Genomic DNA, 72089 nt, shown 5'->3' with positions numbered 1-72089 from the left:
AGTAAAGAGACCTGCCGGTAACGATATTGAACTAGGTATGATGATACGGACGATCGAATCTTGGGCATGTAACATACCGATGACAAAGGGAACAACGTATGTTGTTGTGCGGTTTGACCGATAAAGATCTTCGTAGAATATGTAGGAGCCAATATGAGCATCCAGGTTCCACTATTGGTTATTGACTGGAGATGTGTCTCGGTCATGTCTACATAGTTCTCGAACCCGTAGGGTACGCATGCTTAACGTTCGATGATGATTCGTATTATGAGTTTATGTGATTTGATGTACTGAAGGTTGTTCGGAGTCCCGGATGAGATCACGGACATGACGAGGAGTCTCGAAATGGTCAAGATATAAAGATTCATATATTGGAAGGCTACATTCAGACACCGGAATGGTTCGGGTCGTTTTGGAGTACCGGGGGTTACCGACCCCCCAGGGAAGTTATTGGGCCTCATGGGCCTAGTGGTGGAAGGGAGGAGGCAGACCAAGGTGTTGCAAGCACCCCCTATCCCAAACCGAATTGGACTAGGGCTAAGGGGGCCGGCCCCCCTTTCCTTCTCTCCTCCCTCTCCTTCCCCCCTTCTCCTTGTGGAAGTAGGAAAGGGGGGGGGCGAATCCTACTTGGAGTAGGACTCCCCCCTTGGGTGCGCCTCCTCCTGGACGACCTCCTTCTCCCTCCCTCCTTTATATACGTGGGGAGGGGGGCACCCAAAGGCACAACACACAAGTTGATCTTTAGCCGTGTGTGGTGCCCCCCTCCATGGTTTTCCACCTCAGTCATATTGTTGTAGTGCTTAGGCGAAGCCCTGTGTCGGTAACTTCATCATCACCGTCAACACGCCGTCGTGCTGACGCAACTCACCCTTGGCCTCAGTTGGATCAAGAGTACGAGGGACGTCACCAAGCTGAACATGTGCAGATCGTGAAGGTGTCGTGCGTTCGGTACTTGATCGGTTGGATCGCGAAGACGTTCGACTACATCAACCGCGTTACTTAACGCTTACACTTTCGGTCTACGAGGGTACGTAGACACACTCTCCCCTCTCGTTGCTACGCATCTCCTAGATAGATCTTGCATGATCGTAGGATTTTTTTTTTGAAATATTGCGTTCCCTAACAGTGGCATCTGAGCCAGGTCTATGCGTAGATGTTATATGCACGAGTAGAACACAAAGAGTTGTGGGCAATAATAGTCATACTGCTTACCAGCATGTCATACTTTGATTTGGCAGTATTGTTGGATGAAGCAGCCCAGACTGACATTACATGACTGCATTCATGAGACTGGTTCTACCGATGTGCTTCGCACACAGGTGGCTAGTGGGTGTCTGTTTATCCAGCTTTAGTTGAATCGAGTGTGACTACGCCCGGTCCTTGTTGAAGGTTAAAACAGCACACTTGAAGAAAAATTGTTTTGGTTTTGATGCGTAGGTAAGAACGGTTCTTGCTAGAAGCCCGTAGCAGCCACGTAAAACTTGCAACAACAAAGTAGAGGATGTCTAACTTGTTTTTGCAGGGCTTGCTGTGATGTGATATGGTCAAGACGTGATGATATATAAATTGTTGTATGAGTTGGTCATGTTTTGTAAAAGTTGTGGGCAACTGGCAGGAGCCATATGGTTGTCGCTTTATTGTATGAAATGCAATCGCCATGTTATTGCTCTACTTTATCACTAAGCGGTGGCGATAGTCGTAGAAGCAATAGTTGGCGAGATGACAACGATGCTACGAGGGTGATCAAGGTGTCAAGCCGGTGACGATGGTGATCATGATGGTGCTTTGGAGATGGAGATCAAAGGCACAAGATGATGATGGCCATATCATATCACTTATATTGATTGCATGTGATGTTTATCCTTTATGCATCTTATTTTGCTTAGTACGGCGGTAGCATAAGATGATCTCTCACTAAATTTCAAGGTATAAATGTTCTCCCTGAGTATGCACCGTTGCGACAGTTCTTCATGCTGAGACACCACATGATGATCGGGTGTGATAAGCTCTATGTTCACATACAACGGGTGCAAGCTAGTTTTGCACATGCAGAATACTCGGGTTAAACTTGACGAGCCTAGCATATGCAGATATGGCCTCGGAACACTGACACCGAAAGGTCGAACGTGAATCATATAGTAGATATGATCCAACATAGTGATGTTCACCATTGAAAGCTACTCCATCTCACGTGATGATCGAACATGGTTTAGTTGATATGGATCATGTGATCATTTAGATGACTAGAGGGATGTCTATCTAAGTGGGAGTTCTTAAGTAATATGATTAACTGAACTTAAATTTATCATGGACTTAGTCCTGATAGTATTTGCATATCTATGTTGTAGATCAGTTGCTCACGTATAGCTTCCTCATTTTATTTATCATATGTTCCTAGAGAAAACTATGTTGAAAGATGATAGTAGCAATGATGCGGACTAGGTCTGTGATCTGAGGATTATCCTCATTGCTGCACAGAAGAATTATGTCCTTGATGCACCGCTAGGTGATGGACCGATTGCAGGAGCAGATGTAGACGTTATGAACGTTCGGCAAGCTCGATATGATAACTACTTGATAGTTTAGTGTGCCATGCTTTACGGCTTAACCGGGACTTCAAAAATGTTTTGAACATCACAAAGCATATAAGATGTTCCAAGAGCTGAAATTGGTATCTCAGACTCATGCCCGAGTTGAGAGGTATGAGACCTCTGACAAGTACTTTGCCTACAAGATGGAGGAGAATAGCTCAACTAGTGAGCATGTGCTCATATTGTCTAAGTACTACAATCGCTTGAATCATGTGGGAGTTAATCTTCTAGATAAAATAGTGATTGATAGAGTTCTCTAGTCACTATCACCAAGCTACTGGAACTTCGTGATGAACTATAATATGCAAGGGATGACGAAAACGATTCCCAAGCTCTTCGTGATGCTGAAATCGACGAAGGTAGAAATCAAGAAAAGCATCAAATGTTGATGGTTGACAAGACCACTAGTTTCAAGTAAAAGGGCAAGGGAAAGAAAGGGAACTTGAAGAAGAATGGTAAGCAAGTTGCCACTCCCATGAAGAAGCCCAAAGCTAGACCCAAGCCTGAAACTGAGTGCTTCTACTACACTGGAAGCGGAACTGCCCCAAATACTTGGCAGATAAGAAGGATGGCAAAGTGAACAAAAGTATATATGATATACATATTATTGATGCGTACTTTACTAGTGTTCATTGTAGCCCCTGGGTATTTGATATTGGTTCAGTTGCTATGATTAGTAAATCGAAACAGGAGTTACAAAATGAACAAAGACTAGTTGAGGGCAAGGTGACGATGTGTGTTGGAAGTGATTCCAAGGTTGATAAGATCACCATCGCACACTCCCTTCACCTTCGGGATTAGTGTTGAACCTAAAATAAATGTTATTTGGTGTTTGCGTTGAGCATAATATGATTGGATCATGTTTATTGCACTACAGTTATTCATTTAAGTCAAAGACTAATTGTTATTCTGTTTACATGAATAAAACCTTCTGTGGTCATACACCCAAGGTGAATGGTTTATTAAATCTCGATCGTAGTGATACACATATTCATAATATTGATGCCAAAAGATGCAAACTTGATAATGATAGTGCAACATATTTGTGGCACTGCCGTTTAGGTCATATTGGTGTAAAGCGCATGAAGAAACTCCATGTTGATGGGCTTTTGGAATCACTTGATTATGAATCACTTGATGCTTGTGAACCATGCCTCATGGGCAAGATGACCAAGACTCCGTTCTCCGGAAACAATGGAGCAAGCAACTGACTTATTGGAAATAATACATACTGATGTATGCGATCCGATGAGTCTGAAGGCTAGCGACGGGTATCGTTATTTTCTGACCTTGACAGATGATTTGAGCAGATATGGGTATATCTACTTAATGAAACGCAAGTCTGAAACATTTGGGAAGGTTCAAAGAATATCGGAGTGAAGTGGAGAATCATCGTAAACAAGAAACTAAAGTTTCTACGATCTGATCGTGGAGGCGAATATTTGAGTTGCGAGTTTGGCCTTCATATAAAACAATGTGAAATAGTTTCACAACTCACGCCACCTGGAACACCACTGCGTAATGGTGTGTCCGAACGTCGTAACCGTACTTTATTGGATATGGTGTGATCAATGATGTCTCTTACCGATTTACCACTATCGTTTTGCGGTTATGCATTAGAGACAGTTGCATTCACGTTAAATAGGGCACCATCTAAATCCGTTGAGACGACACCATATGAACTGTGGTTTAGCAAGAAACCTAAGTTGTCGTTTCTTAAAGTTTGGGGTTGAGATGCTTATGTGAAAAAGCTTCAACCTGATAAGCTCGAACCCAAATCGGAGAAATGTGTCTTCATAGGATACCCAAAGGAGACTGTTGGGTACACCTTCTATCACAGATCCAAAGGCAAGATATTCGTTGCTAAAAATGGATCCTTTCTAGAAAAGGAGTTTCTCTCGAAAGAAGTGAGTGGAAGGAATGTAGAACTTGATAAGGTAATTGTACCTTCTCCTGAATTGGAAAGTAGTTCATCACAGAAATCAGTTCCAATGATTCCTACACCAATTAGTGAGGAAGCTAATGATGATGATCATGAAACTTCAGATCAAGTTACTACCAAACCTCGTAGGTCAACCAGAGTATGGTCCGCACCAGAGTGGTACGGTAAACCTGTTTTGGATGTCATGTTACTAGACCATGATGAACCTACAAACTAGGAGGAAGCGATGATGAGCATAGATTCCGTGAAATGGCTTGAGGCCATGAAATCTGAGATGGGATCCATGTATGAGAACAAAGTAAGGACTTTGATTGACTTGCCCGATGATCGGCGAGCCATTGATAATAAATGGATCTTCAAGAGGAAGACGGACGCTGATAGTAGTGTTACTATCTACAAATCTCGACTTGTCGAAAAGGGTTTTTGACATGTTCAAGATGTTGACTATGATGAGATTTTCTTACTCGTATCGATGCTTATAGTATGTCTGAATCATGTTAGCAATTGCCACATTTCATGAAATCTGGCAAATGGATGTCAAAAACTACATTCCTTAATGGATTTCTTAAAGAAGAGTTGTATATAATGCAACAAGAAGGTTTTGTCAATCCTAAAGGTGCTAACAAGTGTGCAAGCTCCAGCGATCCATCTATGGACTAGTGCAAGCATCTCGGAGTTGGAATATACGCTTTGATAGTGTGATCAAAGCATATGGTTTCATATAGACTTTTGGAGAAGCCTGTATTTACAAGAAAGTGAGTGGGAGCTCTGTAGCATTTCTGATATTATATGTGGATGACATATTGTTGATCGAAAATGACACTGAATTTCTGAATAGCATAAAAGGATACTTGAATAAGAATTTTTCAATGAAAGACCTCGGTGAAGCTGCTTACATATTGGGCATCAAGATCTATAAAGATAGATCAAGACGCTTGATAAGACTTTCGATGAATACATACCTTGATAAGATTTTAAAGGAGTTCAAAATGGATCAGTCAAAGAAGGATCTCTTGCCTGAGTTGCAAGGTGTAAAGTTGAGTAAGACTCAAAACACGACCACGACAGAAAATAGAAAGAGAATGAAAGTCATTCCCTATGCCTCAGCCATAGGTTCTATAAAGTATGTTATGCTGTGTACCAAACCTTTTGTGTACCTTGCCATGAGTTTGGCAAGGGGGTACAATATTGATCCAGGAGTGGATCACTTGACAACAGTCAAAATTATCCTTAGAAGACTAAGGAGATATTTCTCGATTATGGAGGTGATAAATAGTTCGTCGTAAAGAGTTACACCGATGCAAGCTTTTACACCAATCCGGATGACTCTGAGTCTCAATATAGATACACATTGAAAGTGGGAGCAATTAAGCTAGAGTAGCTCCGTGCAGAGTATTGTAGACATAGAAATTTGCAAAATACATACAAATCTGAATGTTGCAAACCCATAGACTAAAACTGATCTCAAGCAAAACATGATCACACCTTAATGTTCTTGGGTGTTAATCACATAGCGATGTGAACTAGATTATTGACTCTAGTAAACCCTTTGAGTGTTGGTCACATGGCGATGTGAACTATGGGTGTTAATCGGTGATGTGAATTATTGGTGTTAAATCATATGGCTATGCGAACTAGATTATTAACTCTAGTGCAAGTGGGAGACTGAAGGAAATATGCCCTAGAGGCAATAATAAAGTTGTTATTTATATTTCCTTATATCATGGTAAATGTTTATTATTCATGCTAGAATTGTATTAACCGGAACTTAGTACATGTGTGAATACATAGACAAACAGAGTGTCCCTAGTATGCCTCTACTTGACTAGCTCGTTAATCAAAGATGGTTAAGTTTCCTAGCCATAGACATGTGTTGTCATTTGATGAACGGGATCACATCATTAGAGAATGATGTGATGGACAAGACCCATCCGTTAGCTTAGCACTATGATCATTTAGTTTATTGCTATTGCTTTCTTCATGACTTATACATGTTCCTATGACTATGAGATTATGCAACTCCTGAATACCGGAGGAACACTTAGTGTGCTATCAAACGTCACAACGTAACTGGGTGATTATAAAGATGCTCTATAGGTGTCTCCAATGGTGTTTGTTGAGTTGGCATAGATCAAGATTAGGATTTGTCACTCCGATTGTCGGAGAGGTATCTCTGGGCCCTCTCAGTAATGCACATCACGATAAGCCTTGCAAGCAATGTGACTAATGAGTTAGTGGAGGGATGTTGCATTACGGAACGAGTAAAGAGACTTGATGGTAACGAGATTGAACTAGGTATGATGATACCGACGATCGAATCTCGGGCAAGTAACATACTGATGACAAAGGGAACAACGTATGTTGTTGTGCGGTTTGACCAATAAAGATCTTCATAGAATATGTAGGAGCCAATATGAGCATCCAGTTTCCGCTATTGGTTATTGACCGGAGATGTGTCTCGGTCATGTCTACATAGTTCTCGAACCCGTAGGGTCCGCACGCTTAACGTTCGATGACGATTCATATTATGAGTTTATGTGATTTGATGTACCGAAGGTTGTTTGGGGTCCCGGATGAGATCACAGACATGACGAGGAGTCTCTAAATGGTCGAGATATAAAGATTCATATATTGGAAGGCTACATTCGAACACCGGAATGGTTCGGGTCGTTTCAGATAAGTTTCGGAGTACCGGGGTTTACCGGAACCCCCTGGGAAGTTATTGGGCCTCATGGGCCTAGTGGTGGAAGAGAGGAGGCAGGCGAAGGTGTTGCGCGCACCCCCCTAGCCCAAACCGAATTGGACTAGGGCTAAGGGGGCCGGCCCCCCTTTCCTTCTCTCCTCGCTCTCCTTCCCCCCTTCTCCTTGTGGAAGTAGGAAAGGGGGGGCGAATCCTACTTGGAGTAGGACTCCCCCCCTTGGGCGCACCTCCTCCTAGCCGGCCTCCTTCTCCCTCCCTACTTTACATACGTGGGGAGGGGGGCACCCAAAGGCACAACACACAAGTTGATCTTTAGCTGTGTGCGGTGCCCCCCTCCACGGTTTTCCACCTCGGTCATATTGTCGTAGTGCTTAGGCGAAGCCCCGCGTCGGTAACTTCATCATCACCGTCAACACGCCGTCATGCTTACGCAACTCACCCTCAGCCTCAGCTAGATCAAGAGTACGAGGGACATCACCGAGCTGAATGTGTGCAGATCGCGGAGGTGCCGTGCGTTCGGTACTTGATCGATCGGTTGGATCGCGAAGACGTTCGACTACATCAACCGCGTTACTTAACGCTTCCACTTTCGGTCTACGAGGGTACGTAGGCACACTCTCCTCTCTCGTTGCTATGCATCTCCTAGATAGATCTTGCGTGATCGTAGGAATTTTTTTGAAATACTGCGTTCCCCAACACCTGCCGAAGGGGGAATCATCACCGGATGCCATCTTCATCATCCCAGCGGCCACCATGATGAGGAGGGAGTAGTCCACCCTTGGGGTTGAGGGTTTGTACTAGTAGTTATGTGTTTAATCTCTCTCTCCCTATCTCTCTCTCTCTCGTGTTCTTGATTTGGCATGATCACATGGTGTTTCTCCCTCTCTATCTTGTTGTGATGAATTGAGTTTTACCCTTTGAGATTTCATTGTTATCAGATTGAATATTTTTATGGATTTGAGAGCACTTGATGTATGTCTTGTTATGAATACCCGTGGTGACAGTGGGGTATCATATTGATTCACTTGATATATGTTTTGGCACTCAACTCATGGATTCCCGAGGTGACATTGGGGTAATCTATGCATAGGGGTTGATGCACGTTTTCATCCTACTTTCTCTGGTAGAAATCTTGGGGCACTCTTTGAGGTTCTTTGTGTTGGATTGAGTATTATGAATCTGAAATTGTTTGATGCATATCGTATAATCAACTCACGGATACTCATGGTGACATTGGAGTATCTAGGTGACTAGAGTTGGTTGATGTGTATCATATGGTGCTACGTTAGTACAAACTCTTAGCTAGATCGATCAGAAAGGATAAATTGGTGTTATTTTAGTATGAACTCTTAGATAGATCAATCAGAAATGATAACTTTGGGGTGGTTTTGTACCCTACAAACAATTTCTTCTTATGTTCTCCACTAGATAAGAACTTTGGAGTGATTCTTCATCACATGTTGAGGGATGGTTATATGATCCAATTATATTAGCATTGTTGAGAGATTGCACTAGTGAAAGTACGAACCCTAGGACTCATTTTCAAGCATTGCAATACCGTTTGTGCTCACTTTTGTTACTTGCTACCTTGCTGTTTTTTATTGTTCCTGTTAAAAAAATCAATATCTACTATCATTACTACACTTGTATCACCATCTCTTCGCCGAACTAGTGCACCTATATAATTTACCATTGTATTTGGTGTGTTGGGGACACAAGAGACTCTTTGTTATTTGGTTGCAGGGTTGTTTGAGAGAGGCCATCTTCATCCTACGCCTCCCATGGATTGATAAACCTTAGGTCATCCACTTGAGGGAAATTTGCTACTGTCCTACAAAACTCTACGCTTGGAGGCCCAACACGAGTCTACAAGAACAAGTTGTGTAGTAGACATCGGCACTCCAACCTGGGGAGGAAGAATGACCTTGCAGAAGTGCTTCGGTCCCTAGTCCTCATGGAAATGCCCATAATTCCATGGACTCTTGTTGGGGCGTGATACGTCTCCAACGTATCTATATTTTTTGATTGTTCCATGCTATTATATTATATGTTTTGGATGTTAATGGGCTTATTTATACACTTTTATATTATTATTGGGACTAACCTACTAACCCAAGGCCCAGTGCAAATTGCTGTTTTTTTTCCTATTTCAGTGTTTCGCAGAAAAGGAATATCAAACGGAATCCAAACGGAATGAAACCTTCGGGAGAGTTATATTTGGAACAAACGTGATCCGGGGGACTTGGAGTGGACGTCAAGAAATCAACGAGGAGGCCATGAGGCAGGGAGGCGCTCCTGCCCCCCTGGGCACGCCCCCACCCTCGTGGGCCCCTCATAGCTCCACCGACCTACTTCTTCCTCCTATATATACCCATATACCCCGAAAACATCCAGGAGCACCACAAAACCCTATTTCCACCGCCGCAACCTTCTGTACCCAAGAGATCCCATCTTGGGGCCTTTTCCGGAGCTCCGCCGGAGGGGGAATCAATCACGGAGGGCTTCTACATCAACACCATAGCCTCTCCTGATGATGTGTGAGTAGTTTACCTCAGACCTTCGGGTCCATAGTTATTAGTTAGATGGCTTCTTCTCTCTCTTTGGATCTCAATACAAAGTTCTCCTCGATCTTCTTGGAGATCTATTCGATGTAACTCTTTTTGCGGTGTGTTTGTCGAGATCCGGTGAATTGTGGGTTTATGATCAAGTTTATCTATGAACAATATTTGATTCTTCTCTGAAATCTTTTATGTATGATTGGTTATCTTTGCAAGTCTCTTCGAATTATCAGTTTGGTTTGGCCTACTAGATTGATCTTTCTTGCAATGGGAGAAGTGCTTAGCTTTGGGTTCAATCTTGCGGTGTCCTTTCCCAGTGACAACAGGGGCAGCAAGGCACGTATTGTATTGTTGCCATCGAGGATAAAAAGATGGGGTTTATATCATATTGCTTGAGTTTATCCCTCTACATCATGTCATCTTGCCTAATGCATTACTCTGTTCTTATGAACTTAAAACTCTAGATGCATGCTAGATAGCGGTCGATGTGTGGAGTAATAGTAGTAGATGCAGAATCGTTTCGGTCTACTTGTCTCGGACGTGATGCCTATATACATGATCATACCTAGATATTCTCATAATTATGCACTTTTCTATCAATTGCTCGATAGTAATTTGTTCACCCACCGTAATACTTATGCTATCTTGAGAGAAGCCACTAGTGAAACCTATGCCCCCCGGGTCTATTCTCTATTATATTAATCTCGCATCAACTAGCTATTTCTGGCATCATTTATTTTGCAATCTTTATATTCCAATCTATATCATAAAAATACCAAAAATATTTATCTTAGTATTATTATCTCTATCAGAACTCACTCTCGTAAGTGACCGTGAAGGGATTGACAACCCCTTTATCACGTTGGTTGCGAGGTTCTTATTTGTTTGTGCAGGTACGAGGGACTTGCGTGTAGTCTCCTACTGGATTGATACCTTGGTTCTCAAAAACCGAGGGAAATACTTCCGCTACTTTGTTGCATCACCCTTTCCTCTTCAAGGGAAAACCAACGCAGTGCTCAAGAGGTAGCAGGGCGCTACTGACCACTAGCACTGCCTTGTGCTTCTCGGAGTTAGCCGATGGAATATCATTGACCTTCAAGGAGTTGTTGAGGATGAGCTTGTCATTTTGTGTTGAACAAATGAACAAGAGGCAAATAGAGGTGCCATAGATCCAGATCAAAATTTAATACACATACGAACAAGATCAATGGTGGAGGTATGCAGAAAAATCTACTACATTTTATATTCAACATTTGTTCAACCTCGCAGCCGATGTATTATTTGACCACACTTATGACCGTTGTTGACCAAAGGTCAGCATTCATTCATGCCACCCACCTACCGCTTCAACTTCCAAATACCTCCACTTATCTACCATCGCAATCCACATCACCCATCTCTCTCCCTCTCCAATTCCACAACTCCCTCTCTCTCTCCCTAGATGGACGACACTCATCCTTGGGTGCTCACTCGGTGACCACAAAATTTTTGTGAAGATGGTGGAGGTGTTCTCTCGGTTCAAGATCGTGGACGAGATGGTTGAGGAGGCAAGAGTTGTGCTCTCAAAGGAGACAGAGATGGAGTAGAAGGCACTATAGCCTGACCCAGACAAAGGCCCTATGTGAGTGTACATATTGTTGTGGGCGATGGAGGAAGCCTGGTTGGCCGATCGAGGTCAGAGATCTCAATGGGCCAAATACAAGTTTGTCGTAGTGCCTACTTACCAGGACGACGATGGTGAGGAGGAGGTGGCGGAGGTCAAAATGGTGGCCAGGGTTCCTAAGCCTAGCTACTCCACGATCCGCTGGAGGTCGACTAGTACAGGCGTCAACTTACATGTCGCTCGAAGCGCCTCCAGGCTCGTCACACCTAGAATATAGTCCTTGTTCAATTGTATTGGATTTGAATGGATGTAAGTGAATTGTTGTCGATTTAACCCCCTGTTAGTGAAAATCCTTCAAAATCCCATGCACATTCCTCAAATCCCTAATCGTATACACTTTGTTAGGTCCCACATCGAAGCCTAGAACTTCAATTGATGCCTAAACCCCGTGAGCGAATAGTATAATCCATGCCTAAATTGAGTGTGAGAAGTGTAATCGATGCCTCAGTCTCTCACAAGGGGCCGAGGACTTTGAAGGAAATATTCCCTAGAGGCAATAATAAAGTTGTTATTTATATTTCCTTATATCATGATAAATGTTTATTATTCATGCTAGAATTGTATTAATCGGAAAGTTAGTACATGTGTTAATACATAGACAAACAAAGTGTCCCTAGTATGCATCTACTTGACTAGCTTGTTAATCAAAGATGGTTAAGTTTCCTAGCCATAGACATGTGTTGTCATTTGATGAACGGGATCACATCATTAGAGAATGATGTGATGGACAAGACCCATCCGTTGGCTTAGCACTATGATCGTTTAGTTTATTGCTATTGTTTTCTTCATGACTTTTACATGTTCCTATGACTATGAGATTATGCAACTCCCGAATACTGGAGGAACACTTAGTGTGCTATCAAACGTCACAATGTAACTGGGTGATTATAAAGATGCTCTATAGGTGTCTCCAATGGTGTTTGTTGAGTTGGCATAGATCAAGATTAGGATTTCTCACTCCGATTGTCGGAGAGGTATCTCTAGGCCCTCTCGGTAATGCACATCACGATAAGCCTTGCAAGCAATGTGACTAATGAGTTAGTGGAGGGATGTTGTGTTACGGAACGAGTAAAGAGACTTGCTGGTAACGAGATTGAACTAGGTATGATGATACCGACGATCGAATCTCGGGCAAGTAACATACCGATGACAAAGGGAACAACGTATGTTGTTGTGCGGTTTGACCGGTAAAGATCTTCGTATAATATGTAGGATCCAATATGAGCATCCAGGTTCCGCTATTGGTTATTGACCGGAGATGTCTCTCGGTCATGTCTACATAGTTCTCGAACCCGTAGGGTTCGCACGCTTAACGTTCAATGACGATTTGTATTATGAGTTATGTGATTTTATGACCGAAGTTTGCTCGGAGTCCCGGATGAGATCACGGACATCACGAGGAGTCTCGAAATGGTTGAGACGTAAAGATCGATATATTGGAAGGCTATATTCGGACATCGAAAAGGTTCTGTGTGGTTCGAGTATTTTTCGGAGTACGGGAGAGTTATGGGAATTCGCCGGGGGAAGTATTGGGCCTTCATGGACCTTAGTGGAAAGGAGAGAAGGGCCACAAGGGGAGGCTGCGCACCCCCCCCCCCCATGGGCTGGTCCGAATTGGACTAGGGAGGGGGCGGCGCCCCCCTCTTTCCTTCTCCCTCTCCTCTCCTTCCTTCTTCTCCTACTTGGACTAGGAAAGGGGGAAACCTACTCCTACTAGGAGTAGGAATCCCCCCTTTGGGCACGCCCCTTGTGGCCGGCCCTCCTCCTCCCCTCCTTTATATATGGGGGAGGGGGGCACCCCATAGACACACAAGTTCATCATTAGCCGTGTGTGGTGCCCCCCTCCATAGTTTTCCACCTCGGTCATACTGTCGTAGTGCTTAGGTGAAGCCCTGCGTCGGTAACTTCATCATCACCATCACCACGCCGTCGTGCTGACAAAACTCTCTCTTGACCTCAGCTGGATCTAGAGTTCGAGGGACGTCACCGAGCTGAACATGTGCAGATCGCGGAGGTGTTGTGCGTTCGGTACTTAATCGGTTGGATTGCGAAGAAGTTCGACTACATCAACCGCGTTACTAAACGCTTCTGCTTTCGGTCTACGAGGGTACATGGACACACTCTCCCCGCTCGTTGCTATGCTTCTCCTAGATAGATCTTGCGTGATCGTAGGAATTATTTTGAAATACTACGTTCCCCAACAGTGGCATCTGAGCCAGGACTATGCGTAGATGTTAGATGCACGAGTATAACACAAAGGAGTTCTGGGCCTGGGTATATACACATTGCTTGCCGTCACTAGTTGTTTCTTGATTCGGCGGTATTGTTGGATGAAGCGGCCCGGACCGACGTTACATGACCACGTTCATGAGACTGGTTCTACCGACATGCTTTGCACACAGGTGGCTGGCGGGTGTCAGTTTCTCCAACTTTAGTTGAATCGGATTCAATGAACAGGGTTCTTTCTGAAGATAAAAAACCAATCACTATACCACATTGTGGTTTTTGATGCGTATGTAAGAACGGTTCTTGCTAAGCCCGTAGCAGCCATGTAAAACTTGGAACAACAAAGTAGAGGACGTCTAACTTGTTTTTGCAGGGCATGTTGTGATGTGATATGGTCAAGACGTGATCAGATATAAATTGTTGTATGAGATGATCATGCTTTGTTAAAGTTATCGGCAACTGGCAAGAGCCTTATGGTTGTCTCTTTATTGCATAAGATGCAAGCGCTATATAATTGCTTTACTTTATCGCTATGCGATAGCAATAGTTGCAAAATCAATAGTTGGCGAGATGACCATGTGACGACACGTTGATGGAGATCAAGATGATGGAGATCATGGTGTCATGCCGGTGACGATGGAGATCATGACGGTACTTTGGAGATGGAGATCAAAGGCACAAGATGATGATGGCCATATCATGTCACATATTTTGATTTTATGTGATGCTTATCTTTTATGCATCTTATTTTGCTTAGTACGACGGTAGCATTACGAGATGGTCCCTTACTAAAATTTCAAGGCATAAGTGTTCTCCCTGAGTATGCACCGTTGCGATAGTTCTTCGTGCTGAGACACCACGTGATGATCGGGTGTGATAAGCTCTACGTTCACATGCAACGGGTGCAAGCCAGTTTTGCACAAGCAGAATACTCAGGTTAAACTTGACGAGCCTAGCATATGCAGATATGGCCTTGAAACACTGAGACCGAAAGGTCGAGCGTGAATCATATAGTAGATATGATCAACATAGTGATGTTCACCATTGAAAACTTCTCCATCTCACATGATGATCGGACATGGTTTAGTTGATATGGATCATGTGATCATTTAGATGACTAGAGGGATGTCTCTCTAAGTGGGAGTTCTTAAGTAATATGATTAATTGAACATTATCATGAACTTAGTCCTGATAGTATTTGCATATCTATGTTGTAGATCAATTGCTCGCGTATAGCTTCCCCATTTTATTTATGATATGTTCCTAGAGAAAACTATGTTGAAAGATGTTAGTAGCAATGATGCGGACTAGCTCTGTGATTTGAGGATTATCCTCATTGCTGCACAGAAGAATTATGTCCTTGATGCACCGCTAGGTGACGGACCTTTTGCAGGAGCAGATGCAGACGTTATGAACGTTTGACAAGCTCGGTATGATGACTACTGGATAGTTTAGTGTGCCATACTTTACGGCTTAGAACCGGGACTTCAAAAACGTTTCGAACGCCACAGAGCATACGAGATGTTCCAAGAGCTGAAATTGGTATTTTAGACTCATGCACGTGTTAAGAGGTATGAGACCTTTGACAAGTACTTTGCCTACAAGATTGAGGAGAATAGCTCAGCTAGTGAGCATGTGCTCAGAATGTCTGAGTACTACAATCACTTGAATCAAGTGGGAGTTAATCGTCCAGATAAGATAGTGATTGACACAGTTCTCTAGTCACTATCACCAAGTCACTAGAACTTCGTTATGAACTATAATATGCAAGGGATAACGGAACCGATTCCCAAGCTCTTCGCGATGCTGAAATTGGCGAAGGTAGAAATCAAGAAAAAGCATCAAGTGTTGATGGTTGACAAGAGCACTAGTTTCAAGTAAAAGGGCAAGGGAAAGAAAGGGAAATTCAAGAAAAATGGCAAGCAAATTGCCACTCTCATGAAGAAGCCCAAAGCTAGACTTAAGCCTGAAACTGAGTGCTTCTACTGCAAAGGGAATGGTCACTGAAAGCGGAACTAGCCCAAATACTTGGCAGATAAGAAGGATGGCAAAGTGAACAAAAGTATATTTGATATACATGTTATTGATGTGTACTTTACTAAGTTCATAGTAACCCCAGGGTATTTGATACCGGTTCAATTGCTAAGATTAGTAACTCGAAACAGGAATTGCAAAATGAACAGAGACTAGTTGAGGGCGAGGTGACGATGTGTGTTGGAAGTGATTCCAAGGTTGATAAGATCACCATCGCACACTCCCTTTACCTTCGGGATTAGTGTTGAACCTAAAATAAATGTTATTTGGTGTTTGCATTGAGCATAATATGATTGGATCATGTTTATTGCAATACGGTTATTCATTTAAGTCAAAGAATAATTATTATTATTTTTACATGAATAATACCTTCTGAGGTCATACACCCAAGGTGAATGGTTTACTGAATCTCGATCGTAGTGATACACATATTCATAATATTGAAGCCAAACTATGCAAAGTTGATAATGATAGTGCAACATATTTGTGGCACTCCCGTTTAGGTCATATTGGTGTAAAGCGCATGAAGAAACTCCATGTTGATGGGCTTTTGGAATCACTTGATTATGTATAACTTGATGCTTGCGAACCATGCCTCATGGGCAAGATGACTAAGACTCTGTTCTCTAGAACAATGGAGCAAGCAACTGACTTATTGGAAATAATGCATACTGATGTATGTGATCCGATGAGTGTTGAGGCTCATGGCAGGTATCATTATTTTCTGACCTTCACAGATGATTTGAGAAGATATGGGTATATCTACTTAATGAAACACAAGTCTGAAAGTTTGAAAAGTTCAAAGAATTTCAGAGTGAAGTGGTGAATCATCGTAAACAAGAAAATAAAGTTTCTACGATCTGATCGCGGAGACGAATATTTGAGTTACGAGTTTGGCCTTCAGTTGAAACAATGTCGAATAGTTTTGCAACTCACGCCACCTGGAACACCACTGCGTAATGGTGTGTCAGAACATCGTAACCGTACTTTATTATATATGGTCTGATCTATGATGTCTCTTACCAATTTACCACTATCGTTTTGGGGTTATGCATTAGAGACAGCCGCATTCCCTTTAAAATAGGGAACCATCTAAAAATCCGTTGAGACGACACCGTATGAACTGTGGTTTAGCAAGAAACCCAAGCTGTCATTTCTTAAAGTTTGGGGTGATGATGCTTATGTGAAAAAGTTTCAACATGATAAGCTCAAACTCAAATCGAAGAAGTGCGTCTTCATAGGATACCAAAAAGAAACTGTTGGGAACACCTTCTATCACAGATCCGAAGGCAAGATCTTTGTTGCTAAGAATGGATCCTTTCTAGAGAAGGAGTTTCTCTCAAAAGAAGTGAGTGGAAGGAAAGTAGAACTTGATGAGGTAGTTGTACCTTCTCCCGAATTGGAAAGTAGTTCATCACAAAAATTAGTTCTAGTGATTCCTACACCAATTAGTGAGGAAGCTAATGATGATCATCATGAAACTTCAGATCAAGTTACTACCGAACCTCATAGGTCAACCAGAGTATGGTCCGCACCAGAGTGGTACCGTAATTCTTTCTGGAAGTCATGTTACTAGACCATGATGAGCCTATGAACTATGAGGAAGCGATGATGAGCCTAGATTCCGCGAAATGGCTTGAGGCCATGAAATCTGAGATGGGATCCATGTATGAGAACAAAGTATGGACTTTGATTGACTTGCCCGATGATCGGCGAGCCATTGAGATTAAATGGATCTTCAAGAGCAAGACAGACGCTGATAGTAGTGTTACTATCTACAAAGCTCGAATTGTTGCTAAAGGTTTTCAACAAGTTCAAGGTGTTGACTACGATGCGAGTTTCTCACTCGTATCTATGCTTAAAGTCTGTCCGAATCATGTTAGCAATTGCCCCATTTTATGAAATTTGGCAAATGGATGTCAAAACTGCATTCCTTAATGGATTTCTTAAAGAAGAGTTGTATATGATGCAACCAGAAGGTTTTGTCAATCCTAAAGGTGCTAACAAAGTGTGCAAGCTCCAGCAATCCATCTATGGACTGGTGCAAGCATCTCGGAGTTGGAATATACGCTTTGATGAGTTGATCAAAGCATATAGTTTTATACAGACTTTTGGAAAAGTCTGTACTTACAAGAAAGTGAATGGGAGCTCCGTACCATTTCTAATATTATATGTGGATGGCATATTATTGATTGGAAATGATACTGAATTTCTGGATAGCATAAAAGGATACTTGAACAAGAATTTTTCAATGAAAGACCTCGGTGAAGCTGCTTACATATTGGGCATCAAGATCTATAGAGATAGATCAAGACGCTTGATAAATTTTTCAATGAGTACATACCTTGACAAGTTTTTGAAGTAGTTCAAAATGAAACAGTCAAAGAAGGAATTCTTGCCTGTGTTGCAAGGTGTGAAGTTGAGTTAAGACTCAAAACCCGACCACGGCAGAACATAGAAAGAGAATGAAAAGTCATTCCCTATGCCTCAATCATAGGTTCTATAAAGTATGCTATGCTGCGTACCAGACCTATTGTATACCTTAGCATGATTTTGGAAAGGGAGTACAATAGTGATCTAGGAGTAGATCACTGGACAGCGGTCAAAATTATCCTTAGAGGACTAAGGAAATATTTCTCGATTATGGAGGTGATAAAAGAGTTCGTCGTAAAGAGTAAGGTCCATGCAAGCTTTTGACATCGATCTAGATGACTCTAAGTCTCGATCTAGATACATATTGAAAGTGGGAGCAATTAGCTAGAGTAGCTCCGTATAGAGTATTCTAGACATAGAAATTTGCAAAATACATACGGATCTGAATGTTGCAGACCCATATACTAAACTTCTCTCACAAACAAAACATGATCACTCTTTGGGTATTAATCACATAGCGATGTGAACTAGATTATTGACTCTAGTAAACCCTTTGGGTATTAGTCACATGAAGATGTGAACTAATCACATAAAGATGTGAACTATTGATGTGAAATCACATGACGATGAACTAGATTATTCACTCTAGTGCAAGTGGGAGACTGAAGGAAATATGCCCTAGAGGCAATAATAAAGTTGTTATTTATATTTCCTTATATCATGATAAATGTTTATTATTCATGCTAGAATTGTATTAACCGGAAACTTAGTACATGTGTGAATACATAGACAAAGAAAGTGTCCCTAGTATGCCTATACTTGACTAGCTCGTTAATGAAAGATGGTTAAGTTTCCTAGCCATAGACATGTGTTATCATTTGATGAACGGCATCACATAATTAGAGAATGATGTGATGGACAAGACCCATCCGTTAGCTTAGCACTATGATCGTTTAGTTTATTGCTATAGCTTTCTTCATGACTTTTACATGTTCCTATGATGATGAGATTATGCAACTCCCGAATACCGGAGGAACACTTAGTGTGCTATAAAACGTCACAACGTAATTGGGTGATATAAAGATGCTCTGTAGCTGTCTCCGATGGTGTTTGTTGAGTTGGCATATATCAAGATTAGGATTTGTCACTCCGATTGTCGGATAGGTATCTCTAGGCCCTCTCGGTAATGCACATCACGATAAGCCTTGCAAGCAATGTGACTAATGAGTTAGTTGCGGGATGTTGCGTTACGGAACGAGTAAAGAGACTTGCCGGTAACGAGATTGAACTAGGTATGATGATACCGACGATCGAATCTCGGGCAAGTAACATACCGATGACAGAGGGAACAACGTATATTGTTGTGCGGTTTGACCGATAAAGATCTTTGTAGAATATGTAGGAGCCAATATGAGCATCCAGGTTCCTCTATTGGTTATTGACCGGAGATGAGTCTCGGTCATGTCTACATAGTTCTCGAAGCCATAGGGTCCGCACGCTTAACGTTCGATGACGATCGGTATTATGAGTTTTTGTGATTTGATGACCGAAGTTTGTTCGGAGTCCCGGATGTGATCATAGACATGACGAGGAGTCTCGAAATGGTCGAGACATAAAGATCAATATATTGGAAGGCTATGCTTGGACATCGGAATGGTTCCGGATGAGTTCGGGCATTTACCGGAGTACCGGGGGTTACCGGAACCCCCCGGGGAGTCAATGGGCCTTATTGGGCCATATGGGAGAGAGTAGGAGGCGGCCAAGGTGGGGGCACCCTCCCCCCAAGCCCAATCCGAATTGGGAGGGGGGACGACCCCCCTTTCCTTCTCTCCCTCTCCCTCTTCCTTCTTCTCCTACTCCAACTAGGGAAGAGGGGAAACCTACTCCTACTGGGAGTAGGACTCCCCCCCTTGGGCGCGCCATGAGAGGGCCTCCCCTCCCCTCCTCCATTCCTTTATATACGGGGGAGGGGGGCACCCAATAGACACACAAGTTGATTGTTTTAGCCATGTGCGGTGCCCCCCTCCACAGAATTCCGCCTCGGTCATATCGTTGTAGTGCTTAGGCGAAGCCCTGCGTCGGTAACTTCATCATCACCGTCATCACGCCGTCGTGCTAAAGAAACTCTCCCTCGGCCTCAACTGGATCAAGAGTACGAGGGACATCACTGAGCTGAACATGTGCAGATCGCAGAGGTGCCGTGCATTCGGTACTTGATCGGTTGGATCGCGAAGACGTTTGACTACATCAACCGCGTTTCACAACGCTTCCACTTTCGGTCTATGAGGGTACGTAGACATACTCTCCCCCTCTCATTGCTATGCATCCCCTAGATAGATCTTGTGTGATCATAGGAATTTTTTTTGAAATATTGCATTCCCAACAAGTGTGTCCATGTACCCTCGTAGACCGAAAGTGGAAGCATTTAGTAACGCGGTTGATGTAGTCGAACGTCTTCGCGATCCAACCGATCAAGTACCAAACGCACGGCACCTCCGAGATCTGCACACGTTCAGCTCGGTAACGTCCCTCGAACTCTAGATCCAGCTGAGGCCGAGGGAGAGTTTCGTCAGCACGACGGTGTGGTGACGGTGATGATGAAGTTACCGACGCAGGGCTTTGCCTAAGCACTACGACAATATGACCGAGGTGGAAAACTATGGAGGGGGCACCGCACACGGCTAAAGACCAACTTGTGTGTCTATGGGGTGCCCCTCTCCCCCGTATATAAAGGAGGGGAGGAGGGGGCCGGCCGGCCTCAAGGGGCGCGCCCCAAGGGGGGGAATCCTACTCCTATTAGGAGTAGGTTCCCCCCTTTCCTAGTCCAACAAGGAGTGGAAGGAAGGAGGAAGGGGAGAGAAGGAAGGAGGGAGGCGCCCGATGTCTACTACACAACCTTCTTCTTGTAGACGTTGTTGGGCCTCCAAGTGCAGAGGTTTGTAGGATGATACGTCTTCGTCGTATCTATAATTTTTGATTGTTCCATGCCAATATTATTCAACTTTCATATACTTTTTGGCAACTTTTTATATTATTTTTGGGACTAACATATCGATCCAGTGCCCAGTGCTAGTTCCTATCTGTTGCATGTTTTTGGTTTCGCAGAATATCCATATCAAACGGAGTCCAAACGGGATAAAAACGGACGGAGCTTATTTTTGGAAAATATGGAAAATTCGGAAGGAAAATCAACGCGAACCAGTGCCCGAGGTGGCCACGAGGCAGGGGGCGCCCCCCCTAGGGCGCGCCCCCTACCCTCATGAGCCCACCGTAAGGCGGTTGACGCTCTTCTTTTGCCGCAAGAAAGCTAATATTCGGAAAAAAAATCATGGCGAAGGTTTCAGGCCAATCGGAGTTACGGATCTCCATATATATACGAAACGGTGAAACAGAGCCAGAGCAGAACGCAGAACCAGAGAGAAACATAGAGATAGATCCAATCTCGGAGGGGCTCTTGCCCCTCCCATGCCATGGAGGCCAAGGACCAGAGGGGAAACCCTTCTCCCATCTAGGGAGGAGGTCAAGGAAGAAGAAGAAGAAGAAGGAGGGGGGTCTTTCCCCCTCGCTTCCGGTGGCGCCGGAACGCTGCCGTGGCCATCATCATCATCATCATCACCGCGATCTACACCAACACCTCTGCCATCTTCACCAACATCTCCATCACCTTCCCCCCTCTATCTACAACGGTCCACTCTCCCACAACCCGCTGTACCCTCTACTTGAACATGGTGCTTTATGCTTCATATTATTACCCAATGATGTGTTGCCATCCTATGATGTCTGAGTAGATTTTCATTGTCCTATCGGTGGTTGATGAATTGCTATGATTGATTTAATTTGCTTGTGGTTATGTTGATGTCCTTTGGTGCCCATCATATGATTGTGCGCGTGGATCACACCCTAGGGTTAGTTGTATGTTGATAGGACTATGTATTGGAGGGCAAGAGTGACAGAAGCTTCAACCTAGCATAGAAATTGATGCATACGGGATTGAAGGGGGACCAATATATCTTAATGCTATGGTTGGGTTTTACCTTAATGAACGTTAGTAGTTGCGGATGCTTGCTAATAGTTCCAATCATAAGTGCATAGAATTCCAAGTCAGGGATGACATGCTAGCAGTGGCCTCTCCCACATAATACTTGCTATCGGTCTAGTAAAGTAGTCAATTGCTTAGGGGCAATTTCGGAACTCCTACCACCACTTTTCCACACTCGCTATATTTACTTTATTGTTTATTTATCTAAACAGCCCCTACTTTTTATTTGCGTAATCTTTATTATGTTGCAAACCTATCCAAGAACACCTACAAAGTACTTCTAGTTTCTGTGACGCCCCCGATTTGACCGTACACTAATCATGCACGCAAATGTGTACGATCAAGATCAAGGACTCACGGGTAGATATCACAACACAACTCTACAAATAAAATAAGTCATACAAGCATCATATTACAAGCCAGGGGCCTCGAGGGCTCGAATACAAGAGCTCGATCATAGACGAGTCAGCGGAAGCAACAATATCTGAGTATAGACATAAGTTAAACAAGTTTTCCTTAAGAAGGCTAGCACAAACTGGGATACAGATCGAAAGAGGCGCAGGCCTCCTGCCTGGGATCCTCCTAAACTACTCCTGGTCGTCGTCAGCGGGCAGCACGTAGTAGTAGGCACCTCCGATGTAGTAGGAGTCGTCGTCGACGGTGGCGTCTGGATCCTGGGCTCCAACATCTGGTTGCGACAACCAGGTAGAAGGGATAGGGGGAAAAGAGGGAGAAAGCAACCGTGAGTACTCATCCAAAGTACTCGCAAGCAAGGAGCTACACTACATATGCATGGGTAAATGTGTAAAGGGCCATATCGGTGGACTGAACTGCAGAAAGCCAGAATAAGAGGGGGGTAGCTAATCCTATCGAAGACTATGCTTCTGGCCACCTCCATCTTGCAGCATGTAGAAGAGAGTAGACTGAAGTCCTCCAAGTAGCATCGCATAACATAACCCTAACCGATGATCCTCCCCTCGTCGCCCTGTGAGAGAGCGATCACCGGTTGTATCTGGCACTTGGAAGGGTGTGTTTTATTAAGTATCCGGTTCTAGTTGTCATAAGGTCAAGGTACAACTCCAAGTCGTCCTGTTACCGAAGATCACGGCTATTCGAATAGATTAACTTCCCTGCAGGGGTGCACCACATAACCCAACACGCTTGATCCCATTTGGCCGGACACACTTTTCTGGGTCATGCCCGGCCTCGGAAGATCAACACGTCGCAGCCCCACCTAGACCAACAGAGAGGTCAGCACGCCGGTCTAAACCTAAGCGCCCAGGGGTCTGGGCCCATCGCCCTTAGCACACCTGCACGTTGCGAACGCGGCCGGGAGCAGACCTAGCCTAGTAGGCGTTCCAGTCCAATCCGGCGCGCGCCACTCAGTCGCTGACGTCACGAAGGCTTCGGTTGATACCACGACGTCGAGTGCCCATAACTGTCCCCGCGTAGATGGTTAGTGTGTATAAGCCAGTGGCCAGACTCAGATCAAATACCAAGATCTCGTTAAACGTGTTAAGTATCCGCGAACGCCGACCAGGGCCAGGCCCACCTCTCTCCTAGGTGGTCTCAACCTGCCCTGTCGCTCCGCCTCAAAGTAACAGTCGGGGGGCCGTCGGGAACCCAGGGCCACCACTACCTGGATGGAGCCACCTGCCCCTTCAGCCCCCATCTCCAAACAGTTTCTCCGGTAATGTAACAATGTAAAGTATATAGTATATGCCCGTGATCACCTCCCGTAGTGATCACGGCCCAGTAGTATAGCATGGCAGACGGACAAGAGTGTAGGGCCACTGATGATAATCTAGCATCCTATACTAAGCAGTAGGATAGCAGGTAAAGGTAACAACAGTAGTAGCAAGGACAGGCTATGCAATAGTATAGGATTAACTGAAAGCAGTAACATGCTACACTACTCTAATGCAAGCAGTATAGAGGAGAGTAGGCGATATCTGGTGATCAAGGGGGGGGGGCTTGCCTGGTTTCTCAGACAAGGAGGGGTCGTCGGTGACGTAGTCGATCACAGCGGCATCGGCAGCCGCCACGGGGTCTACCGAAGAGAAGAGGGGGGAAGAAATAGTAAATACATAGCAAGCAAGTGCATAACAGGACAATAGGCAGAGCTAGACGTGTTCTAACACGGTGCTACACGATACCGGCGAAGGAAAGTCAACCGGGAATGTTTTCCCGATTCTGGACCTGTGTCAGACAGATGACCGGAGGGGAAATGTTCCATGTTCAGCATGCTAGGGGCATGTGACAAATGAACGGACCGTGTATTCGGATTCGTTGGATTTTTCTGAGCAACTTTCATATAGAGAACATTTTCATCCGAGCTACGGATTATTTTCTATGAATTATCAAAAATTTAAAGATTTTCTGGAATATTTTTATTTAAACTAATCCAAATTTGACCAAGTCAAAATGACTAGTCAAAAAGGGGGGATGTGGCCCACATGTCATTGGCACATAATTTAATTGATGACTAAACTAAAATGGAGGGGTTAAAATTAACATAGGGGGCCACATGACATAGGCTAGCAATTATCCTAAGTAGTACTAATTAGTCTAACTACTCTGACCACTAAGTATTTAATCAACCTAAACTAATCAGGGCCATCCCCACTTGGCAGTGAGCCAGCCCTGCCTCCCACGCACACACACAACACACTCACGCACACAGTTTTGTTTTCTGCTAACAAAAGATAGCATTTTGTGATTTTCAACGAATTTAATCTATGCACCAAATGGATTTGGTCCAATGGAAACATTTGAGCATTGTCAAGTGTACTACCTCCCCATAATAGTTTTGCTCCAGTTAAAAGTCGTTTAGTCGCTGTTTAGGGGCCGTCCAGAGGGTTAATCGTTGTAGAAAATGAAAAGCTAGCAATAGCTACAGTAACTGAATGTTACTGAAGCTGTGCGGCATTGCAGCAGGCACCGGCTGCGGTTGGCCGCATGCGGTGGTGAGCAGTGCGGCATAAGCAGCAGAAGTAGTGAGCGGCAGCAGTAGCGAGAGGACCGCGGGCGGCTGCCGGGAAGCGCCTGGGAGCGGCGCTCCCGGCTAGGCCGCGGCCATAGGCGAGGCAGGTCACGCGGGACGCGGACGCGACCGTGCGGCAGAAGAAAGAGGCCGGGCGAGGCTCGCGCGCATCAGGCGGGGCGAGCGGCAGTGGCGGCCCGCGACGGTGTGGCCAGAGGACGGGGGAGGCGGCCCGCGACGGTGCGGCCAGAGGACGGGGGAGGCGGCCGACGCGAGCGTGCGCAGCAGCAGAGTTGCAGGCGAAGGCGGCAGCAGCTGCGTGTGGGCGAGCAGGAGCGGGACGGCCACGGGGCCCTGGCGGACGCGGCTAGACGCGATGAGCGTACGGGACTGCGGGGAGCACGGCTGCGTGCTCGGGCAAGCTCGTCGGCGAGCATAGCCACGACTACGGACACGACGACGGCGGCGGGTACGGCCACGACAGGAACGGTAGCTACGAGCGTGGAGAGAAGCGGGGTAGTGAGGGGAGAGGGAGAGGAGCTCACCGAGAGGCTCAAGAAAGGCCGGCGATAGATTAGTAGCAGCAGGGTGGCCGGAATCAACGGAGTTCGCCGGCGACCCGAGGAGGAGGAAAGGCGTCGTGGGGCTCGATGCAGAGCTCCCCAGCTCGGACTCATGGTCGAGGATGACGTAGCGGAGGCGGGCGAAGCTCGTGGACTCGACGGCGAGGCGAGAGGAGGCCGGCGGCTATGCAAATGATGGCGGGGAAGCCATGGCATCGCTCGGGCCGGTCCAGATCGAGAAAAGGGAGCGAGGGGAGAGGAGAGTGGAGTGGTGAGCGAGTGGGGGAATGGGATCGAGGGGTCGGGGCGTGGCGTCCTTATCCCTTCCCGGCGTCGGCGCCGGTGAGGTGGTCCGGGGCGACCTGCCCTGTAGCGACTCGGTCGCACGAACAGGAGAGAGGGGAGGGACCGAGGATGGTGGGCTGGCCGGTTGGATGGCCAGTTGGGCTGAGGCCCAGCACGGGGGGGGGGGGGTTCCCTTACTTTTGTTATTTTTTTGTTTTACCTTTTGATCATTTCTCTTTTAGTCTTTAATGTATTTTAGTTTAATTAAAGGATAAAATAAACTTCTAAATTAGTATTATCATCTAACCCACGGCTACAAAAAGTTTGACCCCTAATTAAAATGTTTTAACATTTTTATTTTAGAAAAGGCATTTAATTAATGTTTTAGTTACTGTTTTAATTATCATAGTGCATTTAATTATTTTATAGAAATGTTGTTTCTCTACCAATATTACCTATGATTTAATTGCCACAAACCGAACATTTTTGTTTTATTGTTTGAAAACTTTTGTTGTATGCCATATTTGGAATTTGAATTTTGAATCGGGTTTTGAACTAACAAGGGATTAGCAACAGTAATGGAGGTGATGTGGCATCCTTAGCAGAGTTTTTCTGTAGCCTAATTATCCGGGCGTCACAATTCTCCTCCACTACAAGAAATCTCGTCCCGAGATTTAAGAGGGGAGTAAGGGGGAAAGTTCTGGTTACAAAATTTTAACGGGTGTCATCGGTCTTGGTTGCTCTTCTCGAAGGGGTCGATCCATTACGTTTATGTCTTCGTTCCACTGCTTCAGGTCATCATTATGAAGTTGTCGTCTTTCCTTCAGGATCTTCACCGTACTTACGAAAAGGTGAGAAGGGAAAACCCTATATGGACGGATTCTAACAAGATCGAGCATCAGACTGTTAACTCAGGGGGAGAAACATAAGTATCTCTCGAATTGAAACTTAAGAAGACGTCGAGAGCAAAGTAAGAAGGTACCATGAGAAGTTTCAAACGGATAGGCAAGCGTTCGATGCCTAATCAGAAGGTGAAAGGGGTCCAGAGCAACGAGAATAAGTATTGCGTCTGATACCCGAATAGATCACTTGGCAGGTGGCTCGTGAGTTACATAAGAAGTCAAGTGCGAGGAATAACTTTGGAAACCGGGGGTGTACAGGAGAGTCAGGTTTCGATCCTGTGGAACTGTGGGTTATGGGCCCACCATGTGGTTAAAAGTAGGAAAAGCGTTGATATCTTGCACGGTCATGATAGCAAGACATGTCAGAGGGTAGCCTATTGGTTATGTTGGCAACAATGTCGATACCAAGGGCGAGGGACGAAGAGAACCATTTTCCTGCTCGTTGAACGAGGCGGACCATTAGGCAAATTTCTCGTCCATCGGTGGCTACCGAAATGTCATCAATTATAGTAATAGGGTCTTACTGGCAGAGTTGTACCACGAGGTGCTTACCTAAGCAGGGAATTACCACGGCTCAGTTAAGTAGATTATAAGAAAGTTTGAACAAAACAATGGAAAGGAAAATGTGTTTAAACACATATATCAGGGGTATACCCTTCCTAAAGTCAAGCAGAGGATGATATCCAAGACAGGATATAAAGTAGAAAATCATTTAGGTAAAGGGAGAGCAATTCCATGACATTACCCAAACAATGGTGTTTGGATAATTGAGCAAGAAGCATTCAGCATTGGGCTAAAAATGTTCTTGCTGAAAATCGGAGTACCATAGACATGCTTCGAGATAGCATTGACATGGTATTCAAGCAAAGGTCAGACTTTGGATACACGAAGGATTCATCAGGAACAACTTGTAGAATAAGTCTTACAATTTCCTCATGGAAGAATGGATAACCCCGCAGAAAAGGAAACTATAACAATAGGTCCTCCGGCCAGGTGTGCTAGGATGACATCACCTTACCGGGTCATATAAGGAACAATGTTATGACTCTTGGAAAAATGTTCCAACCATCATATCTGACCGAGATTCAGATCTGATTGGTGTCAGGATAACTCAGACTCGGGATGCCTAAGAAGAAAGGTGCAACACAATTTGTCGCGATGACATTGTAAGATTCTCAGGAATTAATCTACGGAAGCGAGTTCCGAAACAAGAATTCATCATTAAACCAAGGAGAGGATGAGAAGGTGGCTGATGGACTCAGCGACAATTTGTCGAGACTTCCAAAAGGTGGTTTCCACAATTATGTGAACAAGGAGATAACATTAGTCAGATCTAATGATATAATGATGTATGCTTGAGGAAAAAATACACAGTCAAACATTGCTTAAAAGGTGCACCCAAAATATGGGCTTAGGTAGCATGATCAATATTTAGAATGGTGATTCAATAACCAATGGTCCAAGAATGAAATATCGACCATTAATATCAAAGCATTAGGGTTGCTAGAAGTGCAGAATCACAGCAGTTCTGTTGACTGCATCTCGGTTAGAATCAACACGGGGACCAAGAAACAAAGGGATACGGTGATAAGTATCACCGTATCAAGAATTGTTATGAGGTGGAGCAAGTCTCACAGCATCCTTGACATAAAAGATAGTAATACTTCAAGGTAGAATATAATGCAAGCTGGATAGCAGGTTGCATCAATAACAGAACGAGTTTGTGATGAAAGAACGGTAAGGGTGTTGTTGATGGTAACACAAATCATCGAGGGGTAAGGATGGTATTTCTCATCGGGAAGTCGATTGATATCATGGAAGATCTCATTACGTTGAGGATGATCACGACACATTTGTCGAAAGTTTTCTTGAAGATGTAATCAATCAGCGACGACAACAAGTCAAAGGAATGATGAAACGGAAGGTTATTGGAACACGGGTACAACACAAACTCGAAATCAAGCTTTCTGTTCAAGGTGAAACGATAGGACAAGGAAATCGACGTAAGCTTAGCTTATTGTCGAAAGATGTGCTCCGGTAATAAGGAACAGGTGGCATAGTTAAATTTTAGCACGATAATGATATAGCCAATCAGGCTAGGAATGAGTTGAAGGATTATTAAACTCATAAGCCACGAAAATTACTTAGAGTTATTTAATCGGAGTGCTGAATCGATTCACTTATCGGTGTTCTAGAGTGACTAGTAACTCATATCTCGAGGGGGTACTGGAATCGGCAAGAATAATAGTTGATGAAGAACTCATAAGAAGTTATGTAGTCCCGTGATAATCTCGAGATACCAGAGGGGTAATACTCGATGACAGTCAAAGTAGAGGTTGGACTGGGGTATTGCCCTACAGAAGACAAGTGCTTAAACTTGCACGCGAAATGGTATTTAAAGGAGAACATGGTCGGAACCACGATTGCAAAAGGCCAGATCCCAGATATAAGGTGAACTTATACCAAAGGAATAATTAATTTAAGAGAAGCTTTAATGATAAGATCTACATCGTGTCCATGGGCATGAACACAAAGCTCAAGGTCGACTCCCACTTCTCCAATGCATAACCTTTCATTCACTTCTCACTTTCGAAGAAGTTGTAGTGTTGAAATTTTACCTGGCATAATACCAGAAGTGTAAGGCTCGTGAAAACTTTTGAGTTGACATGGTTTAGAGAAGGCATATGTTCAACCCATAGGGGCTTCTTAGAAACATATACCACAAGTTTCAAGAGTAAGTATCACAAGCTCGAAAGTAGAGCAAGGTTGAGCAAGTAGATGATACAATTTACCAAAGGCATTATGTATCCGAGGGAAGGCTCACATGGTTATTGAATATGAAGGATGTTGTCGGATAAAATCCATTAAAGGATCTGCCGGTCCATAACAGAGCTGATGTGAGAATCGGCACACAACCAGAGGAAGTAACAATGCAAAGGCATTGGATTATGGAAACAACTGACTAATCCAGAGCTCAAATGCAAAGGAATTATGATTTTCAAATCAAGGGATCGGAAGCAATGTTTTGATTAGGGATTGGCAAGTAGAATAGCCTTAGGGGTACAATCGACGGCAATTGGATTTGTTGAGAACCAGCTCATGTTTAAACTGACGTCTGAGCCGGAAAGATAATTTAAAAGGATCAACTGATGGTTGCGTGTATTCGCCTCATGTTGAATCAAAGGGATCAAAATGACGATGCCTAAGGATACTAACGAATATTGCTAGACATATGGAAAGCATCCATCATGTAAGCAGACAAGTATTGCAGAGCAATAAGGTACTAAGGATTTTTGGAGGATCGAATAGTATTTCGAAGACCATTGTGAAACACATGAACAACTGGGGGATGAGCGGATACTCGATAAGTGCGAGAATTATCCGTAGGGGTATTCAGGTGACAAAGAACAGCAAGGCAGTAAGCTCAAAGGATTATCGAAACAACGACGAGTATTTCGAGGTATCTTGTAATAACAAGACCAACTGGGAATAAAAGTAAGAATGACAGGTGCAAGTATTTATCCATAGGGATTTTTCGGTGGTAGGGAATTGCAAAAGCAACAGGCACAAGGTCTCGAGAGAATATCGGAAAGTATTGTCAGAATCTTCTGTTGAAGCAGTCGATCATCCGTAATGAAAGGGCTCTTCGGCAGGAAGTGGTAACGAGAACCTAGAGTTAGATTTTAGCAAAATCATTTAACCCGAATAGAAGAGAGATCAGAGTCCCAGAGTAAGGATCGAGGAGTAAAAGATCCTAATATCACCCAGATGGCGACGTGGGCCCGTAAGGCACACAGCCATGTTAGTAAAAGTTTTGCAATGTCTAGACTCAACTTCGGCCAAGGAGTGTGGAAGGGGGATTCCTACAGGCAGTTGGCTCTGATACCAACTTGTGACGCCCCCGATTTGACCGTACACTAATCATGCACGCAAATGTGTACGATCAAGATCAAGGACTCACGGGTAGATATCACAACACAACTCTACAAATAAAATAAGTCATACAAGCATCATATTACAAGCCAGGGGCCTCGAGGGCTCGAATACAAGAGCTCGATCATAGACGAGTCAGCGGAAGCAACAATATCTGAGTACAGACATAAGTTAAGCAAGTTTGCCTTAAGAAGGCTAGCACAAACTGGGATACAGATCGAAAGAGGCACAGGCCTCCTGCCTGGGATCCTCCTAAACTACTCTTGGTCGTCGTCAGCGGGCAGCACGTAGTAGTAGGCACCTCCGGTGTAGTAGGAGTCGTCGTCGACGGTGGCGTCTGGATCCTGGGCTCCAACATCTGGTTGCGACAACCAGGTAGAAGGGATAGGGGGAAAAGAGGGAGAAAGAAACCATGAGTACTCATCCAAAGTACTCGCAAGCAAGGAGCTACACTACATATGCATGGGTAAATGTGTAAAGGGCCATATCGGTGGACTGAACTGCAGAAAGCCAGAATAAGAGGGGGGATAGCTAATCCTGTCGAAGACTACGCTTCTGGCCACCTCCATCTTGCAGCATGTAGAAGAGAGTAGACTGAAGTCCTCCAAGTAGCATCGCATAGCATAACCCTAACCGATGATCCTCCCCTCGTCGCCCTGTGAGAGAGCGATCACCGGTTGTATCTGGCACTTGGAAGGGTGTGTTTTATTAAGTATCTGGTTCTAGTTGTCATAAGGTCAAGGTACAACTCCAAGTCGTCCTGTTACCGAAGATCACGGCTATTCGAATAGATTAACTTCCCTGCAGGGGTGCACCACATAACCCAACACGCTCGATCCCATTTGGCCGGACACACTTTTCTGGGTCATGCCCGGTCTCGGAAGATCAACACGTCGCAGCCCCACCTAGACCAACAGAGAGGTCAGCACGCCGGTCTAAACCTAAGCGCCCAGGGGTCTGGGCCCATCGCCCTTAGCACACCTGCACGTTGCGAACGCGGCCGGAAGCAGACCTAGCCTAGTAGGCGTTCCAGTCCAATCCGGCGTGCGCCACTCAGTCGCTGACGTCACGAAGGCTTCGGCTAATACCACGACATCGAGTGCCCATAACTGTCCCCGCGTAGATGGTTAGTGCGTATAAGCCAGTGGCCAGACTCAGATCAAATACCAAGATCTCGTTAAACGTGTTAAGTATCCGCGAACGCCGACCAGGGCCAGGCCCACCTCTCTCCTAGGTGGTCTCAACCTGCCCTGTCGCTCCGCCTCAAAGTAACAGTCGGGGGCCGTCGGGAACCCAGGCCCACCACTACCTGGATGGAGCCACCTGCCCCTTCAGCCCCCATCTCCAAATAGTTTCTCCGGTAATGTAACAATGTAAAGTATATAGTATATGCCCGTGATCACCTCCCGTAGTGATCACGGCCCAGTAGTATAGCATGGCAGACGGACAAGAGTGTAGGGCCACTGATGATAATCTAGCATCCTATACTAAGCAGTAGGATAGCAGGTAAAGGTAACAACAGTAGTAGCAAGGACAGGCTATGCAGTAGTATAGGATTAACTGAAAGCAGTAACATGCTACACTACTCTAATGCAAGCAGTATAGAGGAGAGTAGGCGATATCTGGTGATCAAGGGGGGGGGCTTGCCTGGTTGCTCAGACAAGGAGGGGTCGTCGGTGACGTAGTCGATCACAGCGGCATCGGCAGCCGCCATGGGGTCTACCGAAGAGAAGAGGGGGGAAGAAATAGTAAATACATAGCAAGCAAGTGCATAACAGGACAATAGGCAGAGCTAGACGTGTTCTAACACGGTGCTACACGATACCGGCGAAGGAAAGTCAACCGGGAATGTTTTCCCGATTCTGGACCTGTGTCAGACAGATGACCGGAGGGGAAATGTTCCATGTTCAGCATGCTAGGGGCATGTGACAAATGAACGGACCGTGTATTCGGATTCGTTGGATTTTTCTGAGCAACTTTCATATAGAGAACATTTTCATCCGAGCTACGGATTATTTTCTATGAATTATCAAAAATTTAAAGATTTTCTGGAATATTTTTATTTAAACTAATCCAAATTTGACCAAGTCAAAATGACTAGTCAAAGAGGGGGGATGTGGCCCACATGTCATTGGCACATAATTTAATTGATGACTAAACTAAAATGGAGGGGTTAAAATTAACATAGGGGGCCACATGACATAGGCTAGCAATTATCCTAAGTAGTACTAATTAGTCTAACTACTCTGACCACTAAGTATTTAATCAACCTAAACTAATCAGGGCCATCCCCACTTGGCAGTGAGCCAGCCCTGCCTCCCACGCACACACACAACACACTCACGCACACAGTTTTGTTTTCTGCTAACAAAAGATAGCATTTTGTGATTTTCAACGAATTTAATCTATGCACCAAATGGATTTGGTCCAATGGAAACATTTGAGCATTGTCAAGTGTACTACCTCCCCATAATAGTTTTGCTCCAGTTAAAAGTCGTTTAGTCGCTGTTTAGGGGCCGTCCAGAGGGTTAATCGTTGTAGAAAATGAAAAGCTAGCAATAGCTACAGTAACTGAATGTTACTGAAGCTGTGCGGCATTGCAGCAGGCACCGGCTGCGGTTGGCCGCGTGCGGTGGTGAGCAGTGCGGCATAAGCAGCAGAAGTAGTGAGCGGCAGCAGTAGCGAGAGGACCGCGGGCGGCTGCCGGGAAGCGCCTGGGAGCGGCGCTCCCGGCTAGGCCGCGGCCATAGGCGAGGCAGGGTGCGCGGGACGCGGACGCTACCGGGCGGCAGAAGAAAGAGGCCGGGCGAGGCTCGCGCGCATCAGGCGGGGCGAGCGGCAGTGGCGGCCCGCGACGTTGTGGCCAGAGGACGGGGGAGGCGGCCCGCGACGGTGCGGCCAGAGGACGGGGGAGGCGGCCGACGCGAGCGTGCGCAGCAGCAGAGTTGCAGGCGAAGGTGGCAGCAGCTGCGTGTGGGCGAGCAGGAGCGGGACGGCCACGGGGCCCTGGCGGACGCGGCTAGACGCGATGAGCGTACGGGACTGCGGGGAGCACGGCTGCGTGCTCGGGCAAGCTCGTCGGCGAGCATAGCCACGACTACGGACACGACGACGGCGGCGGGTACGGCCACGACAGGAACGGTAGCTACGAGCGTGGAGAGAAGCGGGGTAGTGAGGGGAGAGGGAGAGGAGCTCACCGAGAGGCTCAAGAAAGGCCGGCGATAGATTAGTAGCAGCAGGGTGGCCGGAATCAACGGAGTTCGCCGGCGACCCGAGGAGGAGGAAAGGCGTCGTGGGGCTCGATGCAGAGCTCCCCAGCTCGGACTCATGGTCGAGGATGACGTAGCAGAGGCGGGCGAAGCTCGTGGACTCGACGGCGAGGCGAGAGGAGGCCGGCGGCTACGCAAATGATGGCAGGGAAGCCATGGCATCGCTCGGGCCGGTCCAGATCGAGAAAAGGGAGCGAGGGGAGAGGAGAGTGGAGTGGTGAGCGAGTGGGGGAATGGGATCGAGGGGTCGGGGCGTGGCGTCCTTATCCCTTCCCGGCGTCGGCGCCGGTGAGGTGGTCCGGGGCGACCTGCCCTGTAGCGACTCGGTCGCATGAACAGGAGAGAGGGGAGGGACCGAGGATGGTGGGCTGGCCGGTTGGATGGCCAGTTGGGCTGAGGCCCAGCACGGGGGGGGGTCCCTTACTTTTGTTATTTTTTTGTTTTACCTTTTGATCATTTCTCTTTTAGTCTTTAATGTATTTTAGTTTAATTAAAGGATAAAATAAACTTCTAAATTAGTATTATCATCTAACCCACGGCTACAAAAAGTTTGACCCCTAATTAAAATTTTTTAATATTTTATAATTTAGAAAAGGAATTTAATTAATGTTTTATTTACTGTTTTAATTATCATAGTGCATTTAATTATTTTATAGAAATGTTGTTTCTCTACCAATATTACCTATGATTTAATTGCCACAAATCGAACATTTTTGTTTTATTGTTTGAAAACTTTTGTTGTATGCCATATTTGGAATTTGAATTTTGAATCGGGTTTTGAACTAACGAGGGATTAGCAACAGTAACGGAGGTGATGTGGCATCCTTAGCAGAGTTTTTCTGTAGCCTAATTATCCGGGCGTCACAGTTTCATACTTGTTCTAGGTAAAGCGAACGTCAAGCGTGCGTAGAGTTGTATCGGTGGTCGATAGAACTTGAGGGAATATTTATTCTACCTTTAGCTCCTCATTGGGTTCGACACTCTTACTTATCGAAAACTGTTGCGATCCCCTATACTTGTGGGTTATCAAGACCTTTTTCTGGCGCCGTTTCCGGGGAGCAATAGCGTGGGGTGAATATTCTCGTGTGTGCTTGTTTGCTTTATCACTAAGTAATTTTTATGTGCTATTCTTAGTTGTTTTCTATCTTTAGTTATGGGTAGGAAACGCAAAATACCAAAAAATTAGTTGTACCTACTGAACCAATGGTTGAAGAACCAATCAAAATCTATCACACTGCTGAAGCTTATTACTTGGATCATCTTTGATCCCTATGTGCTCGTGCTGAAACCCCAACTAGCTTAGTTGAGGGCAAATCCTTAGATGAGCATGCTTGTTATGTGCGACACCGTATATCTGAAAAAGGGAAACTATTATGGGGTCAAATTCAATGTTTGCAATGCTATGCTTGGAATTTATGTGAAATATATGATTATACTTGTTGTTTTGAAGACCCTAAGAAACACCTCCCCTACCAATGTTTGTTTAGTGATAATGGAATCGTATCCTCTTATGCTAAGGGTGTTCATAGTTACTATGATGTTCAACAAATTGAAGAATTTGTTGCTTTTAAGGGTGCTTACGAAATTGCTTCTTTGATTGAAAAGTATGATGCTACTCTTTACAAATCTGAAAATTTTGCCATATTTAAATATTGCTATGATAATTATGCTTCTAATGCCTATGTTGAACCATATATTGAGTACAACTCCGTTGTCCAAGAAGAGACTAATATTTTGCAGGAGTCTAGAAAAAGAAATTGATGAAACTGTGAGCTCATTGGATGAAAAAGATGATGACGAGAGCGAAGAACAAAGGAGGAAGAGCGGATTAGCTACCCGTGCCCACCTTCTAATGAGAGTAACCCTCCAACTCATACATTGTTTAATTTTCCTTCGTGCTTACCGGAGGATGATTGCTATGATGATTGTTATGATCCCGTTGATTCTTTTGAAATATCCCTTTTTGATGACGCTTGCTATGCTTGTGGCCAAGATGCCAATATGAATTATGCTTATGGAGATGAACTTGCTATAGTTCCTTATGTTAATCATGAAATTGTTGCTATTGCGCCCACGCATGATAGTCCTATTATCTTTTTGAATTCTCCCGACTACACTATATCGGAGAAGTTTGCACTTATTAAGGATTATATTGATGGGTTGCCTTTTACCATTGCACATGATGATTTTGATGAATATAATATGCATGTGCTTGCTGCTCCTACTTGCAATTATTATGAGAGAGGAACTATATCACCACCTCTCTATGTTTCCAATACGATAAAATTGCAAGAAACTGTTTATACTATGCGTTGGCCTTTAGTAGGTGTGCATGAATTGTTCTTTTATGACATGCCAGTGCATAGGAAGAGAGTTAGACTTCGTCATTGCTTGATATATGTTGCTTTGTGCTCACTACTAAATTACAAATAATTTCTAATTAAAATTGGCTTTGATATACCTTGGGATCCGGGTGGATCCATTACTTGAGCACTATATGCCTAGCTTAATGGCTTTAAAGAAAGCGCTGCCAGGGAGACAACCCGGAAGTTTTAGGGAGTCATTTATTTCTGTTGAGTGCTTTCATATAGTTTAAAAACAACAAAAATAAAGAGGGAAACCCAAAACTTTTTCAAAAAGGAAAGTGAAAGTGAGAAAGACAAGCATTGTTGAAGTGGGAGAGCTCCTTGAACTTTGTTCATGCTCACTGAAACTTTGTGAATCTTGATTACAGAAACTTTTCAACAAAAATAATTATCCCCTTGTAAAATTCCATTGTATTATAAAAATAATGTGCCAAGGTTTGCCTTTAGGATGTTTACATTTGCTTGATGGTTTGTATGGTGCAGGACAGAAACTTTGGCTGTAGTGTGTGATTTTACATTTTTAGCTGGAAAGTCAAATGGTTCTGATTCTTTTTGCAATGTATTCCTATACAAATTTTTTATTTTTCCTAATTTTGGCAGAATTTTTCAAGTATCAGAAGTATGGTGAATGTTCAGATTGCTACAGAATGTTCTGTTTTAGACAGATTCTGTTTTTGATGCATAGTTTGCTTGTTTTGATGAAACTATCAATTTATATCAGTGGATTAAGCCATGAAAAAGTTATACTACAGTAGACACAATGCAAAAACAAAATATGAATTGGTTTGCAACAGTACTTATAGTGGTGATTTGCTTTATTATACTAATGGATCTTACCGAGTTTTCTATTGAAGTTTTGTGTGGATAAAGTGTTCGATGATCGAGAAGGTCTCGATGTGAGAAGAAGGAAGAGAGGCAAGAGCTCAAGCTTGGGGATGCCCGAGGCACCCCAAGTAAATATTCAAGGAGACTCAAGCGTCTAAGCTTGGGGATGCTGGGGAGGCATCCCCTCTTTCTTCAATAAGTATCGGTATGTTTTCGGATTCGTTTCGTTCATGTGATATGTGCAACCTTGGAGCGTCTTTTGCATTTAGTTTTCATTTTTATTTTATACACCATGCTGGTATGAGATAGTCCTTGGTTTGTTTATAGAATGCTCATTGCACTTCACTTATATCTTTTGAGTATGGCTTTATAGAATGCTTCATGTGCTTCACTTATATCATTTGAAGCTTGGATTGCATGTTTCTCTTTACTTAAACAACCGCCATTTGTAGAATGCTCTTTTGCTTCACTTAGATTTTTTAGAGCGTGGGCATATCTTTTGTAGAAAGAATTAAACTCTCTTGATTCACTTCTATCTATTTAGAGAGATGACATGAACTGGTCATTAACATGGTTAGTCATAAAATCCTACATAAACTTGTAGATCGCTGAATATGATATGTTTGATTCCTTGCAATAGTTTTGCGATGTAAAGGTGGTCATATTAGAGTCATGCTAGTCGAGTAATTGTGGATTGTAGAAATACTTGTGTTGAAGTTTGTGATTCCCGTAGCATGCACATATGGTGAACCGTTATGTGATAGTCGGAGCATGATTTATTTATTGATTGTCTTCCTTATGAGTGGCGGTCGGGGACGAGCGATGGTCTTTTCCTACCAATCTATCCCCCTATGAGCATGCGCGTAGTACTTTGTTTCAATAACTAATAGATTTTTGCAATAAGTATGTGAGTTCTTTATGACTAATGTTGAGTCCATGGATTATACGCACTCTCACCCTTCCATCATTGCTAGCCTCTCTAGTACCGCGCAACTTTCGCTGGTACCATAAACCCACCATATACCTTCCTCAAAACAGCCACCATACCTACCTATTATGGCATTTCCATAGCCATTCCGAGATATATTGCCATGCAACTTCCATCATCATATACATGACTTGAGCATTCATTGTCATATTGCTTTGCATGATCGTAAGATAGCTAGCATGATGTTTTCATGGCTTGTCCGTTTTTTTATGTCATTGCTACGCTAGATCATTGCACATCCCGGTACACCGCCGGAGGCATTCATATAGAGTCATATCTTTGTTCTAGATATCGAGTTGTAATATTGAGTTGTAAGTAAATAAAAGTGTGATGATCATCATTATTAGGACATCGCCCCAGTGAGGAAAGGATGATGGAGACTATGATTCCCCCACAAGTCGGGATGAGACTCCGGACGAAAAAAATAAAAATAGAAAAGAGAGAAAGGCCAAAAAAAAGGAGAAGGCCCAAAAAAAGAAAAAAAAGAAAACAAAAAAATGAGAGAAAAAGAGAGAAGGGGCAATGTTACTATCCTTTTACCACACTTGTGCTTCAGAATAGCACCATGTTCTTCATATAGAGAGTCTCTTGAGTTATCACTTTCATATACTAGTGGGAATTTTCATTATAGAACTTGGCTTGTATATTCCGATGATGGGCTTCCTCAAATGCCCTAGGTCTTCATGAGCAAGCAAGTTGGATGCAGACCCACTTAGTTTCAGTTGGAGCTTTCATACACTTATAGCTCTAGTGCATCCGTTGCATGGCAATCCCTACTCACTCACATTGATATCTATTGATGGGCATCTCCATAGCCCGTTGATACGCCTAGTTGATGTGAGACTATCTTCTCATTTTTGTCTTCTCCACCATCATATTCTATTCCACCTATAGTGCTATGTCCATGGCTCACGCTCATGTATTGCGTGAAAGTTGAAAAGGTTTGAGAACGTCAAAAGTATGAAACAATTGCTTGGCTTGTCATCGGGGTTGTGCATGATGTGAATATTTTGTGTGGTGAAGATGGAGCATAGCCAGACTATATGATTTTGTAGGGATAACTTTCTTTGGCCATGTTATTTTGAAAAGACATGATTGCTTTATTAGTGGGCTTGAAGTATTATTGTTTTTATGTCAAAAGATAGATTACTGCTTTGAATCACTCGTATCTTAATATTCATGCCATGATTAGACATATGATCAAGATTATGCTAGGTAGCATTCCACATCAAAAATTATCTTTTTTATCATTTACCTACTCGAGGACGAGCAGGAATTAAGCTTGGGGATGCTGATATGTCTCCGTCGTATCTATAATTTTTGATTGTTCCATGCCAATATTATTCAACTTTCATATACTTTTTGGCAACTTTTTATATTATTTTTGGGACTAACATATCGATCCAGTGCCCAGTGCTAGTTCTTGTCTGTTGCATGTTTTTGGTTTCGTAGAATATCCATATCAAACAGAGTCCAAACGGGATAAAAATGGACGTAGCTTATTTTTGGAAAATATGGAAAATTCGGAAGGAAAATCAACGCGAACCAGTGCCCGAGGTGGCCACGAGGCAGGGGGTGCCCCCCCCCAGGGCGCGCCCCCTACCCTCGTGAGCCCACCGTAAGGAGGTTGACGCTCTTCTTTTGCCGCAAGAAAGCTAATATTCGGAAAAAAATCATGGTGAAGGTTTTAGGCCAATCGGAGTTACGGATCTCCATATATATACGAAACGGTGAAACAGAGCCAGAGCAGAACGCAGAACCAGAGAGAAACAGAGAGATAGATCCAATCTCGGAGGGGCTCTCGCCCCTCCCATGCCATGGAGGCCAAGGACCAGAGGGGAAACCCTTCTCCCATCTAGGGAGGAGGTCAAGGAAGAAGAAGAAGGAGGGGGGCTCTTTCCCCTCGCTTCCGGTGGCGCCGGAACGCTGCCGTGGCCATCATCATCATCATCACCGCGATCTACACCAACACCTCCGCCAACATCTCCATCACCTTCCCCCCTCTATCTACAACGGTCCACTCTCCCGCAACCCGCTGTACCCTCTACTTGAACATGGTGCTTTATGCTTCATATTATTACCCAATGATGTGTTGCCATCCTATGATGTCTGAGTAGATTTTCGTTGTCCTATCGGTGGTTGATGAATTGCTATGATTGATTTAATTTTCTTGTGGTTATGTTGTTGTCCTTTGGTGTCCATCATATGATTGCGCGCGTGGATCACACCCTAGGGTTAGTTGTATGTTGATAGGACTATGTATTGGAGGGCAAGAGTGACAGAAGTTTCAACCTAGCATAGAAATTGATGCATACGGGATTGAAGGGGGACCAATATATCTTAATGCTATGGTTGGGTTTTACCTTAATGAACGTTAGTAGTTGCGGATGCTTGCTAATAGTTCCAATCATAAGTGCATAGAATTCCATGTCAGGGATGACATGCTAGCAGTGGCCTCTCCCACATAATACTTGCTATCGGTCTAGTAAAGTAGTCAATTGCTTAGGGGCAATTTCGCAAATCCTACCACCACTTTTCCACACTCGCTATATTTACTTTATTGTTTCTTTATCTAAACAGCCTCTACTTTTTATTTATGTACTCTTTATTATCTTGCAAACCTATCCAACTACAAAGTACTTCTAGTTTCATACTTGTTCTAGGTAAAGCGAACGTCAAGCGTGCGTAGAGTTGTATCGGTGGTCGATAGAACTTGAGGGAATATTTATTCTACCTTTAGCTCCTCGTTGGGTTCGACACTCTTACTTATCGAAAACTGTTGCAATCCCCTATACTTGTGGGTTATCATAGGACAGTAGCAAATTTCCCTCAAGTGGATGATGTAAGGTTTCTCAATCCGTGGGAGGCGTAGGATGAAGATGGTCTCTCTCAAGCAACCCTACAACCAAATAACAAAGAGTCTCTTGTGTCCCCAACACACCCAATACAATGGTAAATTGTATAGGTTCACTAGTTCGGCGAAGAGATGGTGAAACAAGTGGTATATGGATAGTAGATAAAGGTATTTGTAATCTGAAAATATAAAAACAGCAAGGTAGCAAGTGATAAAAGTGAGCGTAAACAGTATTGCAATGATAGGAAACAAGGCCTAGGGTTCATACTTTCGCTAGTGTAAGTTCCCTCAACAATACTAACATAATTGGATCACGTAACTATCCCTCAACATGCAACAAAGAGTCACTCCGAAGTCACTAATAGCGGAGAACAAACGAAGAGATTATGGTAGGGTACGAAACCACCTCAAAGTTATTCTTTCCAACCAATCCGTTGGGCTATTCCTATAGGTGTCACAAACAGCCCTAGAGTTCGTACTAGAATAACACCTTAAGACACAAATCAATCAAAACCCTAATGTCACATAGATACTCCAATGTCACCTCAAGTATCCGTGGGTATGATTATACGATATGCATCACACAATCTCAGATTCATCTATTCAACCAACACAAAGGACCTCAAAGAGTGCCCCAAAGTTCTACCGGAGAATCATGACGAAAACGTGTGCCAACCCCTATGCATAGGTTCATGGGTGGAACCCACAAGTTGATCACCAAAACATACATCAAGTGAATCACGTGATATCCCATTGTCACAACAGATATGCACGGCAAGACATACATCAAGTGTTCTCAAATCTTTAAAGACTCAATCTGATAAGATTACTTCAAAGGGGAAACTCAATTCATTACAAGAGAGAAGAGGGGAAGGAGAAACATAAGATCCAACTATAATAGCAAAGCTCGCGATACATCAAGATCGTGCCAAATCAAGAACACGAGAGAGAGAGAGAGATCAAACACATAGCTACTGGTACATACCCTCAGCCTCGAGGGAGAACTACTCCCTCCTCGTCATGGAGAGTACTGGGATGATGAAGATGGACACCGGAGAGGGATTGCCCCCTCAGGCAGGGTGCCAGAACGGGTCTAGATTGGCTTTCGGTGGCTACGGAGGCTTCTGGCGGCGGAACTCCCGATCTATTGTGCTCTCTGGAAGTTTTACGATACGTAGGTATATATGGGTGAAAGGAGTATGTCGGTGGACCAAAGGGTGGGCCACGAGGCAGGGGGCGCGCCCCCTACCCTCGTGAGCACCTCCTTCATCTTCTGGCATAGGGTCCAAGTCTATCCGGTAGGTTTCCTTCCAAAAATAACTTCTCCAGTTGATTTCGTTCCGTTTCGACTCCATTTGATATTCCTTTTCTTCGAAACACTGAAATAGGCATAAAACAGCAAATCTGGGCTGGGCCTCCAGTTAATAGGTTAGTCCCAAAAGTAATATAAAGGTGGATAATAAAGCCCAATATTGCCCAAAACAGTAGATAATATAGCATGGAGCAATCAAAAATTATAGATACGTTGGAGATGTATCAAGCATCCACAAGCTTAATTCCTGCTCGTCCTCGAGTAGGTAAATGATAAAAAAGATAATTTTTGATGTGGAACGCTAGTTTGCATTATTTCAATGTAATTCTTCCTACTTGTGATATGAATATTCAGATCCATAAGATTCAAGACAAAAGTTCATATTGACATAGAAATAATAATACTTCAAGCATACTAACAAAGCAATCATGTCTTCTCAAAATAACATGGCCAAAGAAAGCTATCCCTACAAAATCATATAGTCTGGCTATGCTCCATCTTCACCACACAAAATATTTAAATCATGCACAACCCTGATGACAAGCCAAGCAATTGTTTCATACTTTTGATGTTCTCAAACTTTTTCAATCTTCACGCAATACATGAGCGTGAGCCATGGACATAGCACTATAGGTGGAATAGAATGGTGGTTGTGGAGAAGACAAAAAAGGGGAAGGATAGTCTCACATCAACTAGGCGTATCAACGGGCTATGGAGATGCCCATCAATAGATATCAATGTGAGTGAGTAGGGATTGCCATGCAACGGATGCACTAGAGCTATAAGTGTATGAAAGCTCAACAAAAGAAACTAGTGGGTGTGCATCCAACTCACTTGCTCACAAAGACCTAGGGCATTTTGAGGAAGCCCATCAATGGAATATACAAGCCAAGTTCTATAATGAAAGATTCCCACTAGTATATGAAAGTGATAATATAGGAGACTCTCTATCATGAAGATCATGGTGCTACTTTGAAGCACAAGTGTGGTAAAAGGATAGTAGCATTGCCCCTTCTCTCTTTTTCTCTCATTTTTTTATTTTTTATTTGGGCCTTCTCTTTTTTATGGCCTCTTTTTTTATTTGGGCTTCTTTGGCCTCTTTTTTTCGTCTGGAGTCTCATCCCGACTTGTGGGGGAATCATAGTCTCCATCATCCTTTCCTCACTGGGACAATGCTCTAATAATGATGATCATCACACTTTTATTTACTTACAACTCAAGAATTACAACTCAATACTTAGAACAAGATATGACTCTATATGAATGCCTCCGGCGGTGTACCGGGATGTGCAATGACTCATGAGTGACATGTATGAAAGAATTATGAACGGTGGCTTTGCCACATATACGATGTCAACTACATGATCATGCTAAGCAATATGACAATGATGGAGTGTGTCATAATAAACGGAACGGTGGAAAGTTGCATGGCAATATATCTCGGAATGGCTATGGAAATGCCATAATAGGTAGGTATGGTGGCTGTTTTGAGGAAGGTATAAGGTGGGTTTATGGTACCGGCGAAAGTTGTGCGGTACTAGAGAGGCTAGCAATGGTGGAAGGGTGAGAGTGTGTATAATCCATGGACTCGATGTTAGTCATAAAGAACTCACATACTTATTGCAAAAATCTATTAGTTATTGAAACAAAGTACTATGTGCATGCTCCTAGGGGGATATATTGGTAGGAAAAGACCATCGCTCGTCCCCGACCGCCAGTCATAAGGAGGACAATCAATAAATAAATCATGCTCCGACTTCATCACATAACGGGTCACCATACGTGCATGCTACGGGAATCACAAACTTCAACACAAGTATTTCTCAAATTCGCAACTACTCAACTAGCATGACTCTAATATCAGCATCTCCATATCTCAAAACAATCATCAAGCATCAAACTTCTCTTAGTATTCAACACACTCATAAGAGAATTTTATTATTCTTGAATACCTAGAATATTAGAATTTTAAGCAAATTACCATGCTATTTAAGAATCTCATAATAATCTAAGTGAAGCATGAGAGTTCATCTATTTCTTCAAAATAAAACTACCACCATGCTCTAAAAGATATAAGTGAAGCACTAGAGCAAATGACAAACTACTCCGAAAGATATAAGTGAAGATCAATGAGTAGTCGAATAATTATGCAACTATGTGAAGACTCTCTAACATTTAATAATTTCAGTTCTTGGTATTTTATTCTAACATCAAGCAAAGCAAAATAAAATGACATTCTAGGAATGGCAAGCATCATGTGAAGAAGCAAAAACTTAGGATCAACCGATACTAACCGATAGTTGTTGAAGAAGAAAGGTGGGATGCCAACCGGGGAATCCCCAAGCTTAGACGCTTGAGACTTCTTGAAATATTATCTTGGGATGCCTTGGGAATCCCCAAGCTTGAGCTTTTGGGTCTCCTAAATTCCTCTCATATCACGGTCTCCCTAAATCTCAAAAGCTTCATCCACACAAAACTCAACAAGGACTCGTGAGATAAGTTAGTATAAACCATTGCTAAAACCTTATCATACTCTACTGTAGCAAATCACTAAAATTATTATTCAACATTGCATACTAAATGTCTCTGCATATTTAATAGTCCTATCCTCAAATAGAATCATTAAAGAAGCAAACATATGCAAACAATGCAAACATAACAGCAATCTGCCTAAACAGGATAGTCTGTAAAGAAGGCAGCAACATCCATACTCCCCTAGCTCCAAAAATTATGAAATAACATTCCCACTGTAGTAAATTTATCAGATCTTAATATGCAAACGGTTTCAACATTTTATCACATTCTGACTTTTCTAGGGAATTATTGCAACAGCAGTAAACTTTATGTTTTCAAACAGCAACATGTATACTTGTAACATAGGCATAGTAAAGGCTATCAATGCCACTTTTATGGAAATAAAATATGCAAAACATTGTTCTAAATAACAGCAAGCAAATCCTAACAAAATAAATTGACGCTCCAAGCAAAACACATATCATGTGGTAAATAAAAATATAGCTCCAAGTAAAGTTACCGATGAACGAAGACGAAAGAGGGGATGCCTTCCGGGGCATCCCCAAGCTTAGGCTCTTGGCTATACTTGAATATTACCTTGGGGTGCCTTGGGAATACCCAATCTTAGGCTCTTGCCACTTCTTATTCCATAGTCCATCGAATCCTTACCCAAAACTTGAAAACTTCACAACACAAAACTTAACAGAAAACTCCTAAGCTCCGTTAGTATAAGAAAATAAATCACCACTTCAAGGTACTGTAATGAACTCATTATTTATTTATATTGGTGTTAAAATTACTTTATTCCGACTTCTATATGGTTTATAAACTCTTTTATTAGCCATAGATTTATCAAAATAAGTAAACAACACATGAAAAACAGAATCTGTCAAAAACAGAACAGTCTGTAGTAATCTGTCTCAAACGTATACTTATGGAACTCATAAAATTCTCAAATAAATTGCTGGACCTGAGGAATTTATCTATTAATCATCTGAAAAAAGAATTAACTAAATAGCACTCTCCAAATAAAAATGGCAGCAATTCTTGTGAGCACTAAAGTTTCTGTTTTTTACAGCATGATCAACAAGACTTTCCCAAAGTCTTCCCAAAGGTTCTACTTGGAACAAACACTAACTAAAAGCATAAAACCACATCTAAGCAGAGGCTAGATGAATTATTTATTACTAAACAGGAGCAAAAAGCAAGGAACAAAAATAAAATTGGGTTGCCTCCCAACAAGCGCTATCGTTTAACGCCCCTAGCTAGGCATGATGATTTCAACGATGCTCACATAAAAGATAAGAATTGTAACATAAAGAGAGCATCATGAAGAATATGACTAGAACATTTAAGTCTAACATACTTCCTATGCATAGGTATTTTTTGAGCAACAACTTACGGGAACAATAATCAACTTGCATAGGAAGGTAAAACAAGCATAACTTCAAAATTTTAAGCACATAGAGAGGAAACTTGATATTATTGCAATTCCTACAAGCATATATTCCTCCCTCATAATAATTTTCAGTGGCATAATGAATGAATTCAACAATATAACCAGCACCTAAAGCATTATTTTCATGATCTACAAGCATAGAAATTTTATTACTCTCCACATAAGCAAAATTCTTCTCATGAATAATAGTGGGGGCAAACTCAACAAAATAACTATCATGTGATTGAAAATTAAGATCAAGATGACAAGTTTCACGGTTATCATTATTCTTTAAAGAATACGTGTAATCACAATAATCATCATAGATAGGAGGCATGCTTTCATCATAATAAATTTGCTCATCAAAGCTTGGGGGACAAAAATATCATCTTCATCAAACATAGCTTCCCCAAGCTTGTGGCTTTGCATATCATTAGCATCATGGATATTCAAGGAATTCATACTAAAAACATTGCAATCATGCTCATCATTCAAATATTTAGTGCCAAACATTTTATAGATTTCTTCTTCTAGAACTTGAGCACAATTATCCTTTCCATCATACTCACGAAAGATATTAAAAAGGTGAAGCGTATGAGACAAACTCAATTCCATTTTTTATAGTTTTCTTTTATAAACTAAACTAGTGATAAAACAAGAAACTAAAAGACTCGATTGCAAGATCTAAAGATATACCTTCAAACGCTAACCTCCCCGACAACGGTGCCAGACAAGAGCTTGATGTCTACTACACAACCTTCTTCTTGTAGACGTTGTTGGGCCTCCAAGTGCAGAGGTTTGTAGGACAGTAGAAAATTTTCCTCACGTGGATGACCTAAGGTTTATCAATCCGTGGGAGGCATAGGATGAAGATGGTCTCTCTCAAGCAACCCTGCAACCAAATAACAAAGAGTCTCTCGTGTCCCCAACACACCCAATACAATGGTAAATTGTATAGGTGCACTAGTTCGGCGAAGAGATGGTGAAACAAGTGGTATATGGATAGTAGATAAAGGTATTTGTAATCTGAAAATATAAAAACAGCAAGGTAGCAAGTGATAAAAGTGAGCGTAAACGGTATTGCAATGATAGGAAACAAGGCCTAGGGTTCATACTTTCGCTAGTGTAAGTTCCCTCAACAATACTAACATAATTGGATCACGTAACTATCCCTCAACATGCAATAAAGAGTCACTCCGAAGTCACTAATAGTGGAGAACAAACGAAGAGATTATGGTAGGGTACGAAGCCACCTCAAAGTTATTCTTTCCAATCAATCCGTTGGGCTATTCCTCTAGGTGTCACAAACAGCCCTAGAGTTCATACTAGAATAACACCTTAAGACACAAATCAATCAAAACCCTAATGTCACCTAGATACTCCAATGTCACCTCACGTATCCGTGGGTATGATTATACGATATGCATCACACAATCTCAGATTCATCTATTAAACCAACACAAAGGACCTCAAAGAGTGCCCCAAAGTTCTACCGGAGAATCACGACGAAAACGTGTGCCAACCCCTATGCATAGGTTCATGGGCGGAACCCGCAAGTTGATCACCAAAACATACATCAAGTGAATCACGTGATATCCCATTGTCACCACAGATACGCACGGCAAGACAGACATCAAGTGTTCTCAAATCTTTAAAGACTCAATCCGATAAGATTACTTCAAAGGGGAAACTCAATTCATTACAAGAGAGAAGAGGGGGAGGAGAAACATAAGATCCAACTATAATAGCAAAGCTCGCGATACATCAAGATCGTGCCAAATCAAGAACACGAGAGAGAGAGAGATCAAACACATAGCTACTGGTACATACCCTCAGCCCCGAGGGAGAACTACTCCCTCCTCGTCATGGAGAGCACCGGGATGATGAAGATGGACACCGAAGAGGGATTGCCCCCTCAGGCAGGGTGCCAGAACGGGTCTAGATTGGCTTTCGGTGGCTACGGAGGCTTCTGGCGGCGGAACTCCCGATCTATTGTGCTCTCTGGAAGTTTTACGATACGTAGGTATATATGGGTGAAAGGAGTACGTCGGTGGACCGAAGGGGGGCCACGAGGCAGGGGGCACGCCCCAGGGGGGTGGGCGCGCCCCCTACCCTCGTGAGCACCTCCTTCATCTTCTGACATAGGGTCCAAGTCTATCCGGTAGGTTTCCTTCCAAAAATAACTTCTCCAGTTGATTTCGTTCCGTTTCGACTCCGTTTGATATTCCTTTTCTTCGAAACACTGAAATAGGCATAAAAGAACAAATCTGGGCTGGGCCTCCGGTTAACAGGTTAGTCCCAAAAGTAATATAAAAGTGGATAATAAAGCCCAATATTGCGCAAAACAGTAGATAATATAGCATGGAGCAATCAAAAATTATAGATACGTTGGAGACGTATCAGCGCCACCCTCACCCCTTGTCCAATTCAGACTGGGGGGGCGCACGCCACCTCCTAGCCGGCTGATGCGGAGCATCTCAAGGTCATCCCCATGGACCTACCATCGTCTTACCAAGTGCCTACCGAGCCCATGACTCGATCACGCGCAAGAGCCCTTGAAACCGAGGTGACATCTCTCCTCTCACAATAAGCATGGCTACTACCTCCTATGGATACATTGTGCATACTCAGGTACAATGGAGAATCTAAGGAGCAACGACAAGAAGAAGAGGAAGATGGACGAGAAGACGGAGAAGAAGAAGAGCTGCAGGAAATTTCCCAGCCACCGGACGACCGGCTGGGACCGGACGTCCGGCGCCTGAAGCGTCAGCCGAGCTCCAGCCAGCGGACGTCCGGCCCAGACCGGACGACCGGTGCCTCTGCACCCGAAGCGAACGAGCGGACGTCCGGTCCGGACCGGACGACCGGCACACCAGCACCCGAAGCAACATCAGCGGAAGTCCGGAGCACCCGGACGTCCGGTGCCCCCATCACAGAGCAGAACCAGCGGACGACCGGAAGACACCGGACGTCCGGCAGCTCCTGAGACACCGGACGACCGGTCCCCAGCGGACGTCCGGTACCTGGCTGCGTCCAGATTCAGGCCCGAGGCCCATGTACCCCTTCACTTCGCCCTTTTTGCACTTAGACTATAAATAGACCCCCCCCCATTCATCCTAGCTAGGGTTAGTAAAGGATTAGCTCATGTTTGTGTGAGAGCTTTGCTCATCCACTTGGTTTCCTTCTCCTCGGAGATCGCGCCTCCACCGGAGAAGATCCTTCCAAGCGGATTCAAGACCCCCCCTCTTGGGCGGCCCCATCAAGACCTACTTCTAGGAGAAGAACCGGTTACTTGTATCGTCCCTTGTTGACCGTGGATCATCGTGTATCTCTTTGTGTTCCGAGGATCTAGCGCATGTGTAATCGAATCTTGTTGGTTAGAGTGTTTCCCTCGTGTTGTCCCTCGTGAATCCCCCCGTGTTCTTCGTGTTTCTCTTTGGGATCCGCTCCTTTCGTGAAAGATCGGCCATCTAGGGTTCCACCCTACATCATCTTGGATCAGAGCCAGCTTGTCTCTTGATACCATCATCTTGGTATCATGAGCAAGGTTGATCACGATTTCGGAGCCCCCTCTTCGTTTTTCTAGCTTGATTTTGTTGTTTTTCGTCCTAATCCGAAAATCCCCACAAAAATAGCCCCCAAATGTTTCTTGTGTTTTGTGAGTTTTGATGATGTTTTGTTGGTTTTGATCCGTGAATTTGTTGCGTTGCAAGTAGATCTAGCCTTCCCCCACGATCTCCACCTCGAAATCCCTCCCAAATCCCCCATATTCCCCCCAAAATCACCTCCCGGATCTACAAACTCGCGTTGTCCCCGACCACCGGACGACCGGCACACCACCGGACATCCGGCGACCCAGGAAGCACCGGACGTCCGACCCTTTACCGGACGACCGGCGACCGGACATCCGTCCACTACCGGACGACCGCTACTTCCACCATTTCTTCCGCTACACCACCACCGACTTCCCGCACTCTTTGACATTATCCCAACCCACACCACCACCTAACCGTCACCTACTCCGACGATTTTGGTCGCCTTTGGTTTTGAGAATTTGAGTTGCAGTACCGTATCCTTTTGTGTTTCGGCTATCTAGGTACGGTTCGACATCGACATCACCGCCGCTCATTTTTCGCCACGGACGCGTCATCAACACCGGTCATCAACAACGACCACCTCGACTATGACTTGGTATTCGTGCCACCATTTTGACACCATACCGGAAGCAAGACCGGTAACCTCATCTTGGTATTGGACATATCATTCTTGCCATCACATTGTTAACCATCATCGCCTGACTCCTTTGCGTTGCTTACCCATCGAGACTAGCCATTGAGTATTGCCGGCAACGAGACTTGTGCACTTTAGTGATCATACTTCCCCATAGCATACATACATGCATCATTGTTGATTCTATTGTTATCATCTCTTGTGTCACAAAGTTGTCATCGCATACTCACTTGCTATCTCGGTTCGTCAAGCGTCGCATAAGAAAAGAGCTCAAACATCAAAGAGCCAACCAAGCTTTTAAGCAAAGAGGAAAGATAAGCAAAGAGCTTTTAAGCAAGAACCATAGCATCATACAACATTCAGATTGTCATACTCGATCATCTTGGATCATATCATACCAACACCTTGCATTAAACATATTTGGGATAGAAGCCGTTGCATTTTTGCTAAGTAGGTTGTGCACAAGTTCTTGTATCCGCCTATCGTGCAATCGTGCTAGCGTCTCTCTAGTGTTGTGCAACAAGAGCATTTTTGCGGATTCCACATTTTGGCTCACCCTTGGTTTCTCAACCCCCACTTATCTTTTTGCGTGTGTGTTTCCATGTACCGTATATGCTTGGTCTACTTGTTACATTGCATCTTGCGAATCTTTTCCAACATTATTGAATCTTGCTTACATTCACATTAAAAATTGTGCCACCATCCTAACCAAGATCCACCAAAAGCTTTTACTTGTGTAGGTGTGAGAACCGACAAGAATTGGTACCAATTGTGCTATTTACTTGTTACACATTGGAGTCATCTTTGATCCATTGTCAACATTGGTCAAGGTACATTTGATATTGGTTTTTCCCTTTCTTCCACTCACACTTGTCTTGGAATGATGGATAGGCCAAGTACTTCTACCAACCCACTCTTCATGGAGCAAGACGACGACATGACCTCCTTCGTCACCAAGAGTCACCTCTTTGGTGCACAACGTGCTTTGCATCAAGAGCAACAAGCTATGAGTGAACGCATTGACAACCTTGCCGCTGACTTGCGAATTTCCGAGCAACGTACAAGGGACTACTTTGACAACAAGCTCGACGATCACAAGCAAGAGAATGATGCAAGGATGGACGAGATTCGCGCTTTGTTCCTCAACCGCTCTTCTTCCACTTCAAGAAGGAGCCGTTCAAGTCGACACTCCGACGACACCATCTCCGGATCAAGTACACCGACATTGAACACTCTTCGACGAGCTGCGCGCAACGAGCGTCAAGCAAACCTCAATCCACTTCGAGACACCGACTCGCAAGAACATCGACAACGTCAAGCCGACGAAGCCTTTGCGCTAGCTCCAGAACGGCATCGCCAACATCAACACGAACAAGAGGAGTGAGCGCGCCAACATCAAGATGCACAAGACGCCGAGGCGGAACGCCACCAACAACAACTACGTGCAGCCCAAGCACTTGAAGCACAACGAGACCTTCATGAATAAAGTCGTGCCGTAGCCGACCGAGGCCGACAAGCTCGACTACATCGAGACGCACTTTGCGATGAAGCTCAAGAAAGAATTCACCAAAGACGTGTGCGTCAACAAGCTTCTCGTCAAGATAGACAAGCGCCTTGTCAAGATAGACAAGCTCCCCCTCAAGCTCGCCAAGACCATCAAGTTCACCAAGAGCATGAAAACAATGGGAATCCTCCGCGGCAAGAGCAACACGAGGTTGACAACCCTCCGCGTCAAGAGTACCACGAGTTGGACAATCATCTACAACATGGGTGTCATCATCCCCGACCCCAACATAATGAAGAGCAACGCTACGGCAAGCTCAAGTTCACCATGCCCAAGTTCAATGGAAGCAACGATCCTGAAGAATACCTTTCATGGGCATTGAAGGTTGACAAGATCTTCCGTTTGCACAATTATGAAGAAGACAATAAGATCGCGATGGCATCCCTTGAGTTCCAAGATTATGTCCTCATTTGGTGGGAACAAGTCATTGAGCGCCGCGAGGCAAGAGGTGATCCACCCATCACTACTTGGGCACAAATGAAGGATGTTATGAGAGCACGTTTCGTGCCTACCTACTACAACCGCGACCTCTTCAAGAAACTCCAACAACTCAAGCAAGGAACCAAGAGCGTTGAAGAATACTACAAGGAAATGGAGATTGCCATGATACGAGCCAATGTCAAAGAAGATGATGAGCAAACTATGGCAAGGTTCTTGAATGGACTCAATCATCCTATCAAGAAGATCGCCGACTTCCAACCTTACTCAAACCTCATCGAACTAGTGCATCAAGCTACCAAAGCGGAACGGCAAGTACAAGACGACTTCAAGTATGCCAAGTTCTCATCCAAGTCCTATGGCCTCTCCAACAATCTAGCTTCGACGACTCCAACACCTTCGACCTCAACCACGCCTTCTACAAGCAACGGCAACAAGTCAAGTTACAAGAAAGCTTCGACAAGCTCAAGTCGTCCTCCTACTACTAGCAACTTCAAGAAAGCTCCATCATCATCTACTCCACCCGATGAGACCATCAAAACAAGTTCTATCAAATGCTTCACATGCGGCGGCCGAGGCCACAAGTCCTTCGAGTGCACCAACAAACGCACAATGATCTTCAACGACGATGGCACTTATGATTCCATGAGCGAAGGAGAAATGGAAGCCCTTGAGCAAGTGGCCATGCACCGCCAAGTGAACAATGAAGAAGAACAAGTCTTTTGTGATGAAGACTCAAGTCCCGCACTTGTTGTCTCAAAAGTTTTGACTCTCCAACATCAACAAGAAGAAGACCAAAGATGCACCATATTCCACACCAAGGCCGGCATCAATGGACGATCCGTCAAGGTCATCATCGATGGAGGGAGTTGCCACAATTTAGCAAGTGAAGAACTATGCTCCAAGCTCCAATTGGTCAAGATGAAGCACCCTCACCCCTACAAGGTTCAATGGCTAAGCAACACCGGCACCATACAAGTCGAGCATAGAGTACAAGTCTCTTTCAAGATCGGCGCCTATGAAGACACATTGGAATGTGATGTCCTTCCGATGACTGTTTGCCACCTCCTCCTTGGACGGCCATGGCAATTTGACCGAGGTGTCATTCACAATGGGCGTACAAATCACTATAGCTTCAAGATGAAAGGGAAAGAGTTCGTCCTACGTCCTATGTCTCCAAGCCAAGTGATCGCCGACAAGCAAGCCACCCATCGTGGAGAAAATAGTGAGAGAGCGATCCACCAAAAAGAGAGTGAGCGCCACAAGCCCAAATTGAGTGACTCCACGATGAGCGACAAGAAAAACCTAGTTCTCTTTGCCACCAAACGTGAGATGAGAGAAGTGTGTGAGAACCCATCAAGTGTCCTACACTATGTCCTATTGTGCAAGGACGAGGCCACAACAACTAACAACTCTCACGATCTACCTTTGGTGTTATCTTCTCTCTTGAAGGAATTCCAAGATGTTTTCCCCGATGAGCTACCTCCAGGTCTACCTCCACTACGAGGCATTGAGCACCGAATTGATCTCATCCCCGGAGCGCCGCTTCCCAACAAAGCCCCATACCGCGTCAACCCCGAAGAAACCAAAGAAATACAAAGGCAAGTAAAACATCTCATAGACCATGGTCATGTGCGTGAAAGTTTGAGTCCTTGTGCCGTACCGGTCATTCTTGTGCCAAAACGTGATGGTAGTTTTCGCATGTGCTCCGATTGTAGACCTATCAATGCTATCACCGTTAGATATAGGTACCCCATTCCACGCCTTGATGATATGCTTGATGAACTTAGCGATGCCACTATCTTTTCCAAAATTGATCTTAAGAGTGGTTACTATCAAATCCGCATACAAGAGGGTGATGAATGGAAAACCGCCTTCAAAACCAAGTTTGGTTTGTATGAGTGGTTAGTCATGCCTATGGGTCTCTCGGAAGCACCGGGCACTTTTATGCGCCGTATGAATCATGTCTTTCGCCCTTACATTGGTATATTTGTTGTGGTTTACTTCGATGACATTATTGTGTTTAGCAAATCTATCCAAGAGCATGTCACCCATGTCCGCACCGTTTTGCAAACTCTTAGGAACGAGCGTCTTTATGCTAATATGGAGAAATGCCTTTTTGGTGTTGATAAGCTCGTTTTCTTAGGCTTTGTCGTATCTTCTAAGGGTGTTCATGTTGATGAATCTAAGATCAATGCTATTAAAACTTGGCCCCAACCAACAAATTTGCAACAAGTGCATAGTTTTCTTGGTTTAGCCGGTTTCTACCGCCGATTTGTGAAGGATTTTAGCACCATTGCTTCACCTTTGCATGCTTTGAGCAAGAAGAACGCGCCTTTTGTTTGGGGACCATCTCAAGATATTGCTTTCAATGAGCTTAAGAATTTGCTTACTCATGCTCCCGTGCTTGCTTTACCCAACTTCGACAAGCCTTTTGAGATTCATTGCGATGCTAGCGGTAATGGCATAGGAGGCGTGTTACCGCAAGAGAAGCGCCCCATAGCTTACTTTAGTGAGAAACTTTTCGGAGCGCAACTCAATTACCCCATCTATGCTTTAGTGCGAGTTTTGCATGAATGGGAACATTACCTTCGCCCACATGAGTTCATCATCCATACCGACCATGAAACACTTAAATACCTTAAGGGTCAAACTAAGTTGAACAAGCATCATGCTAAATGGAGTGAATTTATTGAGTCTTTTCCTTATGTCATCAAGTACATTAAGGGTAAATAAAATGTTGTGGCGGATGCTCTTTCCCGTATATGCATGCTTGTCACTAACCTTGAGTTGAATGTCATTGGTTTTGAGCATATCAAAGACTTGTATGAACATGATCCTACATTCGCCATACCTTATGCCAAGTGTTTGATGCATACTTCTTGGGATCGTACTACATCAAAGATGGATATCACTTTGCATCCCCGAGTCCTCTTTTCGTTTGTTGCTTTTGCAGGAATCTCATGGAGGCGGACTCATGGGACACTTTGGACACGACAAAACATTTGCTACGCTCTCCAAGAACTACTTTTGGCCCAAGATGCATCGCGATGTCAATCGCTTCACGAACCGTTGTTCTACATGTCGCAAATCTAAGTCTAAAGCCCAATCTCATGGCCTCTATATGCCACTTCCAATTCCATATCAACCATGGGAAGATATTAGCATGGACTTTGTGCTTGGTTTGCCTCGAACTCGAAATGGAAAGGATTCCGTTTTTGTTGTCGTGGACCGTTTCTCCAAAATGGCTCATTTCATTCCTTGCAACAAGATAGACGATGCTTCACATATTGCAAATTTGTTTTGTAGGGAAATCTTGTGCCTTCATGGAGTACCAAAGACTACCGTCTCGGACCGCGACGTCAAGTTCCTTAGCTACTTTTGGAAGACTCTATGTGCCAAGCTCGGAATCAAGCTCCTCTTCTCCACGGCATACCATCCTCAAACTGACGGCCAAACGGAGGTGACAAACTGCACACTCTCCGCTCTCCTTCGAGTACTCATCAAGAAGAACATCAAGGAGTGGGAGGAGTGTCTACCAATCGCCGAGTTCGCATACAACCGAGCAAGACACTCAACAACCGGCAAGTCCCCTTTCGAGGTCGTCTACGGATTCAACCCTTTGTCACCATTGGATATTCTTCCTCTACCACTCCAAGAGCGCATCAATTTGGACGCAAGTGCGCGTGTTACACATCTCAAGAAGATGCATGAAGATACAAGAAACACTATCGAGCGCCAAGTTCAACGCCTCGCGACCAAGCTCAACTTGAACAAACAACCTATGGTCTTCAACATTGGTGATCAAGTGTGGCTACACCTTCGCAAGGACCGCTTCCCACAAGAACGCAAATCCAAGCTTCGTCCACGAGCGGATGGACCCTTCAAGGTGCTTGCACGCTACAACGACAACGCTTACAAGATCGACCTTCCACGTTACAAGTACAACGTGAGCGACATCTTCAACGTCAAAGATCTCTCTCCTTTCCATGGTGATGAAGATTTTGATCCGAGGACGGATCTTCCCCAAGGGAGGGGAGATGATGCGGAGCATCTCAAGGTCATCCCCATGGACCTACCATCGTCTTACCAAGTGTCTACCGGGCCCATGACTCGATCACGCGCAAGAGCCCTTGAAACCGAGGTGACATCTCTCCTCTCACAATTCCACTCCGATGCACATGAAGCATGGCTACTACCTCATATGGATACATTGTGCATACTCAGGTACAGTGGAGAATCTAAGGAGCAACGACAAGAAGAAGAGGAAGATGGACGAGAAGACGGAGAAGAAGAAGAGCTGCAGGAAATTTCCCAGCCACCGGACGACCGGCCGGGACCGGACGTCCGGCGCCTGAAGCGTCAGCCGAGCTCCAGCCAGCGGACGTCCGGCCCAGACCGGACGACCGGTGCCTCTGCACCCGAAGCGAATGAGCGGACGTCCGGTCCGGACCGGACAACCGGCGCACCAGCACCCGAAGCAACATCAGCGGAAGTCCGGAGCACCCGGACGTCCGGCGCCCCCATCATAGAGCAGAACCAGCGGACGACCGGAAGCCACCGAACGTCCGGCAGCTCCTGAGACACCGGACGACCGGTCCCCAGCGGACGTCCGGTACCTGGCTGCGTCCAGATTCGGGCCCGAGGCCCATGTACCCCTTCACTTCGCCCTTTTTGCACTTAGACTATAAATAGACCCCCCATTCATCCTAGCTAGGGTTAGCAAAGGATTAGCTCATGTTTGTGTGAGAGCTTTGCTCATCCACTTGGTTACCTTCTCCTCGGAGATCGCGCCTCCACCGGAGAAGATCCTTCCAAGCGGATTCAAGACCCCCCTCTTGGGCGGCCCCATCAAGACCTCCTTCTAGGAGAAGAACCGGTTACTTGTATCGTCCCTTGTTGACTGTGGATCATCGTGTATCTCTTTGTGTTCCGTGGATCTAGCGCATGTGTAATCGAATCTTGTTGGTTAGAGTGTTTCCCTCGTCTTGTCCCTCGTGAATCCCCCCGTGTTCTTCGTGTTTCTCTTTGGGATCCGCTCCTTTCGTGAAAGATCGGCCATCTAGGGTTCCACCCTACATCACCGGCCCTCTCTCCTCTAAGGCCCATTGTGGCCCATTAACTTCCCGGGGAGGGAGGGGGTTCCGGTAACCCTCCGGCACTCCGGTTTTATCCGAAACTCCTAGTAGGAGTAGGTTTCCCCCTTTCCTAGTCCTAGTAGGAGTAGGTTTCCCCCTTTCCTAGTCCAAGTAGGAGAAGAAGGAAGGAGAGGAGAGGGAGAAGGAAAGAGGGGGGCGCCGCCCCCTCCCTGGTCCAATTCGGACCAGCCCATGGGGGGCGCACGGCCTCCCCTTGTGGCCCTTCTCTCCTTTCCACTAAGGCCCATGAAGGCCCAATACTTCCCCCGGCGAATTCTCGTAACTCTCCGGTACTCCGAAAAATACCCGTACCACTTAGAACCTTTTCGATGTCCGAATATAGCCTTCCAATATATCGATGTTTACGTCTCGACCATTTCGAGACTCCTCTTCATGTCCGTAATTTCATCCGGGACTCCGAACAAACTTCGGTCATCAAATCACATAAATCATAATACAAATCGTCATCGAACGTTAAGCGTGTGGACCCTGCGGGTTCAAAAACTATGTAGACATGACCGAGACTTATCTCCGGTCAATAATCAATAGCGGAACCTGGATGCTCATATTGGCTCCTATATATTCTACGAAGATCTTCATCGGTCAAACCACACAACAACATACGTTGTTCCCTTTGTCATCGGTATGTTACTTGACCGAGATTCGATCGTCGGTATCTTAATACCTAGTTCAATCTCGTTACCGGCAAGTCTCTTTACTTGCTCCGTAATGCATCATACCGCAACTAACTCATTAGTCACATTGCTTGCAAGGCTTATAGTGATGTGCATTACCGAGAGGGCCCAGAGATACCTCTCCGACAATCGGAGTGACAAATCCTAATCTCGATCTATGACAACTCAACAAACACCATCGGAGACACCAGTAGAGCATCTTTATTATCACCCAGTTACGTTGTGATGTTTTGATAGCACACTAAGTGTTCCTCCGGTATTCGGGAGTTGCATAATATAATCTTATAGTCATAGGAACATGTATAAGTCATGAAGAAAGCAATAGCAATAAACTAAACGATCATTATGCTAAGCTAACGGATGGGTCTTGTCCATCACATCATTCTCTAATGATGTGATCCCGTTCATCAAATGACAACACATGTCTATGGTTAGGAAACTTAACCATCTTTGATTAACGAACTAGTCAAGTAGAGGCATACTAGGGACACTCTGTTTTTCTATGTATTCACACATGTACTAAGTTTCCGGTTAATACAATTCTAGCATGAATAATAAACATTTATCATGATATAAGGAAATATAAATAACAACTTTATTATTGCCTCTAGGGCATATTTCCTTCAGTCTCCCACTTGCACTAGAGTCAATAATCTAGTTCACATCGTCATGTGATTTCACACCAATAGTTCACATCTTTATGTGATTAGTTCACATCTCCATGTGACTAATACCCAAAGGGTTTACTAGAGTCAATAATCTAGTTCACATCACTATGTGATTAACACCCAAAGAGTGATCATGTTTTGCTTGTGAGAAGTTTAATCAACGGGCCTGCCACATTCAGAGCCGTATGTATGTTGCAAATTTTCTATGTCTACAATGCTCTGCACGGAGCTACTCTATATAATCGCTCCCACTTTCAATATGTATCTAGATCGAGACTTAGAGTCATCCAGATCGGTGTAGAAGCTTGCATCGGCGTAACTCTTTACCACGAACTCTTTATCACCTGCATAATCGAGAAATATCTCCTTAGTCTTCTAAGGATAATTTTGACCGTTGTCAAGTGATCCACTCTTGGATCAATATCGTACCCCCTTCCTTTCAAAAAAAATATCGTACCCCCTTGATAAACTAATAGCAAGGCACACATTAGGTCTGGTACATAGCATTGCATACATCATAGAACCTAAGGCTGAAGCATAGGGAATGACTTTCATTTTCTCTCTATCTTCTACAATGGTCGGGCATTGAGTCTGACTGAACTTCACACCTTGTAACATAGGGAAGAACCTTTTCTTTGCTTGATCCATTTTGAACTTATTCAAAACTTTATCAAGGTATGTGCTTTGTGAAAGTCCAATTAAGCGTCTTGATCTATCTCTATAGATCTTGATGCCCAATACATAAGAAGCTTCACCGAGGTCTTTCATTGAAAAATTCTTATTCAAATATCCTTTTATGCTATTCATAAATTCAGTGTCATTTCCGATCAACAATATGTCATCTACATATAATATCAGAAATGCTACAGTGCTCCCACTCACTTTCTTGTAAATACAGGATTCTCCAAAAGTTTGTATAAAACCATATGCTTTGATCACACTATCGAAGCGTATATTCCAACTCCGAGATGCTTGCCCCAGTCCATAAATGGATCGCTGGAGCTTACACACTTTGTTAGCACCTTTTGGATCGACAAAACCTTCTGGTTGCATCATATACAACTCTTCTTTAAGATATCCATTAAGGAATGCAGTTTTGACATCCATTTGCCAAATTTTATAATCATAAAATGCGGCAATTGCTAACATGATTCGGACGGACTTAAGCATCGCTATGGGTGAGAAGGTCTCATCGTAGTCAACTCCTTGAACTTGTCGAAACCTTTCGCAACAAGTCGTGCTTTGTAGACAGTAACATTACCGTCAGTGTCAGTCTTCTTCTTGAAGATCCATTTATTCTCTATGGCTTGCCGATCATCGGGCAAGTCAACCAAAGTCCACACTTTCTTCTCATACATGGATCCCATCTCAGATTTCATGGCCTCAAGCCATTTTTTGGAATCTGGGCTCATCATCGCTTCCTCATAGTTCATAGGTTCTTCATGGTCAAGTAACATGACCTCTAGAAAAGGATTACCGTACCACTCTGGTGCGGATCTTACTCTGGTTGACCTACGAGGTTCGGTAGTAACTTGATCAGAAGTTTTCATGATCATCATCATTAGCTTCCTCACTAATTGGTATACGAATCACTGGAACTGATTTCTGTGATGAACTACTTCCCGATAAGGGAGCAGGTACAATTACCTCATCAAGTTCTACTTTCCTCCCTCACTTCTTTCGAGAGAAAATCCTTCTCTAGAAAGGATCCACTCTTAGCAACAAAGATCTTGCCTTCGGATCTGTGATAGAAGGTGTACCCAATAGTTTCTTTTGGGTATCCTATGAAGACGCACTTCTCCAATTTGGGTTTGAGCTTATCAGGTTGAAACTTTTTCACATAAGCATCGCAACCCAAAACTTTAAGAAACGACAGCTTAGGTTTCTTGCTAAACCACAGTTCATACGGTGTCATCTCAACGGATTTTTAGACGGTGCCCTATTTAACGTGAATGCAGCTGTCTCTAATGCATAACCCTAAAACGATAGTATTAATTTGGTAAGAGACATCATAGATTGCACCATATCTAATAAAGTACGGTTATGACATTCGGACACACCATTACATTGTGGTGTTTCAAGTGGCGTGAGTTGTGAAACTATTCCACATTGTTTCAAATGAAGACCAAACTCGTAACTCAAATATTTGTTTCCGCGATCATATCGTAGAAACTTTATTTTCTTGTTACGATGAGTTTCCACTTCACTCTAAAATTCTTTGAACTTTTCAAATGTTTCAGACTTATGTTTCATCAAGTAGATATACCCATATCTGCTCAAATCATCTGTGAAGGTCAGAAAATAACGATACCCGCCACGAGCCTCAACACTCATTGGACCGCACACATCAGTATGTATTATTTCCAACAAGTCTGTTGCTCGCTCCATTGTTCCGAAGAACGGAGTCTTAGTCATCTTGCCCATGAGGCATGGTTTGCAAGCATCAAGTGATTCATAATCAAGTGATTCCAAAAGTCCATCAACATGGAGTTTCTTCACTCTAAAATTCTTTGAAGTTTTCAAATGTTTCAGAATTATGTTTCATCAAGTAGATGTACCCATATATGCTCAAATCATCTGTGAAGGTCAGAAAATAACGATACACGCCGCGTGCCTCAACACTCATTGGACCGCACACATTAGTATGTATTATTTCCAACAGGTCTGTTGCTCGCTCCATTTTTCCGAAGAACGGAGTCTTAGTCATCTTGCCCATGAGGCATGGTCCGCAAGCATCAAGTGATTCCAAAAGTCCATCAACATGGAGTTTCTTCATGCGCTTCTTCACACCAATATGACCTAAACGGCAGTGCCACATATAAGTTGCACTATCATTATTAATTTTGCATATTTTGGCTTCAATATTATGAATATGTGTGCAACGCCCCCGGACACACCCGCCGGTGGTCGTTACTCCTAGCGGGATCTAGACTGGCCCCACAGATCAATACTAGTATTTTCTGCACACTTTGTCCTCACTCGTGCGCACCTGGGAGCAACTTCTTGGTCGGTCAGCCATCCTGAAACTACTCCAAGCTGAGCACGCTTAACTTTGGAGTTCTATCTGAATGGGCTCCCGGAAAAGAAGGAATTCCTTATTGATATGAGTAGTCTATCATCCCTAATAAGCCAGGCTATCACAATGTGTATCACTATGATCGAGATTCAATAAACCATTTATATTGAGTGTATGACCATAGAAGGTTTTATTCATGTAAATAGAACAACAATTATTATTTGACTTAAATGAATAACCGTATTGCAATAAACATGATCCAATCATATTTATGCTCAACGCAAACACCAAATAACATTTATTTTAGGTTCAACACTAATCCCGAAGGTAAAGGGAGTGTGCGATGGTGATCTTATCTACCTTGGAATCACTTCCAACTCACATCATCACCTCACCCTTAACTAGTCTTTGTTTATTTTACAACTCCCATTTTGAGTTACTACTCTTAGCAACTGAACCAGTATCAAATACTGAGGGGTTGCTATAAACACTAGTAAAGTACACATCAATAACATGTATATCAAATATACCTTTGTTCACTTTGCCATCCTTCTTATCCGCCAAGTATCTAGGGCAGTTCCACTTCCAGTGACCATTTCCTTTGCAGTAGAAGCACTCAGTTTTAGGCTTGGGTCTAGCTTTGGGCTTCTTCATGGGAATGGCAACTTGCTTGCCATTCTTCTCGAAGTTCCCTTTCTTTCCCTTGCCCTTTTACTTGAAACTAGTGGTCTTGTCAACCATCAACACTTGATACTTTTCTTGATTTCTACCTTCGCTGATTTCAGCATCGCGAAGAGCTCGGGAATCGTTTTCGTCATCCCTTACATATTATAGTTCATCACAAAGTTCCAGTAACTAGGCGATAGTGACTAGAGAACTCTGTCAATCACTATATTATCTGGAAGATTAACTCCCACTTGATTCAAGCGATTGTAGTACTCAGACATTCTGAGCACATGCTCACTGGTTGAGCTATTCTCCTCCATCTTGTAGGCAAAGTACTTGTTAGAGGTCTCATACCTCTCGACTCGGGCATGAGTCTGAAATACCAATTTCAGCTCTTGGAACATCTTATATGCTCTGTGGCGTTCAAAACGTTTTTGAATTCCCAGTTCTAAGCCGTAAAGCATGGCGCACTAAACTATCGAGTAGTCATCATACCGAGCTTGCCAAACATTCGTAACGTCTGCATCTGCTCCTGCAAAAGGTCTGTCACCTAGCGGTGCATCAAGGACATAATTCTTCTGTGCAGCAATGAGGATAATCCTCAGATCACGGACCCGGTCCACATCATTGCTACTATCATCTTTCAACTTATTTTTCTCTAGGAACATATCAAAAATAAAACAGGGGAGTAATACGCGAGCTATTGATCTACAACATAGATATGCAAAAAACTATCAGGACTAAGTTCATGATAAATTAAAGTTCAATTAATCATATTACTTAAGAACTCCCACTTAGATAGACATCCCTCTAGTCATCTAAATGATCACATGATCCGTATCAACTAAACCATATCCGATCATCATGTGAGATGGAGTAGATTTCAATGGTGAACATCACTATGTTGATCATATCGACTATATGATTCACGTTCGACCTTTCGGTCTCAGTGTTCCGAGGCCATATCTGCATATCCTAGGCTCGTCAAGTTTAACCTGAGTATTCTGCATGTGCAAAACTGGCTTGTACCCGTTGCATGTGAACGTAGAGCTTATCACACCCGATAATCACGTGGTGTCTCAGCACGAAGAACTATCGCAACGGTGCATACTCAGGGAGAACACTTATACCTTGAAATTTTAGTAAGGGATTATCTCATAATGCTACCATCGTACTAATCAAAATAAGATGCATACAAAATAAACATCACTTGCAATCAACATATGTGACATGATATGGCCATCATAATCTTGTGCCTTTGATCTCCATATCCAAAGTACCGTCATGATCTCCATCGTCACCGGCATGACACCATGATCTCCCTCATCTTGATCTTTATCAACGTTTCGTCACATGGTCGTATCGCCAACTATTGCTTTTGTAACTATTGATATCGCATAGCGATAAAGTAAAGCAATTATATGGCGCTTGCATCTTATGCAATAAAGAGACAACCATAAGGCTTCTGCCAGTTGCCGATAACTTTAACAAAACATGATCATCTCATACAACAATTTATATCTCATCACGTCTTGACCATATCATATCACAACATGCCCTGCAAAAACAAGTTAGACGTCCTCTACTTTGTTGTTGCAAGTTTTACGTGGCTGATGCGGGCTTCTAGCAAGAACCGTTCTTACCTACGCATCAAAACCACAATGATTTCTCGTCAAGTGTGTTGTTTTAACCTTCAACAAGGACTGGGCATAGTCACACTCGATTCAACTAAAGCTGAAGAAACAGACACCCACTAGCCACCTGTGTGCGGAGCACGTCGGTAGAACCAGTCTCATGAACGCGTTCATGTAATGTCGGTCTGGGACGCTTCATCCAACAATACTGCCAAATCAAAGTATGGCATGCTGGTAAGCAGTATGATGCTACCTCTTGAGCACTGCGTTGGTTTCCCCTTGAAGAGGAAAGGGTGGTGCAGTAAAGCAGCGTAAGTATTTCCCTCAGTTTTTGAGAACCAAGGTATCAATCCAGTAGGAGACCACGCGCGAGTCACCTCGTACATACACAAACAAATAAGAACCTCGCAACCAACACGATAAAGGGTTGTCAATCCCTTCACGGCCACTTGCAAGAGTGAGATCTGATAGAGATGATAATAATAAGATAAGTATTTTTGGTATTTTTATGATATAGATTGAAAGTAAAGATTGCAAAATAAAATAGATTAGAAACTTGTATGATGGAAAATAGACCCGGGGGCCATAGGTTTCACTAGTGGCTTCTCTCAAGATAGTATAAGTATGACGGTGGGTGAACAAATTATTGTCGAGCAATTGATAGAAAAGCGAATAATTATGAGAATATCTAGGCATGATCATGTATATAGGCATCACGTCCGTGACAAGTAGACCGACTCCTGCCTGCATCTACTACTATTAATCCACACATCGACCGCTATCTAGCATGCATCTAGAGTATTAAGTTCATAAGAACAGAGTAACGCCTTAAGCAAGATGACATGATGTAGAGGGATAAACTCATGCAATATGATATAAACCCCATCTTTTTATCCTCGATGGCAACAATACAATACGTGTCGTTTCCTTTCTGTCACTGGGATCGAGCACCGCAAGATTGAACCCAAAGCTAAGCACTTCTCCCATTGCAAGAAAGATCAATCTAGTAGGCCAAACCAAACTGATAATTCGAAGAGACTTGCAAACATAAACCAATCATACATAAAAAGAATTCGGAGAAGATTCAAATATTGTTCATCGATAATCTGGATCATAAACCCGCAATTCATCGGATCTCGACAAACACACCGCAAAAAGAAGACTTACATCGAATAGATCTCCAAGAGAATCGAGGAGAACTTTGTATTGGGATCCAAAGAGAGAGAAGAAGCCATCTAGCTACTAGCTATGGACCCGAAGGTCTTAAGTAAACTACTCACACATCATCGGAGGGGCCATGGAGTTGATGTAGATGCCCTTCGTGATCAATGCCCCCTCCGGCGGAGCTCCGGAAAAGGCCCCAAGATGGGATCTCTTGGTTACAGAAGGTTGCGGCGGTGGAAATAGGGTTTCATGGTGCTCCTGGATGTTTGCGGGGTATGTGAACATATATAGGAGGAATAAGTAGGTCAGTGGAGCTACGAGGGGCTCACGAGGGGGGAGGGCGCGCCCAGGGGGTAGGCGCGCCCCCTGCCTTGTGGTCGCCTCGTTGATTGCTTGACGTCCACTCCAAGTCCTCTAGATCACGTTTGTTCCAAAAATCACGTTCCCGAAGGTTTCATTCCGTTTTGACTCCGTTTGATATTCCTTTTCTACGAAACAGTAAAATAGGCAAAAAAAACAACAATTTGGGCTGGGCCTCTGGTTAATAGGTTAGTCACAAAAATAATATAAAAGTGTAAAATAAAGCCCATTAACATCCAAAACAGATAATATAATAGCATGGAACAATCAAAAATTATAGATACGTTGGGGACGTATCAGCATCCCCAAGCTTAATTCCTGCTCGTCCTCGAGTAGGTAAATGATAAAAACAGAATTTTTGATGTGGAATGCTTTCTAGAATATTCTTCAATGTATTGTTCTCTATTGTGGCATGAATGTTCAGATCCGAAAGATTCAAGATAAAAGTTTATTGTTGACATAAAAATAGTAATATTCCAAGTATGCTAATCAAGCAATTATGTCTTATCAAAATACCATAGCCAAAGAAAACTTATCCCTACAAAGTCATATAGTTTGGCCATGCTTCATTTTCATCACACAAAATGCTCTCATCATGCACAACCCCGATGACAAGCCAAGCAATTGTTTCATACTTAGCCTTTTCAAACTCTTTCAACTTTTACGCAATATATGAGCGCGAGCCATGTACATAGCACTATGGGTGGAATAGAATATGATGATTGAGGTTGTGTGAGAAGACAAAAAGGGAGAAAGTATCACATTGACGCGGATAATCAATGGGCTATGGAGATGCCCACCGATTGATGTCAATGCAAGGAGTAGGGATTGCCATGCAACGGATGCACTACAGCTATAAATATATGAAAGCTCATCAAAGAAACTAAGTGAATGTGCATCCAACTCGCTTGCTCACGAAGACCTAGGGCATTTGAGGAAGCCCATCATTGGAATATACAAGCCAAGTTATATAATGAAAAATTCCCACTAGTATATGAAAGTGACAAAATAAGAGACTCTCTATCATGAAGATCATGGTGCTACTTTGAAGCACAAGTGTGGAAAAGGGATAGTAACATTATCCCTTCTCTATTTTTCTCTCATTTTTTATTTGGGCCTTCTTTTTTTTTTTTCTTTTGGCCTCTTTTCTTCCCCTTTTTTCTATTTTTTCGTCCGGAGTCTCATCCCGACTTGTGGGGGAATCATAGTCTCCATCATCCTTTCCTCACATGGGACAATGCTCTAATGATGATCATCACACTTTTATTTTCTTACAACTCAAGAATTACAACTCGATACTTAGAACAAAATATGACTCTATGTGAATGCCTCTGGCGGTGTACCGGGATTGCGATGAATCAAGAGTGACATGTATGAAAAAATTATGAACAGTGGCTTTGCCCCAAATACGATGTCAACTACATGATCATGCAAAGCAATATGACAATGATGATGCATGTCATAATAAATGGAACGGTGGAAAGTTGCATGGCAATATATCTCAGAATGGCTATGGAAATGCCATAATAGGTAGGTATGGTGGCTGTTTTTAGGAAGATATAAGGAGGCTTATGTGTGATAGAGTGTATCATATCACGGGGTTTGGATGCACCGGCGAAGTTTGCACCAACTCTCAAGGTGAGAAAGGGCAATGCACGGCACCGAAGAGGCTAGCAATTGTGGAAGGGTGAGAGTGCGTATAATCCATGGACTCAACATTAGTCATAAAGAACTCACATACTTATTGCAAAAATCTACAAGTCATCAAAACCAAGCACTACGCGCATGCTCCTAGGGGGATAGATTGGTAGGAAAAGACCATCGCTCGTCCCTGACCGCCACTCATAAGGAAAGCAATCAAAGAACACCCCGTGCTTCAAATTTGTCACATAATGTTCACCATACGTGCATGCTACGGGACTTGCCAACTTCAACACAAGTATTCATCAATTTCACAATTACTCAACTAGCACACTTCCAATATTACCACCTTTATATCTCAAAACCATCTATCAAGCATACAACTTCTCTTAGCATTTAAAATTTATAACCAAAGTGAATTACCATGATGTTCTAAGGACTCTCAAAATGATATAAGTGAAGCATGAGAGATCAATTATTTCTATAAAATAAAACCACCGCCGTGCTCTAAAAGATATAAGCGAAGCACTAGAGCAAAAACTATATAGCTCAAAAGATATAAGTGAAGCACATAGAGTATTCTAATAAATTCCAATTCATGTGTGTCTCTCCCAAAAGGTGTGTACAGGAAGGATGATTGTGGTAAACTAGAAAGCGAAGACTCAAATCATACAAGACGCTCCAAGCAAAACACATTTCATGTGGCGAATAAAAATATAGCTCCAAGTAAAGTTACCGATAGACGAAGACGAAAGAGGGGATGCCTTCCGGGGCATCCCCAAGCTTAGGCTTTTTGGTGTCCTTGGATTTTACCTTGGGGTGCCTTTGGCATCCCCAATCTTAGGCTCTTGCCACTCCTTGTTCCATAATCCATCAAATCCTTACCCAAAACTTGAAAACTTCACAACACAAAACTTAAAAGAAAATCTTTGTGAGCTCCGTTAGTAAAAGAAAACAAACCACCACTTCAAGGTACTGTAATGAAATCATTCTTGATTTATATTGGTGTTAAACCTACTGTATTCCAACTTTTCTATGGTTCATAAACTCTATTACTAGCCATAGATTCATCAAAATAAGCAAACAACACATGAAAAACAGAATCTGTCAAAAACAGAACAATCTGTAGTAATCTGTAGGTCGAATATTCTGGAACCCCAAAAATTCTAAAATAAATTTCTGGACGTGAGTAATTTATCTATTAATCATCTTCAAAAAGAATTAACTAAATAGCACTCTCCAGTAAAAAAATGGCATCAATTCTCGCGAGCGCTAAAGTTTCTGTTTTTTACAGTAGGATCAAAAAGACTTTCCCCAAGTCTTCCCAACGGTTCTACTTGGCACAAACACTAATTAAACACAAAAAACACAACAAAAACAGAGGCTAGATAAATTATTTATTACTAAACAGGAGCAAAAATCAAGGAATAAAAATAAAATTGGGTTGCCTCCCAACAAGCGCTATCGTTTAACACCCTTAGCTAGGCATAAAAGCAAGGATAGATCTAGGTATTGTCATCTTTGGTATGCAATCCATAAGTGGCTCTCATAATAGATTCATAATGTAATTTAATTTTCTTTCTAGGAAAGTGTTCCATGCCCTTCCTTAACGGAAATTGGAATCTAATATTCCCTTCCTTCATATCAATAATTGCACCAATCGTTCTAAGGAAAGGTCTACCAAGAATAATAGGACATGAAGGATTGCAATCTATATCAAGAACAATGAAATCTACAGGCACATAGTTCCTATTTGCAACAATAAGAACATCATTAATTCTTCCCATAGGTTTCTTAATGGTGGAATCCGCAAGGTGCAAGTTTAGAGAACAATCATCAAATTCACGGAAACCTAGCAACTCACACAAAGTTTTTGGAATCGTGGAAACACTAGCACCCAAATCACACAAAGCATAGCACTCATGATCTTTAATTTTAATTTTAATTGTGTCCCATTCATCATAAAGTTTTCTAGTGATAGAAACTTCCAACTCAAGTTTTTCTTCATAAGATTGCATCAAAGCATCAATGATATGTTTAGTAAAAGCTTTATTTTGACTATAAGCATGAGGAGAATTTAGCACGGATTGCAACAAGGAAATACAATCTATCAAAGAGCAATTATCATAATTAAATTCCTTGAAATCCAAGATATTGGGTTCATTGCTATCTAAAGTTTTGACCTCTTCAATCCCACTTTTACCAATTTTTGCATCAAGATCTAAAAACTCCGAATTTTTGGAACGCCTTCTAACTAAAGTTGACTCATCTCCAGTCCCATCATTATCAAGATTCATATTGCAAAACAAGGATTTAATAGGGTACACATCAATTACTTTTAGATCTTCATCTTTATTGTCATGAAAACTAGAAGAACACGCTTTCACAAAGCAATCTTTCTTAGCACGCATCCTAGCGGTTCTTTCTTTGCACTCATCAATGGAAATTCTCATGGATTTGAGAGACTCATTGATATCATGCTTAGGTGGAATAGATCTAAGTTTCAAAGAATCAAAATCAAGAGAAATTCTATCCACGTTCCTAGCCAACTCATCAATCTTAAGCAATTTTGCTTCAATCAAAGCATTGAAACTCTTTTGTGAAGTAATAAATTCTTTAATAATAGATTAAAAATCATAGGGCATCTTATTATAATTCCATAAGAATTGTTGTAGGAATTACCATAATTATTAGAGGAATTACTAGGAAACGGCCTAGAATTAAAATTACCTCTATACGCGTTATTACCAAAATTGTTCCTACCAACAAAATTCACATCCATAGATTCATTATTATTCTCAATAAAAGTAGACAAAGGCATATCATTAGGATCAGTAGGAGCACTCTTATTAGCAAAAAACTTAATAAGTTCGTCCATCTTTCCACTCAAAACATTAATCTCTTCAATTGCATGCACCTTTTTACTAGTAGATCTTTCAGTGTGCCATTGATAATAATTAACCATAATATTATCTAGGAGTTTGGTAGCTTCTCCTAAAGTTATTTCCATAAAAGTGCCTCCCGCGGTCGAATCTAAAAGATTTCTAGAAGCAAAATTCAATCCGGCATAAAAAATTTGTATAATCATCCATAAATTCAAACCATGTGTAGGGCAATTATGTATCATTAATTTCATCCTCTCCCAAGATTGTGCAACATGTTCATGATAAAGTTGCTTAAAATTCATCATATTGTTTCTAAGAGAGATGATCTTAGCGGGAGGAAATACTTAGAGATAAAAGCATCTTTGCACTTATTCCATGAATCAATACTATTTTTAGGCAAAGACGAAAACCAAGCTTTAGCACGATCTCTAAGCGAAAACATAAATAGCTTAAGTTTAACAATATCGTTGTCCACATCTTTGTTCTTTTGCATATCACACAAATCAACAAAGTTGTTTAGATGGGTAGCGGCATCTTCACTAGGAAGGCCAGAAAATGGATCTTTCATGACAAGATTCAACAAAGAAGTATTAATTTCACAAGATTCTACATCGATAAGAGGAGCAATCGGAGTGCTAATAAAATCATCATTGTTGGTATCGGCAAAGTCACACAATTTAGTATTATCTTGAGCCATCGTGACAAGCAAGCAACCCAACACACAAGCAAAAAAGAAACAGACAAAAGAGGCAAACGAAAAAGAGAGGGCGAATAAAATGGCAAGGGTGAAGTGGGGGAGAGGAAAATGAGAGGCAAATGGCAAATAATGTAATGCGAAGGATAAGAGTTGTGATGGGTACTTGGTATGTCTTGACTTGGCATAGATCTCCCCGGCAACGGCGCCAGAAATCCTTCTTGCTAGCTCTTGATCACTGCATTGGTTTTCCCTTGAAGAGGAAAGGGTGGTGCAATAAAGCAGCGTAAGTATTTCCCTCAGTTTTTGAGAACCAAGGTATCAATCCAGTAGGAGACCACGCGCGAGTCACCTCGTACCTACACAAACAAATAAGAACCTCACAACCAACGCGATAAAGGGGTTGTCAATCCCTTCACGGCCACTTGCAAGAGTGATATCTGATAGAGGTGATAATAATAAGATAAGTATTTTTGGTATTTTATTATATAGATTGAAAGTAAAGATTGCAAAATAAAATAGATTGGAAACTTGTATGATGGAAAATAGACCCGGGGGGCATAGGTTTCACTAGTGGCTTCTCTTAAGATAGCATAAGTATTACGGCGGGTGAACAAATTACTGTCGAGCAATTGATAGAAAAGCGAATAATTATGAGAATATCTATGCATGATCATGTATATAGGCATCACGCCCGTGACAAGTAGACCGACTCCTGCCTGCATCTACTACTATTACTCCACACATCGACCGCTATCCAGCATGCATCTAGAATATTAAGTTCATAAGAACAGAGTAACGCCTTAAGCAAGATGACATGATGTAGAGGGATAAACTCATGCAATATGATATAAAACCCATCTTTTTATACTCAATGGCAACAATACAATACATGTGTTTCCCTTTTTGTCACTGGGATCGAGCACCGCAAGATTGA

General features: G+C 43.3%; 1 long non-coding RNA gene across 1 annotated transcript; it reads right to left on the bottom strand.

Annotated features, from left to right (window-relative positions):
- Positions 1-23786: 23786 nt before the first annotated feature.
- On the bottom strand, positions 23787-34407 carry LOC147973029 (uncharacterized). Its single transcript, XR_015602727.1, has 4 exons — positions 33991-34407; positions 32441-32512; positions 25656-31151; positions 23787-24177 (listed from the first exon to the last, which is right to left on the bottom strand). It is a non-coding gene; the product is annotated as an uncharacterized LOC147973029 (long non-coding RNA).
- Positions 34408-72089: the final 37682 nt, after the last annotated feature.

This window comes from Triticum urartu, chromosome 5A (genome assembly GCF_056163025.1).
Source record: "Triticum urartu cultivar PI428250 chromosome 5A, HENAU_Tu73, whole genome shotgun sequence".
NCBI lineage: Eukaryota > Viridiplantae > Streptophyta > Magnoliopsida > Poales > Poaceae > Triticum > Triticum urartu.
Note: the sequence above shows the minus strand (reverse complement) of the source record. Positions and strands in the feature narration are given on the sequence as shown.